Source organism: Pinus tabuliformis, chromosome 1_1, assembly GCF_031772625.1.
Source record: "Pinus tabuliformis cultivar Carrire ecotype Pingquan chromosome 1_1, CPIR1, whole genome shotgun sequence".
Lineage (NCBI taxonomy): Eukaryota > Viridiplantae > Streptophyta > Pinopsida > Pinales > Pinaceae > Pinus > Pinus tabuliformis.
The window spans coordinates 140230711-140302799 of NC_142297.1; positions in this window are offsets into that span (position 1 = coordinate 140230711).

The window sequence follows — 72089 nt, forward strand, 5'->3', positions numbered from 1 at the left end:
AGAGGCAAGTAAGATAACTTTGTCAATAGCAAGGGTGTGACCGTTGCAGTGAGTCAACGAAGGTGTATGAGACGTTCTAACACAGGTGGGTGAGATGAGGGTGAAGGTGAATTCCAGGTTGAAAGGGATCAGTCCCAACTCGCTAGGAATACACAACACACGGGACATACATAGCTTCCGGCAGAGAAATCCACTCGGATGCAGTAGTCACAACATATAAGGTAAGATAACACGTACAACACTCGCGGATCAATCTGAATGAGTGCAACGTTGTTACAACAAGGTTCATGTGAAAGGCCTGTCTGATGTCTGGCAGAGTAGTCGACACGAGCGAGACAGAATTAACAGCATATACAACACATTTCCATTAATAGATTATGCATTACAACAAATGAATCAATTCAGATATAGAGCACAGGTTAAAGCAACATGCATTACAAGCATTAAAGGTCATTCTTACAACAGATACAATACATGTGTGAAAACGTGTTGGATCTTATTATATAAAGAAGTGTAAGTTCCAATCATACAATACATCCATGTAAACCCACTAGCCCCAATAGTGGAATGTTACAGCCACATCCGCCTGCTCCTCAAAAGAGATGAACTAGCTGTTAGAAAATTATATATTACGGAGCAATGGAACACATAAAATATTGCAGAAATATAAACACAGAAAACGCACAAAACAAGAGAGACACAGATATACGTGGTTCACCCAGTTTGGGCTACGTCCACCCCGAACAGCTAGTCCTTCCTTTCTATTATCCAGCAAAATGAAGAGACACAACCTACAGCAAATCCGCTGTAATATCCTCTGTTTTCTCTCACAGTCTCACCTCTCTGTTTCTCGCTCATAGAATACACCTCTATCACACAGCCTCAAATACAATGCCCTCATACAAAGAGAGGGGTTGCCTTCTAGGGAAAAAAACCCTAAACTAAACATAAGTTCTACTGTCAGATCATCCGCCTAATGAACGGCCCAGATTGACTAGAAATTACTATACTTTTACAAGGCAATTTTACAACTGTTTTTAGCTTCGGGGGCGCTGCCCCCGAAACCCCCCGCCCCCCCTGGACCCCCCCTGCAGCGAATATTTTACGGGCGGTGTTGCCGCCCCCATTTCGAACCGGGGTCCAATGTGGCGATACCTTTGAATATAGAAGATAATCAGGATCCACACCCAACACTAGCTTCGTGCAGTGGAGAAGCCAAGGCGCATTACAATACTATACAAGCTCTTTCCAAGATAGTCTTATCAATAGCTTGGCTGACAAAAATCCTATACAATGAGTTATCAAGGACTATTTATGGAAAAGGGTGGGGTGACCCTTGACATTCCCCTTTGTGATAGTTCAATTACCCTTATGACTCTTCACCTACTCTATGACTGTTACATCCAACTATTGACAGTTGAATTACACTTGACATGACTCAACATTACAATGGACATGTACTCATGTGAGACAACATGGCTTGATCAAGCCTGGCAGGACATCACTAACACTTGGTCCGCTGAGATGAGACCAACTCTTTGACATGCCTGTGATGGTGAAGGTGGTGAGATGATGCCAAGCTTGGTCATCTATGATGGTGTGCATGCACCTCATGGTGAGATCTTGCTGAAGTGAACTATTGCCTCTGTTGCAACCGGTGCATTGGTTCGACCCCTTCATCCAACTCATCTGCTAACATGCACATGGTCTTCTTGGGTGCGGCTGAACCAGCAACACACTGATGCATAATGTCCGTGTTGATCTTCAAGTGTGTGTTGGTGGTCATGCGCATCAACTTGCCGAAGTACATTTTCAACTCTAGTTGGACTTGCTTCTTGTCTTCGCCTTGGTGAGTGTGTTGAATGGGTTGGATTGTATGTGTGCACACAATGCCCTACATGTTGTTGAATTCCTTACATGTGATCAACAACACTGCTCACCATGTCTACTCCATGTCAGCTGCTGGGATGGATCATTAACTTGTACGGGCATTTTTTCATCCATGAGTGCACATTGCAACCACTATTGTTCCGGTTCCTAATGCAACTCATTCGTTTGTCTGGTCACCTTCATGTTCTTCCTGAGTTGCTGCTTCAGCACATGCAACTCCTTATCTGTTCCATTCTCTATCTTCACGCGATCTTCATGTCACACCGTCACCTCATAGCCTGAGTCTCCAAAGTTGCTTTCATAATTAGTGGATCTACTTGATCTTACAACTTTGTTCACTGACACTTGATCTTACAACTTTGTTCACTGACACTTGGTCCGCTGTGGCGAGACCAACTCTTTGACAATCTTGTGATGGTGAAGTTTGTGAGTTGATGCCAAGCTTGGTCATCTGTGATGGTGTGCATGCACCTCATGGTGACATCTTGCTGAAGCAAACTCTTGCCTCCGTTGCAACCGGTGCATTGGTTCGACCCCTTCATCCAACTCATCCGCTAACATGCACATGGTCTTCTTGGGTACGGTTGAATCGACAACACACTGATGCATAATGTCTGTGTTGATCTTCAAGTGTGTGTTGGTGCTCATGCACATCAACTTTCCAAAGTGCATGTTCAGCCCCAGTTGGACTTGCTTCTTGTCTTCGCCTTGGTGAGTGTGGTGAATGGGATTGCATGCGTGCGCTCAACGACATGCATGCTACTGGATCCTTTGCATGCGATCAACAACATTGCTCACCATGTTTGCTCTGTGTCAGCTACTGGGGTGGATCCTTAACTTGTATTGGTGCAGTTTCATCCGTGAGTGCATGTTGCGCCCATTGTTTTTCATTTTCCTGCTGCAACTCATTGGACTGTCTGTGCAGCTTCATGTTCTTCCTGAGTTATTGCTTCAACACATGCAACTCCTTCTTTGCTCCATCTTTTGCCTTTGTGCAGTCTTCATGTCACGCTGTCACTTCATAGCCCGAGTCTCTAAAGTTGCTTTCATTATCAGTGGATATGCTTGATCTTGCAACTTTGCTCCACCTTTATGTTTTCAACAACCTTCCTCTTGCATTCGTTACGTTCGCTTCATTTGTTGCATTCACTGCATTCGGTATGCTGCCTTCAACTGCTTCTCATGATGCTGCTTGCTGTGATGATGTTGCTTAATGTCCTTGTCCACGAACAACTTGATGTCTTAGTGAGTAGGTAAGCCCATGGACACTTGATCAACTACATCCCCAAGCATGCTCTGAATAGTGTCTTCGTCTATGCTCTCTTGGAAACCATTGTACCTGTACAACTGAGAGGCATATGAACACCTGTGATGCCTGGAGACATGGAAACACTCATAGCAAGCAATCTGTCAGTCGAAAACCAAAATGAACATGAGAATTAACTTGCAACATACCTGGGTGAATGATCATGAAGGTTGTGCAATTTCAGTCGGGAGACCGACTACCAAGACTATGCAAGGCATAGTCTGGGCTGCTGGGAGACTGACTGACTGCTAGAACTGCAAAATGCGCAATCCAGTTGGGCAGTTGGTTGCTGGGATTGTGCAATGCGCGATTCCAGTTGGGAAAGACTGCTGGCCTAGGGACAAATTTGCGCAAATTTTTGGGCCAAGCAGCCACTGACCTCTAGAAATGCGCAATTCAGTCCAAGAGGCCAGTGCTGGGCCAGAATGCACAAATCTGGAGAGGAAGGTGAGCCTTCCTTCTCTAGATTACGTAATGCAGCCTTGGTGAAGGCAGAGACCGGGCCAAGGTTGGCTCGACTCACTGATGGGCAACTGAAAGCAAGTAAGTTGATGAAATGCATGATGACACTAAGTGATCACAGAAGTGATAAATAGTTCATGCAAAACATGAATGGAGGATTGAGCAAATAGATCAAGATGCATGTGGGTGAGGTCATTCGCTGGTTGGGAAAACATCCCTGCAAAACAGTTTCATGCATGTGACAACAGTGATATAGCAAGGAAAATTGAAATAGAGCTAGCATACATGTAAACAACAGCAAGAGTTTAAAGAAATCAAGCAAACAATACTGATACAAGCGAAAACCCAAAAAGCGATAGAAATGCAGCACAAGGCATGGGAAGAGAGCTTACCCCAAAACAACTGAGCTGAATGTGCCGACTTCTCCTATATGTGATGTGGGATGTTAAAGCTACAAGGATGATTTGATGAATGAGCTCTGCAAATTTTCGGTTTATCAGTTTTGATAACATCGAGGTTGTGACGCGCATGCCACAGATCTAGGGGAAGCGACACTTGGAGGGAGGTTTCTCAATTGTTCCTTGCATGTAACTTTCAACTGCTAAACATAGATCCCTAAAACAAGGGATGCCTTTTCATGCTGCCTTGGGAGAAACAACCCATGCATGTAAGTTTGTTTTGCTCAGTCTCGAGGCAATCGGTCAACTTAGCTGCACATGCAAGAGACTGCTTGACTGCTAGAGAAAAATGTGCATTTCTGGCTAGGAGCTAGGCTGGTTGCCAAGGAGATTTGTGCAATTTCTGGGCTGAGCAACTGAATGTTGTCTAGATTTGTGCAAATCCTGGCTGAACAACCTGTTGCTGGGAAAATTTGCGCAAATCCTGTCGAGAGGGTTGGCTGGCAGGATTGCGCAATCCTAGAGCCTAGTAGGCTGTTAAAGAGGATTGCACAATTTCTAGAGGGAAGGCTGGTTTCCCTTTAGAAATGCACAATTTTCAAGGGGAAGCTACTCAGAATGTAGCTGGACCAAGTCCGAGTGAGCAGCCTGTGAAGAGAAAATATCAAAGTCTGATTGACAGGCTACCCTTGAGCAAGAAAGACACCGAAGCTTGATGACTTGACGAAGAGAGGCAAGCTGTTGTGTAAGGTTGGTAGGGAGGCTCCAAAATAGGCTAAGGAATTTTTTTGGAGGGTGGTTGTAGCCGCTACAACACTTGGAGACACACTGGTAGAACTCCAGCTCTCTGAATGGACCTTGTTCCTGAAAAGAAAGTCTGACACCTCCGGAAGTATTGTTCAATTCTCAGCTCGTCTTGGCTTCACAATAGTTTGATTGTAAGATGTAGAATCTGCCAGAGTCTTGGTCCATTGACACACATTCCAAGCCAAGGAAACACAATTGTTTCGATTGGAGTTGAGGGGTATATAGGTGCATAAGTGGTATAGTTGTCAGAGTCTTAGTTTCATATCTGGAGTTGCTCCACTACCATCAGGCCTGGACAGTACCTTGGTGGAGTCACATAGGAACACAAGCATGGCTCCACCGCCAGCGAGCTTGGTCAGTACCCTGGTGGAGTTACTTTCATGACCTCCCTACGTAGTGATCCGAATTGGATCCATAGAAGACTGTCAAAGAACCATGATTGAATCAAGTCAAACAAATCTCTAAAGAAATCCAAAACAGCGATCAAAAACACCCTGAACCAGTGGCAATGGCATCCAACGTGGAACGACAAGGACCTCGGTCAAAGCGCGTTGAATGAGGCCCATGGAGACCGTGCAAGAGGCCAAAGTAGCCCCTGGGAGCCCCGGAATGGGAAAAGGAAGAGGTTTTTGATGCGTGATTAGCACTTAATCGCGCATCGCTAGGCGAACAGGGCCACAAAGGAAATGGGAAAGCACTCGGTCATGTGGGGAAACTGGAGGACCGTGGGCAGAAAAGGAAAAAGCGCTAAAACATAATGGTGGGACCCGCGCTCTAGAAAACCGATGGTTTTGATCGGGGTGCCCTTGAACGGTAAGAGATTTTGGACAGGAGCAGAGCGATTCCATACACCGATCGATGCGTGGCAGGCGAAGGTGAGAGAAAACTTCCGTTGATCGCACGCTATCGGTCGAGCAAGTCAACCGCGCAAAATGTGTGTATGGCGTCAGATCTGGAGGGCCTAGATCGGACAGCTGAGATTGCACTTGATGGAAAGAAGCGGAATCGACAGGGAATTAAGTTGTGTTTGAAGAGATTTGGAATCTGTTTGAATTCCACGATGGAGGAAGAACGCATCCACGACGTAATTGAAGAAACGAATTGACAAAGCATGCTGGCGCCATTTAGAGGAGGATAAGTGGCCACTCCCTAAGCATTCATGATGATGCAAAACAGAGGGAAATCCAAGCGTAGCTGCAAAAGATGAATTGGCACAGGCGGAAGGGGAACTGAATAGGCATAGGGATCGAATGGCTAAAGCCGTGAACAGAGAAAGAAGACAGTGAGAGTTGGGAGAGAAAAGTCCAAGCGACCAAGAGAGACAGTGAACAGTGAACCTGGAGAGGAGGACTGAACACAAAGAATAGTAAAGCTAAGTAGAAGAGACAGAGGGTCGAGCTGACCAAAGGCAACGTCGAGTACCAGAGAGCTTGAAAATTCAAGCCTTCCCATAGAGGAATATGTCCGAACTGAGCATCACATTTGGCTGTTTCCACTATAGACCAAAGGGTCACAGAGCTGGTAGGAAGAAGAAGAGTTTGTGTACTCCAAGTGGCTTAGGGAATCCAAGAACCACCCTGCCAAGCAAAATCTACTTCAGGAGAACTCACATTGAGTCCCTGAATTGTAAATTCTTTGCCCAAAGGCACAATAAAACAAGGCCACCACTGAAGCTAGACTGGAGACGTAGCCCTGGAGCATAGGGTGAACTCCTTATTAAAAATTGTTTGTGTCTTTGTGTTTGCTTACTGTATTTCTCTGTTGTCTTTCCATTTTATTGTCTGTGTATTGGCAATTTGATCAATCCATTTCTTCAATAACACAGAACACACACCAGCACATGAGTATGTAATACCTTAGTTTAATAAATCTTTAATTAATGTCATTCATAGGGTGAATATTAGATCACGCAGGAAGCCTTTCTCTTCTTTCACCTTATTCTTTTTTCATTTTGAATTTTTTGACTTTTCATTTTTTTCATTTTCATTTTCACTGTGCATAACACTTATTCATTTCAGAGGCAGAAGAGGGATCCTGAATAATTGAGAGCAGAGGAGGTTGTTCCAGCAGAGAAGTGTTTGATTATATATCTGATGTGCCTATTAAGGTTTTCGCCTTCACCTTACTCTACTTGACTGAGCTGACAAGGGTTAACCCAAAAACAATCAACTAGAGAAGGTGACACTAGTTAGCGTGCAAGCGTTGTGTGTTCTCCAAGGTTCACTTCGAACATTACATATTTTCCTTTAATGTATCATGGACTAAAAGTAACAAGTTCATCATACAGAGGCAAGATGACAGATAACCAAGTAGTCATAGCTATACAAGCCCTCTTGTACTTTACCCAGCTCGTTTCATGAGTCACACATGGTTTCATGCAAACTATCCTATGAAACAAGCGAATGAACTAACATTCAACAGAGGAAAGCAAGACCAGAAGCAAAAGTGAAAGCAAAGCAAGTAAACAAATAGGCAAGCAAACAAGTAAGCAAACATAGCATGTAAGAAAACAAGCATGCAAGCAAGCAATTGAAAGCAAACACTACTCCTACTCCTACACTAACTGTGCATGGGCCTCATCACGTGAAGTGATACTTCCAATGCAGCCACCGGCGAATTGGTAGACCCATGTTGGTGAAGGCTTGGTCCGCAAGTAACCCAGTTGTGCGGACCAGAAAACAAGAAATATATAACAACGAAGACAGCTACACTCCGTGTTTCAAAGTGTCCATGGGACATAAGTGAGTGCATGTGCATGACGGACAGTCCGTGGACTTATCATGGTGCTGTGTGACACTACGTGCAACTTTGAAGCAAAATCACACTCTTAACTATGACATGCAAGCAAACGAAAGAAACAAAGACAAATTGCATCGTGCATATGCACTTGCAATGTAAGATTCCTCCAATGCATGAGCAATGGGATCATGTAGTTCGAGTGGAGGAAGTGTGATCTGTGTGTGAGATGGATCTTCAATGCACAGGGATGAGCGATGAGGAGCCTTGGGTGATTGAACAATTTCATGATCAGAAGTGAGACTAACCCCAAGGGAGCGAGGGACTGACATAACCATCAGCTCGGGCTGAAGTGCCTCGACAGTCTTGGGTGTCTCAACTTCATCGTCAAGTAGATCATCATAAACTGGTGGCTTTGAAAGATCAATTGCGATAGATTCACGATCGTGATAAAAAATGGAAGGGAATGGATCACGACCGCCATGATCAGAAAAATGAATGAATTCTTCGGCATCCTCACAATGAGATGAATCAAACAGAGGGGTAGATGAAAAGCGAATGAACTCATCGTCTATGTTTTTGGAAAAGACAGATTAAGGATCAAGTGGATTTTCAATGACTAACTTATCCTCTCCGCTATCGAATGATGGACTAGCATCCGATGATCCCTGCGAGTGATCAACAATGGGTGCATCCATGGACGAAAACACACATGCAAAATCATGGATGGCAGGTTCACCAAAGAGGCTAGGAAAGAACAGAGGGGGCTCAGACGGAAGGGAGTCATCCTTCGCCGAGTGGTGATGTTCAAGCTCCCACTCATACTCTCCATGAATGACAACGCATGTTGGTTGTGCAACACCAACTCCATCAATGGGTTGTTCCTTGTTCACAACAAGTGAAGAGTCTGAAATGGATGAACACAAGACAACATCATCCATAGGAACACCTGAGTGCAAAGATGGAGGTTGAAGAAAAGAATGCATATGAGAACTTGAAGGACTCACAACCAAATCTATGCGAATATTGAGTGAAGTGATGTTGGGAGGGTGTGAATGATGAAAAAATGTGCGAACATGATCCTCATCATCATTGGGAGATGGTGGAACTGTAGAATGAGAAGGGGGAGGATAGTCCATTGAGACAGTGCCTGCTCCCACATGGGATTGTGCAGTTCCATCAATGAAGAAGGTCAAACGAGGCTTGACATCAAGCTTCCTCCTAGGATGGGCGGATTTCTTAAGACAATACTTGGACCAGTCCTAGAGATAAGTGAACTTCATCTGGCTCCTTGGAGCTTGAAATTGCAAGTCACGGAAGCGCTGCTAAAAATAAATAACGGATTCATGTGGAGCCCTCTATTGCTGTAACAGTTTCCGGTCAAGATGGTCTCGATCAAAATGATAGAACGTGTCTTCAATGAGATCACAAAAGTGCTCACATGAGTGCATGGTGTCAGCCGGTAGGCTGAGCACCCAATGGAATGGAGATTCGCGAAGTGTGTATGCGAGCAGCAACCCGACCTATTCATTAGTAAAATCATCTTCCTCATAAATCATGGAAAGAAAGTTATGTAAGTGCTCAGGTCAGGCCACTTCACCTTCACCATCATACGTGTGAGTGGACAAGAGATTGAAAAGCTTCCCCGAGATGGAGACATCTTCAGGATTCGAAAAATACCTCGAGGGAAGAAGAATGGAAGACTCCATGAAAGATATGCAAAGGTTCAAAACTGTATGAGAGGACACTGCTTGTCATCAGGCCCTCCTTCTATCACCAGAAATGTTGATGGTGCTGGACCCACCAACATGTCAAGGGGATCTCCCCAGTAAGAAGTCCTAGTTAGACCTCAAATCGTTTGGTGTAGGAGTTCAAGCGGTGGGTCGTAAGGTAATGCCTTGACCGCGATGTCGCACAGAGTCAAGTAAGATAACTCTGTCAGTAGCAAGGGTGTGACTGATGCAGTGAGTTAAGGAATGAGTATGAGAAGTTCCAACACTTCGAAGGGAGAGGAAGGTGAATGTGAGTTCCAAGTTGAAAGGGATCAATCCCAACTCGGCTAGGAACACACAACACAAAGGACATGCAAAACTTCTGGTAGAGTAGTCAACACGGATGTGGTAGTCACAACATACAAGGTAAGATAACACGAACAACACTCACGGATAGTCCGAGATGAGTGTGACAGTTGATATAACAAGGTTTAGAGAAAGGTTTGTCTGATATCCGACAGAGCAGTCGACACGGAGGGTGACAACATTAACAACACATGCAACAAATTAACAACAAGATTCATATAATTGCATACAAATCAGTTCATATACAAGTACGTAAGTTAAACAACATATATCATTAAGGCAACCAGAGAAATCCAACTATAATAACAACATATGCATGAAAATGTTTTGGATTTTATTATATAAAGAAGTGTAAGACACAATCATACAATACACCATGTAAACCTGCTAGCCCCATCAGTGGAACATTACAACTAGATCTGCCTGCTCCTCCAAAGAGATAGACTAGCTCTGTGCAGTGGAGAATCCAAGGCGCGTTACAATAATGTCCAAGCCTTCTTCAAGATAGTCTTAGTAGAAGCTTGGCTAACCAAAAGCCCATCCAATGATTTGTGAGGGACTATTATAGCAATGGGTGGGGTTGTTATCGAGAAATCTAGTGTCTATGCAGAGCTGCTAGTCCCACTAAGGCTGGTAGCTACCTTAGAAACAAACAAACTAAAACCACTTTTGTTTTCCTTTATGAGAAGTAGATAAGAGGGGAATAAAGGAGACCAACCTCTGTCTTTCCCTTGGTTCCTTGCTTGATTCCTCTCCCTTCTGATAGATCTTTGCCACTCACTTCCTTGTCTACCCAGCTTCAAAGAGCACCTGTTGAATCAAAGCAACATAACACTATCCAAGAACAGAGATCTACTATCATAAACAATATAGGACCAGATATATATTGACCACACAAATGCATAAATCATCAATCATACAAGAATGTGGAGGAAAACTTGAATATCTTTATTAATAATCAAGAATAGCAAAGAAGATTACAACCCATTGTTCTGACCCAGCATCATCCTCTCAGCAAGAAAGCCCTTCTTCACCTCATGAAAAGCTTAGATCACCCAACACTATGATGTTACACCAAGAAACAAGCAGCACTTCCTTACAAGATACAAAATTCCAGCCTCTGGATCTCTGGGATGAGGGATCCATCTATAGATGTTTGCAAGGGGGGTGAGTCAGCTTTTGAGATTTGATTAGTGTCCTCTCTCTAATAGTTCTTGATTCCACTTGGAGATTGATGATCTCTTACTCATCCCTTGGCGAATGTAGAGAAGCAAGTGTCACAGGAGAAGTTTCTGGAAGATTCCATGATCCTCCACCTTGCAGATTGACCCTGCCATTTGTCCACTCTCACCCATCGCACCCCATAGAAGGGATTTTCAACATGCATCGCACCTACTGTGTGTAGGTAGGTGGGATGCAACGCAATTTGACCATGGAGCAGGTGAAATGGTCCAGTTTTGACCAGTTCTGAGTAGTTTTTCATGGAGAACTTCTGGGAGATGCTGTAATCAGTTGACCTTGTTCTTTTAGGGGTTCGAACAAAACCTTTAGGGACTTAGGAGCCCTTGGTTTATGGACATTTATGATTGGGGTTGCAGTGCCCAAAAATGTCTATAACAGTTCCCCCCTAAAGCATGAGGTCGTTAATCTTTTGATGTCGGGTGAAATTCTTTATCATGAGGATCCGAAGTTTTTTCAAGCTGGAAGGCGACCTGTAATAAGATACAATACAATACATTATCTTCATAATATTTTCACGATCTAGCTGAGGCGGGCATTTCCCATGCTCAGCTTTATAAATTCATTTTCATGTACATAGGACAGACAATCGTCTGAGTGTAGACTGATGATTCCGGTAGAGCCATCATCCCTTAGATTGGATGATTATCTGTGCAGCAATGATGTACATTTGATGTCTTTATTTTCCTGAATATATATCGCAACCGGGATGGATGAAACTAGATCCGGGGTCTTCAATCTCGTTCGATCTTCACTCAAAGTACAAGTCGATCCATGTGAGAGATGTTCTGGAGTTGAACATGGAAAGACATCGCCTGATTACTGTTGGCATTATGGCTAAAGTGTTGTCCTTGATGGCAACCCATTCAGGTGATAGATCACAGTACTTCAAGTCAGCAGCAGAGATTGATAATCAGCTATCAAATATTGAAGAAAATAAGGGGTACGCAGGTACACCTTACATAAGGTGCGTACACGCAGGTCGGTGTTACATAAAGTGCGTACATACCCGCAGTTATCTCGTTCAGGAGGTGCGTACCCCCAGTGCACACATTTCAAGGCAAATAAAAGCACACGTGGGGTTTCTTATGTTTTACTCTTGGTATTTAGCCGACGGTTTTGTGTTATTATGGTGTCGGCCCGTGGTATTAATCCATGATTTAAGGAAGAGCTTTCCTATATAAAGCAAAGGAGATCATTTGGCTTGAGCATGTTTTTGGTTGAATATCTTATGAGGGCTAGATCTGGTCTAGATCTAAATAAGGCGAATCTACTGATGGACCGAGATCTCTTCGGCGCATGTTCAGATCTATAGATCTGACTGTCTGGGTTATTTCTGAAGTCTTGAAATCATCTATGCCCGAAGGTACGCAGGTACAGTGAGAAAAAAAGTGCGTACATACGCAGGAACGAAGCGTTTCAGGTGCACCGGTACGCAGGCACAGAAGGGTTTCAGTTGCGCCGGTACGCAGGCACAGAAGGGATGCAGGTGCGCCGGTACGCAGGCACAGAAGGGTTGCAGGTGCGGAGGTCCGCAGGCAGTTCAATGGACTCAGAGCGAGGTACGCAGGCGAGCAGTTGAGCAGGGTGCGTACGTAAGCAGGCGAGCAGTTGAGCAGGGTGCGTACTGTAAGCAGGCAAGCAGTTGAGCAGGGTGAGTACTGTAAGCAGGCAAGAAGTTGAGCAGGGTGCTTACGTAAGCAGGCGAGCAGTTGAGCAGGGTGCTTACTTCTCTTAAAATCTTTGTTTATCATTGCTGTGTTCTGGGTTTGGTCCTATTATTGTTGATCTGGTTACTACAGTTGACTGGGTGATTCTCTTATACTTGATGATCATGGATCCAGTTTGAAAATTTATGAAAAGTGGTCCTTGTAAGAAAAGTAGTAGGGGGTTGTAGCTCCCTTCCAGGAGAGACTGGAAAACGAGAGAGAGTTGTAGCTCTCTGCAGGTTGCAGCCTGCGTACTGGTAAAGGACTGCACCAGTACAAAACCATTGTAAAAGGAGTTTCTAATTTGAAAGAAGATAGAGACATATTGCAGCAGGTGGTTTTCACCCACATTGGGTTTCCACCTTACATCTTGTGTTCTTTGGTGTGACTATCTGTTTTCTTTGTTCATGCTCATTATTTTATGGTACTGACATGCAAAATTAATTCAAAGAACAAATAAGGAAGATTTATTAAAAGAATTAGATAATACTGATTCACCCCCCCTCTCAGTATTATTTCCAACAATTGGTATCAGAGAAGGTCCTTCAGAGAAGCTTGATCGCTTGAAGGTAGATCGTTCATCATGAGCAACTACGAGAGAGAAGCATCAATCAGGCCACCAGTTTTTGATGGGACAAACTTCAATTATTGGAAGGTAAGAGTTACTGCCTATCTTCAATCTCTTGGTACAGAAGTTTGGGACATCGTAGAGACAGGCTACGCTTTTCCTTCAGCTACTCCTACAGATGCAGCCGAGAAAAAGAAGTATGAAACAAATGCGAAAGCAGTCAGTACTCTATTAGGATGTATATCTCAATCAGAATTCATGAAGGTAATGCACTATAAATCCGCAAAAGAGATATGGGACAAAATTGTCACGAGCTATGAAGGAGATGAACAGGTAAAGCGTGCTAAACTTCAAACTCTCAGAATTCAGTATGAGACTCTCAAAATGTATAATGATGAAAGTGTGGCTAACTATTTTCTTCGGGTAGATGAGGTTGTTAATTGTATGAAAAATTTGGGTGAAGAAATAAAAGAGGCTATTGTGGTTGAAAAGGTTCTAAGATCATTGTCCCCCAAGTTTGAATCTAAAGTATCTGCAATAGAAGAAAAAGAAAATCTACGAATTCTTACTATGTCTCAGCTACATGTAATTCTAACTGCTTATGAAATGAGAAAGGGAGGTCCATCAGACAGAAGAGAAGCTGCTTTCAAGTTATCAGGCAAAGGAGATTATTATGAAGCAAACCATGTCCCAGAAGAAGAGGAAGAAGAATCAAATTTTGTCAGAAATATTCAAAGGGGTTCTGGAAGGTTCAGAGGTAAGTTACCTTTTAAATGCTTTGCTTGTGGAAGAGTAGGTCATTATGCTGCAAAATGTCCTTATAAGGATAAAGGAAAGGAACCTGCTAGATGGAACAAGAAACAGAACGCAAATAAGAAAAGCTACTACACTCATGAAGATAGTGATGGTCTATCCAACAGTGATGAAGATGAACAAGGTAATGAATATAAGTTGTTAATGGCATTTGAAGATGATGATTATATGGATGCTATAGATGTGGATAACCTTTATGATGAAATTACTAGACTCAAGAGATGTATAGAAGAAAAGAACATGATCATTGATACTCTACAATTTCAAATTGATGAAAAGGAAAAACATCTTGAAAAATTAGAAGGTGAAATTGTTGGTCTTAGAAAAGAGATTGAGAAAACAAAAGCTATTAATCTCAAGTTTGTCAAAGGATCTGAAACTTTGGATGAGATTATCAATGTGCAGCGGTCTCCACTAAACAAGACAGGTCTGGGCTATAATGGAGAAACTTCTCAAGCATCCACCTCAAAAAGTTATCTTGATGCAGCAAGAAGAAATGAGAAAAAGAACAATGAAGATCATCAGGTAAAGCAGGGACGAATTACAAACAGAAACTATCAGGGGCAATCCATCTTAAGGGTGAACAAAAGCTACAACCAGCCACAGGTAAAATCTTCTCAATTTGGTTCAAGAATAGATGACAATAGAAATTACAATCAATTGGCTGGTAGATTCGATAACCGCAGAAGTTTCTTCAATGGACAATTCTTTTCCTGCCATAACTTTGGTCACAAAGCAGCTCAATGTGTTGCATATAAAACAATCATGACTAGGGAAGCTCAAAAACAAAGAAGTATGACCGGGATTACAAAAAGGACCTATAACAACTTTTCGGTTCTTGAAAATGAAGTTGAATGTTCTATTTGCAATAACTTTGGTCATGAAGACTCTGAATGCAGGAGCAAGTTTCAGCAGAAAAAGGAACAAGCCTCAAGCACCAAAACATGGAGAATAAAGGAACCACAAACAGAAAGATGTGGGATAGCATTTTATGCAGAGGGACAGGAAAATCTATGGTACATTGACAGTGGATGTTCGAAGCATATGACAGGTGATAAAGAAAAACTTGAGTCATATTCTACTCTAGAAAAAGGAAAGAAAGTCTCTTTTGGAAATGATACTCCTGCAACTATAAAAGGAAAAGGCATTGCTCAGTTAAAAGAAAAGGTCAAGGCTGGAAATGTTTTGTATGTTGATGGATTGAAGCATAATCTTCTAAGTGTCAGCCAGATGTGTGATCAAAGAACCGAGGTTATATTCAGATCAAATGGATGTCTTGTTCGTGATCTTGATACAGGTAAAACAGTGATCAAAGGCAAAAGAACTCCAAATAATCTGTACATATTTGAAGAAGGACAACAACAATGCTATCTGAGCAAGGATGATGAGCACTGGTTATGGCATCGGAGGTTGGGACATCTAAGCTTTTCACAAATAAGGAAAGCATGCAAATATCAGACAGTTCGCGATCTTCCAGATATCAAAATTCCTGACAACACCATATGCAAATCATGTCAGTTTGGAAAACAAACCAGAACTAACTTTCCAGAGAAAGAAGGTTCAGCTAGCATGCCTCTTGAGCTAGTACATACAGATACATGCGGTCCTTTCAGGAAAAGAACACCTCGAGGAGAAGAATACTTGATATTATTCATTGACGATTTCTCAAGGTTTGTCTGGTTAGGACTTATGAAGCACAAAGATGAAGCATTCGAAAAATTCAAATCTTTCAAAGCCTTGGTTGAAAATGAATCAGGTCACAAAATTAAGTGCCTCAGATCCGACAGAGGTGGGGAATTTACTTCAAATGAATTTTTCGATTTCTGTGAAGAACATGGGATAAGAAGAGAATTCTCTACAGCAAGAACCCCTCAGCAAAATGGAGTTGTGGAAAGAATGAACAGAACAGTCCAACAAATGGCTCGTGTTATGCTTGATGAGTCAGGAACTCCCGCAACTTTCTGGGGTGAAGCTGCACATGCTGCGGTTGTTATTCTCAACAAAACAAATGTCCGGGTGAACAACACTCAAACTCCTCATGAGCTCTGGAGTGGTAGGACTCCTTCGGTAAAGCACTTCAAAATCTTTGGGAGCAAATGCTATATCAAGAATACTGATGAGCAGCTTGGCAAACTTGAACCTAGAGCAGATGAAGGCATTCTTCTTGGTTACTCTCCACATAGCAAAGCATACAAATGCTACAATAAAAGACTTGGCAGAATTGTTGACAGCATTGATGTAGTGGTTGATGAGAAAGGATACATTCCTAGGCAAGTACATCATGAAGACATCGAAGAAGATGAAGGCTACCCCCAACGACAGAATGATGAAGAAGAAGAACCTCAAGAAGAACCTCAAGAAGAACCAGAAGAGAAAACAAGAATAGAAGAAAAGACTCCATCCAGATATGTTCAGAAGAATCATCCAGAATCTCAGATTATGGGGCAGAAAGAAGCAGGTGTACAAACAAGAAGAACAGTTGCAGAAGCTTCAAGCTATTTGGCATTACTCTCCTCTACTGAACCACAAAATGTGAAAGAGGCATGCAAAGATGAATGTTGGGTGAAAGCAATGGATGAAGAACTTGAGCAGATCGAAAAGAACAACACTTGGGAGCTGGTTCCTAGACCAAAAGATAAGAATGTTATCGGAACAAAATGGGTCTTCAAAAATAAATTGAATGAAAATGGAGAAGTAATTAGAAACATAGCCAGACTTGTTTGTAAAGGGTATGCGCAGCAAGAAGGAATAGACTTTGAAGAAACCTTTGCTCCTGTTGCAAGACTTGAGGCCATCCGAATGTTCCTTGCTCTCTCAAGTTTTCAAAACTTCAAAGTATTTCAAATGGACGTGAAATCAGCCTTTCTGAATGGAGACTTGGAAGAAGAAGTGTACATTGAACAACCAGATGGGTTCATTCTTGGAAATGATCCAAATCTTGTATGCAGATTGAAAAAGGCTCTCTATGGTCTCAAACAAGCTCCAAGGGCTTGGTACTACCGTTTGGACAAATATCTTCATCAACAAGGCTTTTCAAAAGGATCAACAGATAGCAATCTTTATATAAAAGTTGAAAATGACAAATTGCTAATACTTGTTGTGTATGTAGATGACATTATTTTTGGGAGCAATGAAGAAGCTATGAGTCAAAGCTTTGCCTTGGTCATGTAGAAAGAATTTGAAATTTCCTTGCTAGGAGAACTGACATATTTCCTTGGTGTGCAAATCCAACAAAAAGAAGGAGGAATCTTTTTATCTCAAACCAAGTATCTCAAACAGATTTTGAAGAAATATGGTATGGAAGATGCAAAACCAGTATGTACACCCATGGCCACAGGATGTAGCCTCAGTGCAAATGATGAATCTGCAACAGTACATCAACCAACCTACAGATCTATGATTGGAAGTTTACTTTATTTGACAGGTACCCGACCGGACATCATGCATGCAGTTGGAATAGTTGGAAGATTTCAGTCAAATCCGAAGGAGACTCATCTTCAGGCAGTGAAGAGAATTTTCAAATATCTTCAAGGGACTCAAAATTATGGCTTATGGTATCCTAGAGATACAGATCTTACACTTCATGCTTATACAGATGCAGATTGGGCCGAAAGCGTGGATGACAGGAAAAGCACAAGTGGTGGTGCGTTCTTTATGGGTTCCAGACTGGTATCTTGGTTCAGCAAGAAACAAAGTTCGATTGCCTTGTCTACAGCTGAAGCGGAATATGTTGATGCTGCATCTTGTTGCACCCAAATCCTTTGGATGATGCAGACTTTGCAGGATTTTCAAATCACTTGTACACCACCAATCCCCATCTTATGTGATAACACAAGTGCAATCAGCATCTCAAAGAATCCTGTTATGCATTCAAAAACCAAGCACATACCAATCAAGTATCATTTTCTCCGGGAACAAGTGCTTGAACAGAAGGTCAAGTTGGAGTATGTTCCTTCTAAGGAACAAGTTGCTGATATTCTCACCAAACCATTGCCCAGGGACACTTTTGAATATCTCAGGCAAAAGCTGGGGGTTGTTGATGCATCATCTTATTGCTGAACCTCTTCTGATTGATGGTACAGGTTCAGGGGGAGCATATAATGCATTGTTGGCATTATGGAGGATGTGCAGAAGGAGATCTTGGAAGTAGCTGCAATATGTCTCTATCTCTTTCATGGTGGATTATGGTTCTTCGTTGCAGATCTGGTTCATATTCAGGGGGAGCATGTTCTTAGGGGGAGCATAACCCTTTGCCCTTGATGTCAAAGGGGGAGAATGAAGCTGAAGTTTTGAGGTTGCCATCAAGTCCAAAGGGGGAGATTGTTGGCATTATGGCTAAAGTGTTGTCCTTGATGGCAACCCATTCAGGTGATAGATCACAGTACTTCAAGTCAGCAGCAGAGATTGATAATCAGCTATCAAATATTGAAGAAAATAAGGGGTACGCAGGTACACCTTACATAAGGTGCGTACACGCAGGTCGGTGTTACATAAAGTGCGTACATACCCGCAGTTATCTCGTTCAGGAGGTGCGTACCCCCAGTGCACACATTTCAAGGCAAAGAAAAGCACACGTGGGGTTTCTTATGTTTTACTCTTGGTATTTAGCTGACGGTTTTGTGTTATTATGGTGTTGGCCCGTGGTATTAATCCATGATTTAAGGAAGAGCTTTCCTATATAAAGCAAAGGAGATCATTTGGCTTGAGCATGTTTTTGGTTGAATATCTTATGAGGGCTAGATCTGGTCTAGATCTAAATAAGGCGAATCTACTGATGGACCGAGATCTCTTCGGCGCATGTTCATATCTGTAGATCTGACTGTCTGGGTTATTTCTGAAGTCTTGAAATCATCTATGCCCGAAGGTACGTAGGTACAGTGAGAAAAAAAGTGCGTACATACGCAGGAACGAAGCGTTTCAGGTGCGCCGGTACGCAGGCACAGAAGGGTTTCAGTTGCGCCGGTACGCAGGCACAGAAGGGTTGCAGGTGTGCCGGTACGCAGGCACATAAGGGTTGCAGGTGCGGAGGTCCGCAGGCAGTTCAATGGACTCAGAGCGAGGTACGCAGGCGAGCAGTTGAGTAGGGTGCGTACGTAAGCAGGCGAGCAGTTGAGCAGGGTGCGTACTGTAAGCAGGCAAGCAGTTGAGCAGGGTGAGTACTGTAAGCAGGCAAGCAGTTGAGCAGGGTGCTTACGTAAGCAGGTGAGCAGTTGAGCAGGGTGCTTACTTCTCTTAAAATCTTTGTTTATCATTGCTGTGTTCTGGGTTTGGTCCTATTATTGTTGATCTGGTTACTACAGTTGACTGGGTGATTCTCTTATACTTGATGATCATGGATCCAGTTTGAAAATTTATGAAAAGTGGTCCTTGTAAGAAAAGTAGTAGGGGGTTGTAGCTCCCTTCCAGGAGAGACTGGAAAACGAGAGAGAGTTGTAGCTCTCTGCAGGTTGCAGCCTGCGTACTGGTAAAGGACTGCACCAGTACAAAACCATTGTAAAAGGAGTTTCTAATTTGAAAGAAGATAGAGACATATTGCAGCAGGTGGTTTTCACCCACATTGGGTTTCCACCTTACATCTTGTGTTCTTTGGTGTGACTATCTGTTTTCTTTGTTCATGCTCATTATTTTATGGTACTGACATGCAAAACTAATTCAAAGAACAAATAAGGAAGATTTATTAAAAGAATTAGATAATACTGATTCACCCCCCCTCTCAGTATTATTTCCAACAATTGGTATCAGAGAAGGTCCTTCAGAGAAGCTTGATCGCTTGAAGGTAGATCGTTCATCATGAGCAACTACGAGAGAGAAGCATCAATCAGGCCACCAGGTTTTTGATGGGACAAACTTCAATTATTGGAAGGTAAGAGTTACTGCCTATCTTCAATCTCTTGGTACAGAAGTTTGGGACATCGTAGAGACAGGCTACGCTTTTCCTTCAGCTACTCCTACAGATGCAGCCGAGAAAAAGAAGTATGAAACAAATGCAAAAGCAGTCAGTACTCTATTAGGATGTATATCTCAATCAGAATTCATGAAGGTAATGCACTATAAATCCGCAAAAGAGATATGGGACAAAATTGTCACGAGCTATGAAGGAGATGAACAGGTAAAGCGTGCTAAACTTCAAACTCTCAAAATTCAGTATGAGACTCTCAAAATGTATAATGATGAAAGTGTGGCTAACTATTTTCTTCGGGTAGATGAGGTTGTTAATTGTATGAAAAATTTGGGTGAAGAAATAAAAGAGGCTATTGTGGTTGAAAAGGTTCTAAGATCATTGTCCCCCAAGTTTGAATCTAAAGTATCTGCAATAGAAGAAAAAGAAAATCTACGAATTCTTACTATGTCTCAGCTACATGTAATTCTAACTGCTTATGAAATGAGAAAGGGAGGTCCATCAGACAGAAGAGAAGCTGCTTTCAAGTTATCAGGCAAAGGAGATTATTATGAAGCAAACCATGTCCCAGAAGAAGAGGAAGAAGAATCAAATTTTGTCAGAAATCTTCAAAGGGGTTCTGGAAGGTTCAGAGGTAAGTTACCTTTTAAATGCTTTGCTTGTGGAAGAGTAGGTCATTATGCTGCAAAATTCCTTATAAGGATAAAGGAAAGGAACCTGCTAGATGGAACAAGAAACAGAACGCAAATAAGAAAAGCTACTACACTCATGAAGATAGTGATGGTCTATCCAACAATGATGAAGATGAACAAGGTAATGAATATAAGTTGTTAATGGCATTTGAAGATGATGATTATATGGATGCTATAGATGTGGATAACCTTTATGATGAAATTACTAGACTCAAGAGATGTATAGAAGAAAAGAACATGATCATTGATACTCTACAATTTCAAATTGATGAAAAGGAAAAACATCTTGAAAAATTAGAAGGTGAAATTGTTGGTCTTAGAAAAGAGATTGAGAAAACAAAAGCTATTAATCTCAAGTTTGTCAAAGGATCTGAAACTTTGGATGAGATTATCAATGTGAAGCGGTCTCCACTAAACAAGACAGGTCTGGGCTATAATGGAGAAACTTCTCAAGCATCCACCTCAAAAAGTTATCTTGATGCAGCAAGAAGAAATGAGCAAAAGCACAATGAAGATCATCAGGTAAAGCAGGGACGAATTACAAACAGAAACTATCAGGGGCAATCCATCTTAAGGGTGAACAAAAGCTACAACCAGCCACAGGTAAAATCTTCTCAATTTGGTTCAAGAATAGATGACAATAGAAATTACAATCAATTGGCTGGTAGATTCGATAACCGCAGAAGTTTCTTCAATGGACAATGCTTTTCCTGCCATAACTTTGGTCACAAAGCAGCTCAATGTGTTGCATATAAAACAATCATGACTAGGGAAGCTCAAAAACAAAGAAGTATGACCGGGATTACAAAAAGGACCTATAACAACTTTTCGGTTCTTGAAAATGAAGTTGAATGTTCTATTTGCAATAACTTTGGTCATGAAGACTCTGAATGCAGGAGCAGGTTTCAGCAGAAAAAGGAACAAGCCTCAAGCACCAAAACATGGAGAATAAAGGAACCACAAACAGAAAGATGTGGGATAGCATTTTATGCAGAGGGACAGGAAAATCTATGGTACATTGACAGTGGATGTTCGAAGCATATGACAGGTGATAAAGAAAAACTTGAGTCATATTCTACTCTAGAAAAAGGAAAGAAAGTCTCTTTTGGAAATGATACTCCTGCAACTATAAAAGGAAAAGGCATTGCTCAGTTAAAAGAAAAGGTCAAGGCTGGAAATGTTTTGTATGTTGATGGATTGAAGCATAATCTTCTAAGTGTCAGCCAGATGTGTGATCAAAGAACCGAGGTTATATTCAGATCAAATGGATGTCTTGTTCGTGATCTTGATACAGGTAAAACAGTGATCAAAGGCAAAAGAACTCCAAATAATCTGTACATATTTGAAGAAGGACAACAACAATGCTATCTGAGCAAGGATGATGAGCACTGGTTATGGCATCGGAGGTTGGGACATCTAAGCTTTTCACAAATAAGGAAAGCATGCAAATATCAGGCAGTTCGCGATCTTCCAGATATCAAAATTCCTGACAACACCATATGCAAATCATGTCAGTTTGGAAAACAAACCAGAACTAACTTTCCAGAGAAAGAAGGTTCAGCTAGCATGCCTCTTGAGCTAGTACATACAGATACATGCGGTCCTTTCAGGAAAAGAACACCTCGAGGAGAAGAATACTTGATATTATTCATTGACGATTTCTCCAGGTTTGTCTGGTTAGGACTTATGAAGCACAAAGATGAAGCATTCGAAAAATTCAAATCTTTCAAAGCCTTGGTTGAAAATGAATCAGGTCACAAAATTAAGTGCCTCAGATCCGACAGAGGTGGGGAATTTACTTCAAATGAATTTTTCGATTTCTGTGAAGAACATGGGATAAGAAGAGAATTCTCTACAGCAGGAACCCCTCAGCAAAATGGAGTTGTGGAAAGAATGAACAGAACAGTCCAACAAATGGCTCGTGTTATGCTTGATGAGTCAGGAACTCCCGCAACTTTCTGGGGTGAAGCTGCACATGCTGCGGTTGTTATTCTCAACAAAACAAATGTCCGGGTGAACAACACTCAAACTCCTCATGAGCTCTGGAGTGGTAGGACTCCTTCGGTAAAGCACTTCAAAATCTTTGGGAGCAAATGCTATATCAAGAATACTGATGAGCAGCTTGGAAAACTTGAACCTAGAGCAGATGAAGGCATTCTTCTTGGTTACTCTCCACATAGCAAAGCATACAAATGCTACAATAAAAGACTTGGCAGAATTGTTGACAGCATTGATGTAGTGGTTGATGAGAAGGGATACATTCCTAGGCAAGTACATCATGAAGACATCGAAGAAGATGAAGGCTACCCCCAACGACAGAATGATGAAGAAGAAGAACCTCAAGAAGAACCTCAAGAAGAACCAGAAGAGAAAACAAGAATAGAAGAAAAGACCCCATCCAGATATGTTCAGAAGAATCATCCAGAATCTCAGATTATGGGGCAGAAAGAAGCAGGTGTACAAACAAGAAGAACAGTTGCAGAAGCTTCAAGCTATTTGGCATTACTCTCCTCTACTGAACCACAAAATGTGAAAGAGGCATGCAAAGATGAATGTTGGGTGAAAGCAATGGATGAAGAACTTGAGCAGATCGAAAAGAACAACACTTGGGAGCTGGTTCCTAGACCAAAAGATAAGAATGTTATCGGAACAAAATGGGTCTTCAAAAATAAATTGAATGAAAATGGAGAAGTAATTAGAAACAAAGCCAGACTTGTTTGTAAAGGGTATGCGCAGCAAGAAGGAATAGACTTTGAAGAAACCTTTTCTCCTGTTGCAAGACTTGAGGCCATCCGAATGTTCCTTGCTCTCTCAAGTTTTCAAAAATTCAAAGTATTTCAAATGGACGTGAAATCAGCCTTTCTGAATGTAGACTTGGAAGAGGAAGTGTACATTGAACAGCCAGATGGGTTCATTCTTGGAAATGATCCAAATCTTGTATGCAGATTGAAAAAGGCTCTCTATGGTCTCAAACAAGCTCCAAGGGCTTGGTACTACCGTTTGGACAAATATCTTCATCAACAAGGCTTTTCAAAAGGATCAGCAGATAGCAATCTTTATATAAAAGTTGAAAATGACAAATTGCTAATACTTGTTGTGTATGTAGATGACATTATTTTTGGGAGCAATGAAGAAGCTATGAGTCAAAGCTTTGCCTTGGTCATGCAGAAAGAATTTGAAATGTCCTTGCTAGGAGAACTGCATATTTCCTTGGTGTGCAAATCCAACAAAAAGAAGGAGGAATCTTTTTATCTCAAACCAAGTATCTCAAACAGATTTTGAAGAAATATGGTATGGAAGATGCAAAACCAGTATGTACACCCATGGTCACAGGATGTAGCCTCAGGGCAAATGATGAATCTGCAGTAGTACATCAACCAACCTACAGATCTATGATTGGAAGTTTACTTTATTTGACAGGTACCCGACCGGACATCATGCATGCAGTTGGAATAGTTGGAAGATTTCAGTCAAATCCGAAGGAGACTCATCTTCAGGCAGTGAAGAGAATCTTCAAATATCTTCAAGGGACTCAAAATTATGGCTTATGGTATCCTAGAGATACAGATCTTACACTTCATGCTTATACAGATGCAGATTGGGCCGGAAGCGTGGATGACAGGAAAAGCACAAGTGGTGGTGCGTTCTTTATGGGTTCCAGACTGGTATCTTGGTTCAGCAAGAAACAAAGTTCGATTGCCTTGTCTACAGCTGAAGCGGAATATGTTGATGCTGCATCTTGTTGCACCCAACTCCTTTGGATGATGCAGACTTTGCAGGATTTTCAAATCACTTGTACACCACCAATCCCAATCTTATGTGATAACACAAGTGCAATCAACATCTCAAAGAATCCTGTTATGCATTCAAAAACCAAGCACATACCAATCAAGTATCATTTTCTCCGGGAACAAGTGCTTGAACAGAAGGTCAAGTTGGAGTATGTTCCTTCTAAGGAACAAGTTGCTGATATTCTCACCAAACCATTGCCCAGGGACACTTTTGAATACCTCAGGCAAAAGCTGGGGGTTGTTGATGCATCATCTTATTGCTGAACCTCTTCTGATTGATGGTACAGGTTCAGGGGGAGCATATAATGCATTGTTGGCATTATGGAGGATGTGCAGAAGGAGATCTTGGAAGTAGCTGCAATATGTCTCTATCTCTTTCATGGTGGATTATGGTTCTTCGTTGCAGATCTGGTTCATATTCAGGGGGAGCATGTTCTTAGGGGGAGCATAACCCTTTGCCCTTGATGTCAAAGGGGGAGAATGAAGCTGAAGTTTTGAGGTTGCCATCAAGTCCAAAGGGGGAGATTGTTGGCATTATGGCTAAAGTGTTGTCCTTGATGGAAACCCATTCAGGTGATAGATCACAGTACTTCAAGTCAGCAGCAGAGATTGATAATCAGCTATCAAATATTGAAGAAAATAAGGGGTACGCAGGTACACCTTACATAAGGTGCGTACACGCAGGTCGGTGTTACATAAAGTGCGTACATACCCGCAGTTATCTCGTTCAGGAGGTGCGTACCCCCAGTGCACACATTTCAAGGCAAAGAAAAGCACACGTGGGGTTTCTTATGTTTTACTCTTCGTATTTAGCCCACGGTTTTGTGTTATTATGGTGTCGGCCCGTGGTATTAATCCATGATTTAAGGAAGAGCTTTCCTATATAAAGAAAAGGAGATCATTTGGCTTGAGAATGTTTTTGGTTGAATATCTTATGAGGGCTAGATCTGGTCTAGATCTAAATAAGGCGAATCTACTGATGGACCGAGATCTCTTCGGCGCATGTTCAGATCTGTAGATCTGACTGTCTGGGTTATTTCTGAAGTCTTGAAATCATCTATGCCCGAAGGTACGCAGGTACAGTGAGAAAAAAAGTGCGTACATATGCAGGAACGAAGCGTTTCAGGGGCGCCGGTACGCAGGCACAGAAGGGTTTCAGTTCCGCCGGTACGCAGGCACAGAAGGGTTGTAGGTGCGCCAGTACGCAGGCACAGAAGGGTTGCAGGTGCGGAGGTCCACAGGCAGTTCAATGGACTCAGAGCGAGGTACGCAGGCGAGCAATTGAGCAGGGTGCGTACGTAAGCAGGCGAGCAGTTGAGCAGGGTGCGTACTGTAAGCAGGCAAGCAGTTGAGCAGGGTGAGTACTGTAAGCAGGCAAGCAGTTGAGCAGGGTGCTTACGTAAGCAGGCGAGCAGTTGAGCAGGGTGCTTACTTCTCTTAAAATCTTTGTTTATCATTGTTGTGTTCTGGGTTTGGTCCTATTATTGTTGATCTGGTTACTACAGTTGACTGGGTGATTCTCTTATACTTGATGATCATGGATCCAGTTTGAAAATTTATGAAAAGTGGTCCATGTAAGAAAAGTAGTAGGGGGTTGTAGCTCCCTTCCAGGAGAGACTGGAAAACGAGAGAGAGTTGTAGCTCTCTGCAGGTTGCAGCCTGCGTGCTGGTAAAGGACTGCACCAGTACAAAACCATTGTAAAAGGAGTTTCTAATTTGAAAGAAGATAGAGACATATTGCAGCAGGTGGTTTTCACCCACATTGGGTTTCCACCTTACATCTTGTGTTCTTTGGTGTGACTATCTGTTTTCTTTGTTCATGCTCATTATTTTATGGTACTGACATGCAAAACTAATTCAAAGAACAAATAAGGAAGATTTATTAAAAGAATTAGATAATACTGATTCACCCCCCTCTCAGTATTATTTCCAACAATTACCAACCAATGATGTAAGCTGTTAACAGGCACGAGAGGAATCATCGATAATGATGATGACCCTCAAGGTACTACAGTACAATTCACGTGGTGTGAATAAGGGACTTGGCATCGAACACCACGCAAAATATTTCGGTCGAAGGCCATTGATGTAAACCTGTCGCCGGAAGTGAGAAACTTGCCATTGAGGCATGCAAGCTTCAAAGTACTAAAAGGGTTGTTCCTAGATCGGCTTCCTGGATAACGTGCTGATCCATCATAGGAGGGCCTTAGTGAATCCCACATCAATGACACGAAACAGAGAAAATGATTTTAATGGAGGTGAAAACAATCTGATGACATAAGGTTCAGGGTGGTGGTCATGAAATAATGGAGCATGAATGTATTGCAGCGGATGAGACACAGGTGAATTATCTGAGCGACTTCTCTTGAACATATCGGCGACACTGACATGATGGATTGGTAGCATTAAACCCAAATATGGATGGTGCGATGGACCAATGGTGATATGACAAGTGAACGGAACAACCCAATCCGACTCGGATGCAGAGCGAAAGTGTCATGTTCAAGAGCGACTTGCTACCAACAAAGTTTCTTCAAGTTTTCTTCCCAATTTTTCCCCAGTCATTGCTGACCAGTACCTCTTTATTTTTGTCAAGCTTGAGGATGATAACATATGCTTGTTCTATAATTTTCCCTTCGGGAAAACCCATCGCTATGTTTTAACGAGCCTAGAGATAGTGAAACTCGTTCTTGTCTGTATGGACAAGTTTGTCGCTATTCAATTTTAACGAGTTTAACGACAAAGATAACTCAGTCCTTTTCAATTTTAGAGAGTCTGAAAAGGGATGTAAAGAAGACTCCAACAATCCTTTTTCGTCATATAATCCCTTAAGTCCGAAAAAGTATAAAATAATACAAAAGGGATGAATTTTCGATAATCTTAACGAGCCGAACAAAGCAAGCGCTCGATCTTTTTGTGTAATAATCCTTCAGGTCCAAAAAGATTAAAATCTAAAGGAGGGATAACACTTCCGGTCGTTTTAACGAGCTGGAGAGGCCAATTGCTCGGCAATCTTTTCATATTTTACAAGTCAGTTGAAAAGAGCTTAAAGGAGACTCGTTTTTTGAGGAACGAGTGATAAATTTGGGTAGCAGCTAATTCCAGGTAAGGTTTGGAATTTTCCAATCACGGCAGTGTCACAAGGAAGGCTAACAGGATCACTCTTCGCAGCTGTTCCTCAAAAAGGGTAAACAATCAAAATGGAGGTGAATGTCGGCCAATACAGAGTGGAGGTGATGATGAGAACACGACCAAGGCTTCAAAGGCTAATAATAATACATTCACGATGGTTATTTACCAGAAATTGGTTCATTTTTTAATGAGCTTAAACCCTGGGGGAACATTTGCTCATTGCTTATGTTTATCTTTTAACGAGCTTGAATTCCGCGTTAAAACTGCTTGATATAATGGTCATTGATTTTACCATTAATAACTTTGTTCCTTCAAAGGTTGTACTGCCTGCTCAATTGCTTCATCAAAATAGTTAGAAATGAACAATATATGTTTGAAAAATGAGTCAAAACACTAATATTTTACTTGAATTACGTGAAAAGTAATTTAAAAGTGGTTTTTTACCTCTCATTTTACCATTTCATTTGAACTTTGGTTTGTTGGAGCTTTGGAGGTGCTTTCCCCCTTGATTTTCACTAGCTGATTCCGGGAGATTCTGTGGACGATTCTTGGCGCTGTCTAGACCAAGTAGGAGCTAAACTTGAGCTCTTCAGTTTCATTCTATCCTTTTTGAATTCTGAGCATGTTTTCTGGTTTTTTTGAGCCTCTAGGGTTTGAAAAACTCACCCTGGCTCCATCGCACCCTTTCTATATCGAAAGGTGCGTTGCATGTTGACCTGGCCATTGGCCAGTTAGCATGCATCCCACCCAGAACACTGCTGGGGGTGCGATGGGCGCAAGGAGGGAAATTTGTGCACAGTTTTTCATGGAAAATTTTGCCTATTTTTCACCAAATCAGGATCTGAATCTTCTCTTTTTTGTTTTCAGAGATTCATCGGAGCAAAATTCCTGTTACATGGTGAGAACGTGAGCATGAAGAAGAGGACATGATTGCTTTACATGATCTAGTTACGGTAAATGCACTGCGAAACTGTGGCCTGTTCAAGTTTTTCCACATCTCTAGCATGAGGCAACAAATCAACTTGTTGCAATATTTTCTCGATGCATGGGATCCTACCAGCCAGGTGTTCCAGATTAGGGGCAAATCTATCCCCTTGACTGTCACGGACATCTATTTTTTGACCGGCTTATCGACGCGGGGTGCCCCCATCTCATTATCAGGTTCGGCCCGTGGGGGTGAATCTGTGAGAGATTACATTTGCAGGTATTGCAGAGGGGGATCTCAGACGAGTAAGGATGGCAAGATCAATACTCGAGATGTCACTGACAGGCCCTTGAGGACCATTCTGTTCACTTTTGCTAGAATGGCTGGTAGTGCGTCTCTTCATGTGGCCAACCGGTCTTATATGTAGTATGCCTTAGAATGCTTTGAACCAAAGGTGTTCAACTGGTGTGATGCAGTGCTCTTTGTGATGAAAGAGCAATTGACCAAGGTGAAAAATGGAAGATTGAAGAACTTTGGATATGTTCTATTTTGACCGCTTTTACCTTGGAAAAAATCCCGCTGATGCAGCCGCAATATGTTTCACTTGGTTTACCTCCACCGACTGAGCCACTGATGCAGAGATGGGTTGACCATATGTCCAGACATGCTGGTCAGTCTCAGGTTTCCTTTTCTAATACCTTCTTCGGGTGGTTCAATCGTCAGGAGATGGTTTTTTCCGAGTATCCATATGCTGGTATGGATTTCCGGGGTGACCTGGATTTGGTACTGCCGGCTGGCGAGCAGTGGGGCGTCATTGGTAAATTTTTTGACCATATCTCTGTTTATCGTTTCTCTTTATAATGTCCTTGTGCTTTCTTCTATCAAGACTAATCAAAACTCATGTGCTCATGCAGATGTCGGACCAGTTCGGCCAGTAGTACGCCTGAGAGTGCCAGCTGCCGCTCCAGCAGGAGAGGCTGTGGGAAGGGCTATCCTTCACGACCTCGATGTGGCCGAGACTCTTTCAGCATTACAAGATCAGGTCGAGGGCCTCACTCTTGGTATTCCAGATGTGAGGACTGACGAGCTTCCTTTGAGGTTGCAGCGACATACTACCGGCGTGCTGAGTCGATGGACTAGGCTTTTACGCATGATTGCACAGGCGGTGACTTGTTATCACCAACATCATTAGACTAGGGTGCCCCCTAGCGTTTTGAGTTTTGGGTCATTTGACCAATTTTGTCTTGGTTACAAAACATTATGTGTAAACCATAAACAATTATATATATATTTTTGATTTTTGGAGTTTTATTTCGGTTAAGTTACATGATCCTGATGCAAATATTGATGAAATGCTCCTTTTTATAAATGTTGCAAATGTCTATCTAACACATAATTTTCCAATGAGTCTGTTAATGTGTTTAAGTTTATGGAAATATGCTGATATTGAATAAAATCAAATTGCCTTTCTAAAATCTTGACCCTTAGGAACATGCGATAGATAGCTGGATTTCGGACGGAGTAGATACCAGTGAGTTGTAGTATGATGAGCTGTGAGTCTAGCCTGACGAAAAATCAGCGTACGCCATGTGTGATGGCATCAGAGAAAAGTTCTATCAACGCGCTACATTCAGTGATTTTATTTGTTGATCGACCAATACATACCCCTCTGAAACTTACTAACTCGCTGCTTGGATCAAAAATGGCCCAGGCCGCAGAAGATAGGTTCCGCGAACTACGACGTGCTCTGTCGGAATATCCAACAAATGATTCCAATAGGTTCGACATCTACAACAAATGTAAAAAGTGGATTACTTGACTGAAACGATTACCCTTAGCGAAAACAAAAATGTAACAAAAGCATATGGGTTACTACATTGCATCATGCATAGTAACGCTTAAGGTACAACCCGTTACGGGGTTGCGCCAGTTGAATCCCGTCATAATCCATTAACTCGTAGGCTCCTTTTGCTAATACACATTTAACAATATAGGGGCCCATCCATAAAGACTTGAAATTACCTGCTCCCAATTTATCGGATTCTTGGTCGTAAAGTAAGACCAAGTCACCTTCTGAGAAGACACGGGGTTTGACATTTTTGTCGAACTGCACCTTGACTCGTTTCTTATGGGCCTCGTTAGCCAAAGTGGCATCACGATGGGTTTCATCCACTTGGATTAGTTCCAAGAAATGATCCTCCTCTTTTGAAGTTTCGGGGAGAAGGTCGACTGCGAGTTTGAGGGACGAGATTTCACACTGAACTGGTAAGATTGCTTCTAGGCCATACACCAGTTGGAAGGGTGTAAACCCGGTTGCATTCCTTACCGATGTTCGGTATGCCCACAAGGCCGAGTACAGGATCAGGTGCCAACTCCTTTTGTGGACTCCAATCATCCTTTGCAGCATCCGCTTCAGGACCTTGTTGATTGCTTCAACTTGTCCGTTGGCCTGCGGATAATATGGAGTAGAGCTGTCGTGGGACAACCCCAATTTGGCAGCCAATTCAACCATCATGTGATTGCGAAAATGCGATCCATGATCTGTGACTATGGCCCGTGGAACGCCAAATCTGGAGAATACATGATTGAAAAAGAAAAGGGCAGCTGTTTCATCGATGTTGTTTAATGTAGGCATCGCCTCGGCCCATTTGGTAAAATAGTCTACCGCGACTATGATATACCCATGCCCCCCGGTCGAGGTGGGGTTACATGTCATGAAATCTATGCCCCATTTGGTGAATGGCCCAATAGCAACTATTGGCTGTAGAGGTGCGGGTGGTCTTCTGGTTTTGCTATCGAAAATCTGACATGCATGGCAACTTCTGACTGCGGTTATGCAATCTTTGAACATTGTTGGCCAGAAGTATCCTGTTTGTAAAAATTTTTGCATCGTAGCGTAACCAGATTGATGCCCCCCACACGCGCCTGAATGGCAATCATTCAGGAATTTTTCGGCCTCCTCATGGGTGAGGCACCTCCTCAGAACGGTATCGACACCATGACGGTAAAGCGTATCACCGACGATCATGTAGTCTTTTGATTGGTATCGAATACGTTTTTGTTCAGAGCGGGAGGTATTAGGCCTATATTTTTGGGTTTGGAGATAGATGATTATATCTCCATACCACGGATTGCTTGAAGATATCAGAAACAAAGATTCATCCACGATTGTTTCTTCGGATGTTTCATCGTTGGACAATGATGGGAGATTGCATAGTAATTCCGCGAAAACCAGGGATTTCTTTGACTTGGATTTTACAAATTCTAGATCAAACTCTTGAAGAATTGCTATCCATTTTGAATATTTCCCCCCAGCAACTATCGCGACAATATGTAAGTCATGGGGTTGCAATATGACAGAATGGTAGTTTTTCGAAAGAGGACATAATGTCGAAATCTCTGTATCGCTTGAACAGCTGCGAGAGCCAGCTTTTCAACATAGGAATATTTTCTTTCTGTGTCATTTAAGTTTCTACTTAAATAATATATGGGATGTTCAATTCCATTGTCTTCTTGAACTAAAACCATTGCTATGGTTGTATCTGCTGCAGCCAGATACAGGTTAAAGTCTTTTTGATAATCAGGAGCGTACATTAATGATGCTTTCATTAGGGATTCCTACATTAATGATGCTTTCATTATGGATTCCTTTAAAGCATCAAAGGAAGCTTGCGCAACCTGATCCCAGTCAAAGGGTACTTCTTTTTTCAATAGACGTGTATAACCTTTAGCAAGTTCCGTGTAATTTGGAATGAACCTCCTCAGAAAGTTTGCTTTCCCTTTGAGTTTCTGAATCTGAAGCAAATTTGAAGGTGGAGGCAAATTAATGATAGCCTGAACCTTACATGGGTCGAGACGAATCCCGTCCTTTGAGACTACAAAGCCAAGAAAACGACCAGAACTGACACAGAACACACATTTGTGTGGATTGAGTCGTATTTTGTAGTGTCGGCAATGTAGAAATATCGCTCTTAAATGCTGCGGATGATCGGTCCGATTTTGTGAATGAGCCAGAAGATCGTCGAGATATGGTTGAACGATGTTTTTGATGTCATGGAAGGCATAATTCATTGCCCTCTGAAATGTTGCCCCTACGTTCTTTAAACCAAAGGGTAACTTGCGATACACAAATGTGCCCCACGGACAAATAAATGCAGTCTTTGACTGGTCCTGTGGGCGGATATTTATTTGATTATACCTGGAGAATCCATCCATGAATGAAAAGATTTCACATCCAGCGCATTCATCAATTATCTGGTCAATAAAGGGTGTAGGATAGTTGTCTTTTGGACAAGCTTGATTTACATCCCTATAATCAATGCACACTCTAATCGTTCCTTGTTTTTTCATTACAGGAACAATGTTCGATACCCAATCGGTTAGAGGAACTGGGTAAATGAAACCAGCATGGAGAAGTTTTTTCAACTTCTACGTTGATGGCAACGACCTTTTTGGGGTGCACCTGCCGTAGCCGTTGTCGTACTGGTTTGACATCTGGATACATCTTGATTCCATGTTCAACTATACTCGAGTCAATGCCTGGAATTTCATCATATGGCCAAGCAAAGATATCTCTAAATTTGTGAAAAAGAGCGTTATATATTTCCAGTTCTGAAGGAGAACAACATTTGCCAACATAAATATTTTATACAACATCTGTTTTGGTCGAGATATTTATGGCGATAGTCTCTTCAATATTGGACAAGTTTCGCTCAGAATCCACCGTGTTTATAGTATTTGATAGGAAATCAAAAACTGAAGGATGATGAAGGTCATCAGGAATATCTTCTTAACAATCCGGAAGATGGGAACGATGGTGGTAATCTTCCCATGGCGCCCCTTCAATTATCATTGACTGAACGATTCCTTCGTCGGTGTAATGCACTTGCGACCAAGGATCTGAAGGGGTGTCATATTCTTTAGACCTATCTATCCAAACGCTTGATGAGCGTTGATTTGGGTTTGCCTCCCATTCCAAAAACATTGATTGCTACAATATTTCTATTTGGATTGGAAGCAATACCTGCAGATGATCCATGCTAATATCATTTTTTGAGATCTTTTAAATAGAAGATATCATATTGCAGGTTCCTATTGTTGCCACTTCCGCCAGATTGATTGGAGGTGGGAGGGCGAAAGTCCCCATTAATATAGGGTCTTTTAGTAGGCCTACTCCGATATTTTGAAGCGAATGGGGGCTTCTATGGATCATCAGAATGCTTCCCGTAACTTGGGAACTATTGGGAAGAAATGTTTGTTGGTCGACGATTGTAATTCCTCCTTGAAAAGGAAATGCAATCTTTCTAAAGTAGGTCGACACAACCGCAACAATAGCATATATCCATGGTCTTCCCAGTAGGATGTTGTAATCGAGGTTTCCGTCGATTACTTCGACACCTATTTCTACTGTTTCCCCCCCTAGTTCAACTTGCAAGTTACTTAGAATACCATATGGGGTATATGTTCGTCCGTCAAATGCTTTTAATGTCGTCGAAGACCATGACAAGGTTGGAGATCCTAAAGTTTTCCAGCAACTCATCGACATAATACATGTAGATGCCCCCTCATCAATAATTGTTTGATGAACAGTTTTGTTGAGGGATTTCACCTAAATGAGGAAAGCTAGTTGGGCTAGTAACTGAGGATCATATCCTTTGTGATTAAAGGACACAATATTAGAATCCTTTGGGTCTATCCCACCTATAGCTGATAATAAAGCTTGCTTTTGGGATGGGCAATTTTGCAGTACCTCAAGTGTCGACATAGCAGATGGCGATTGGGCTAGATCTTCCACTATGTTATAATGCTGTGCTGCTCTGGCACGAGGATCAAATGTCGACTTGTGTACTACTACCTTTGGCGGTTTTATTGTTAGCTCTGGAATGATGGGCGGCGCAACTTCTGTCAAAGTCTTTGTCGAACTACTAGGTTGATCTTTATCCTTGTTGTTCGACAGCTGTGGATTCCCATAATATTTATTCCTTGTCATTATCAAAGCATCATTTTGTTGTTTCGAAACCGACAACATCAATACTTGGGACGGGGAAGCATTATCACTGGAAACCAGATTTGTTCCTGGATTTGGAAACGGATCAGTTAATACCGCCGAGGTATTTGAATTCTTGAAGAATTTTCTAAGCTCAGCTTTATATGGACATTCTCTTGTCCAATGATCCTCATCACATATAAGACATGGACGATTTGGTTTCTTATCTCCAGAAGGGTTTGTAGAAGATTTTTCAGGTGATGATTCCTCTTGTTTCTTCTTCTTCCCTTTGTTTTTCTTCTTGCCTCCTGGTTGCTTGGTTTCTTTGCTTTTGTCTGTTGAGACAACATTTACTTCCGAGGCGAGAAGTTCTTCTTTCGCATTTTGACTAGAAATATTATGGGCCTTTTTAGATGTGGCCTTTGTTGATTTCGTGTCTGTCGTACCAATCACACCATCGCCGGCATGAGAGTCATTGTTTGATTTAGGAGGAGGAGGGACAGAAAATTCTGGTCTGGGAGCGTTAGGGATTTTATCATAGAGCGTGCCAGACTGAGTATAAATCAAGTCTAAATATTGCGCACAAGCAATAACTTGCTCTTCAGTGATGACTCCTCCTTTTGCCACATCTTCTGTAATGGAAGGTAATAATGACTTAATAAACCATTCAGCTAAAAGCTGATCAGGAACATATGTTTTTACCATTCTACGACGACGTTGCCACTCATGAATATGATCGGATATGTGAGTGGCCGTCATTTGCTTGAAATTGGTAAGAAGTTCCGTTCCTATTTCGTACCTTATCGGTAACTGAAAATGGGTTAAAAATGTTATGGCTAGGGTACTGAAGTTGTCAGACGAAGCTCTGGGTAACTCGATATACCATTTTGCTGCTGGACCAGTTAATGTCCTCTGAAAATGGCGAAGCCTAATCGAATCATCGTTCAGGGTGTTTGATGAACACCACAGATGGAAGGTCATCACATGATTCGACGGATCTTCACCCGGATTTCCATTAAATTTAGGAATATCTGACGGAAGTTTATGCGGAATCGCTGGCCACCAAGGGGCGTAAGCAATTGGATCGTTTGTTAGCCGATTTAGATCCGTCAACTCTAAAGTCGCCACGAAGGGTAACTGTTGATTCAGGTTTGGCGAAGCATACCCAGGATAAGATGGAATCGCCTGAGCGGTTGGTCTTTGCATACCAGCATAATGCATTTGATGCTGGTAACTTTGGTAAGGTTGATGGGCATAACCATTGTAGAATGGTTGATTTTGACCGTTTTGAATATATGGCTGCCCACTATTTGCAAAGATTTGTAGCTCAGATCCTTGGTATACTTGTTGGAATTGCGGTTGTTGGTATTGCACCAGCCATGGTTGCGAGGCCATGTGTTGTTGTCCAATACTGACCATTTGACCAAGATGAGGGGTAATTGTACCCGTTTGGGCCTGTGTCATTCCACTAGTTGGCGATTGTGGTTGAGTTGTAGGGACAAGAGGCTGTTGCATTACAACCTAAGAAACCTGAGGTTGGCATACAACAGGCAACACTTGTACTTGCGACACCATCACAATAGCCAGTGTAGTTGGTATATTTGACATAGGTAAACATTGTTGCATCGAATATACAACTCTTGGTTGTTGAGGCAGTATTGGCACCCAACCACTAGATGTAATTCCAGAATAACCTGAATTTTGTTGTGAACTCTCGTATGGTTGTCCTCCCGGAGGAGAAAATGAAAGGGTATAATGCCCCCCATACATTAGTAATCCGGTACTTAAAGGAATTGTTGCCCTTGAGGAGTGGACTGCCCAAATTGACACCGTGAAGGATCAATTTGCTGAGACTCAACATAAGAGTTCCCGGATATTATTCCGGATGAACAAACGAGAACAGACCATACTGTTGAAATAGCCCCTGAGTGGGCCCCATCTAGCAATTGAGAGCTAGTTGGGACAGATGGTATGCTGACGAACATTGTCGGAGTGACAGCAGGAAGTTCTGCTGTCGCTGTGTTGGATGACACAGTCCTAGATGTCGACGGTTGTTCAGACATTTCTAGTCTATCCAAAAGATTTCCTAGCGATTCTACAAGAGCTTCTGATAACGGTAGACTAATTTCTGTTGAAGAAGGATATAGGGTGATCCCGACTCCAAATTGCGATGGAGTACTAGATGGAGGATCTTCCACAATCTCTTCTATAGCAATCAGACCAGGTGGAAGAGGTAGACCGTCAGGTCCGTAAAATATTTCCGGTGCCCAAGAAGGTACAAAATCTGCAACGATAGATGTTTGGGGAATAACACCTTCCGAATCAGCTGTAGATGGAGTTGGTTCAGTAATACAAGTGTTTACCTTCACACTAGGGTCAGTTCTACTATCCTTTGGTGGTTGCTGAACTTCTTCTGTAAAGGCAGGGATACCATAAATATTTGGAGTAACCGGAGTCTCCGATGGTGTTGGAACACTTGTTCTAACTTTACCAAGGGATTTGGAACCGGTTAAACGAGTTTGCTTTGTCCGTAACAGTTTCGACTCTGGAGACAAAGAGGGTTGACTCGTAAGCCTCTGCGAACGACGGGGTTTCAATTGAATTTCTTCCACGATTGCGGATTACTCGATCGACTAAAAATAAAGGGGAAATATGTTTCCAAATTAAAATGAATTTTAGATGCTTTGACACAACTTGTTTTTAAATTTTTAAGAGTCGAGAAAAAACAAAAGATGACTCTAGTCGCCTTCGATTTTTAATGAGCTTGAAGTGACAAGTGCTCAGATGGACCTTTTCCTTTAAGGATTCTGAAAAGGAATGGAAGAGACTACTCTGGAAATCTAGACAGAGGGATTACCAAACCAATCACAAAAATACAGAATACTTTTTACGGTACGACAGTCAATCTTCCCGAATGCTATGTTCAGTGCATTGCGATCGATAGGGCGGCAGACACGACTTCCTATGGATAAAGGATAAAGCCTATTGTGGTCTCCCAATATATACTCGACGGTACGTGGGAGCACCAGTCCGTACTGGCACTTGTCGTCTCAAAGTGGAGGAATCACCCAACCAATAGTGAAAACAACAGTTACCAGGCTTTACGACGCTGGAATACGTCTCTAGCCTAGACTTCTAGATGTTGTGCGTTAGGTTCCAAAGCATTTTTAGATTCATTAAATTTATTTTATAGTTGATCTTGCTTAAGAAATTTGCCTTTCAGGTTCACCGCGTGATGTAGATGTACAATTCTTAAAATGCAATCTAAGATGATAAACAATCATTTAATCTTCTTTTTGCAATGAAAACCCTAGCTACTAAGGAAAGAGAGACGATATTCTTTCAACATAGAGCAGAGAGCACACACTATATGCACTGTCCTAAATCAAACCAACAAACAGTCTAAATGCAAATGCACATGCATGTATTTGTTTTCAGCCTTCTTAATGTGTGAATGATAAAAAGAAAGCTAAGTGCAAATCTGAATTATTTTTCAAAGCGACAATTACTAACAAGATTCTTTTCAAAACAAAAATGAAGACAATGACGACACTTTGTTATTTGGAATTGAAAACTTGCTTTTGACACTTGAAAAACTACTAATTCAAATCAAATACAAGAGTAACAGTGTAATCGACTATCAAGAACAATCGGATTCTCTTCTATGACTGAAAACGACACTTGCGACACTTCCAAATCAAGAAACGATAGTTCAATTTTGCTACTTCTTTGTAAAAGAGAACTGAAAATGGCTTAAAATACATAAAAACATTTACAGTTCTTTGCACAATGGAGGCGGAATAATGGCAAGGAAGGGGGTTTCAACAGAGGTGTATTGACTATAGGCAGCAAAACTCCTGAATAGAGCTGAAAAGAGGGAAAAAACCAAAGTCTAGAGGCAAAATTAGCCCTTTCTGATCAGTGCACCTGTTACACAGGGAAAGTGAAATGCAACGCACCTACTACACTCGGGAAGTGCGATGCATTCAGGTTCGAAAGAAGAGACAGTGCGATGGACCAGGGATGAGACTTTAACTGGGTTCTGGGTCATAGTTTGCAGCTCAGTTCAGGGATTTAGGCCGGGCAAGTGGTAATCAGTAAATCAATCACAGGGGTAGATCTAAGGAGGTTACTAGAGCCACCACAAGGGAAATTAGAGAGGTTGTAAATCAATTGTTCAATTCATAAACAAAACCCAGAGATAGACTGAAGCAGCATTGATCTACTTTGCACTTGCATAGCAAATGCAGTTCGAAGGCTAGCTGGCTTGACTTCAGGCACCGTCTGTAAGTTTATAAAGTAAACAAATGTAGATAAATAAACAATCTATTCGCTCCCCAGTGGAGTCACCGTTTTGTTATCGGGAAATCTAGTGTCTATGCAGAGCTGCTAGTCCCACTAAGGCTGGTAGCTACCTTAGAAACAAACAAACTAAAACCACTTTTGTTTTCCTTTATGAGAAGTAGATAAGAGGGGAATAAAGGAGACCAACCTCTGTCTTGCGCTTGGTTCCTTGCTTGATTCCTCTCCCTTCTGATAGATCTTTGCCACTCGCTTCCTTGTCTACCCAACTTCAAAGAGCACCTGTAGAATCAAAGCAGCATAACACTATCCAAGAAGAGAGATCTACTATCATAAACAATATAGGACCAGATATATATTGACCACACAAATGCATAAATCATCAATCGTACAAGAATGTGGAGGAAAATTTGAATAACTTTATTAATAATCAAGAATAGCAAAGAGGATTACAACCCATTGTTCTGGCCCAACGTCATCCTCTCAGCAAGAAAGCCCTTCTTCACCTCATGAAAAGCTTAGATCACCAACACTATGATGTTACACCAAGAAACCAGCAACACTTCCTTACAAGATACAAAATTCCAGCCTCTGGATCTCTGGGATGAGGGATCCATATATAGATGTTTACAAGGGGGTGAGTCAGCTTTTGAGATTTGATTAGTGTCCTCTCTCTGATAGTTCTTGATTCCACTTGGAGATTGATGATCTCTTACTCATCCCTGGGTGAATGCAGAGAGGCAAGTGTCACGGGAGAAGTTTCTGGAAGATTCCATGATCCTGCACCTTGCAGATTGACCTTGCCATTTGTCCACTTTTACCCATCGCACCCCATAGAAGGGCTTTTCAACATGCATCACACCTACTGTGTGTAGGTAGGTGGGATGCAACACACTTTGACCATGGAGCAGGTGAAATGGTACAGTTTTGACCAGTTCTGAGTAGTTTTTCATGGAGAACTTCTGGGAGATGCTATAATCAGTTGACCTTGTTCTTTTAGGGGTTGGAAAAACACCTTTAGGGACTTAGGAGCCCTTGGTTTATGGAAATTTATGATTGGGGTTGCAGTGCCCAAAAATGTCTATAACAGGGGTGACCCTTAACATTCCCCTTTGTGATAATTCAACTACCCTCATGACTCTTCACCTACTCTATGAATGTTACATCCAACTGTTGACACTTGACTTACAGTTGCCATGACTCAACTTTACAATGCACATGTACTCATGTGAGACAACATGGCTTGAGCAAGCCTTGCTAGACATCACTGACACTCGGTCCGCTGTGGTGAGACCAACTCTTTGACATTCTTGTGATGGTGAAGTTGGTGAGCTGATGCCAAGCTTGGTCATCCGTGATGGTGTGCATGCACCTCATGGTGACATCTTGCTGAAGTGAACTCTTGCCTCCTTTGCAACCAGTGCATTGGTTCGGCCCCTTCATCCAACTCATTTGCTAACATGCACATGATCTTCTTGGGTACGGTTGAACCAACAACACACTGATGCATAATGTTCTTGTTGATCTTCAAGTGTGTGTTGGTTATCACACGCATCAACTTTCCGAAGTGCATGTTCAGCCCCAATTGGACTTGCTTCTTGTCTTCGCCTTGGTGAGTGTGTTGAATGGGTTGGATTGCATGCGTTTTCTCAACGACATGCATGCTGCTGGATCCTTTACATGCGATCAACAACACTGCTAACCATGTTTGCTCTGTGTCAGCTGCTAGGGTGGATCCTTAACTTGTACTGATGCAGTTTCATCCGTGAGTGCATGTTGCGCCCATTGATGTTCCTATTCCTGCTGCAACTCATTGGATTGTCTGTGCAGCTTCATGTTCTTCGTGAGTTGTTGCTTCAGCACATGTAACTCCTTCTTTGTTCCATATTTTGCGTTCGCGCGATCTTCATGTCGCATCGTCACTTCATAGCATGAGTCTCCAAAGTTGCTTTCATTATCAGTGGATCTGCTTGATCTTGCAACTTTGCTCTGCCTCTATGTTGTCAGCAACCTTCCTCTTGCATTCGTTGTGATCAATTCATTTTCTGCGTTCACTGCATTCGGTATGCTGCCTTCAACTGTTGTTCATGATGCTGCTCGCTGTGATGCTGTTGTTTGATGTCCTTGTCCACAAACAACTTGTTGTCTTCATGAGTAGGTAAGCCCATAGACACTTGATCGACTTCAACCCCAAGCGTGCTCTGAACAATGTCTTCACCTCTTCTCTATTGGAAACCATTGTACTTGTACTGCTGAGAGGAAAATGAACACCTCTGATGCTTGGAGACATGGCAACTCTCATAGCAAACAGTCTGTCAGTTGAAAACTAAAATGAACATGAGAACTGACTTGCAACATACCTAGGTGAATGATCATGAAGGTTGCACAATTTTGGCTAGGAGGTCTAGAGACCGACTGCTAAGACTGCACAAGGCACAGTCCGGGCTACTCGGAGACTGACTGACTGTTGGAACTACAAAATGCACAACCCAGTTGGGCAGTTGGCTGTTGGTATTGTGCAATGCGCAATTCCGGCTAGGAAAGATTGCTGGCCCAGGGACAAACTTGTGCAATTTTTTGGGCCAAGCATCCACTGGCCTCTAGAAATGCGCAATTCAGTCCAGGAGGCTAGTGCTGGGCCAGAATATGCAAATCTGGAGAGGAAAGTGGGCCTTCCTTCTCTAGATTGCGCAATGCAGCCTTGGTGAAGGCAGAGACCAGACCAAGGTTGGCCCGACTCACCGATGGGCAACTGAAAGAAAGTAAGTCAATGAAATGCATGGTGACACTAAGTGATAGTAGAAGTGATAAACAATGCATGCAAAACATGAATGGAGAATCGAACAAATAGATCAAGATGCATGTGGGTGAGGTCGTTTGCCAGTTGGCCGAGCGTCCGTGCAAAACATTTTCATGCATGCGATAGCAACAAAAATTGAAATGGAGCTAGGACAAGCTAGTATACATGTAAATGACAATAAGCATTCAAAGAAATCAAGCAAATAATACTCATACAAGTAAAAACCCAAAAAGCGACAGAAATTTAGCACAAGGCATGGGAAGCGAGATTACCCCAAAACAGCTGAGCTGAATGTGTCGACTGCTCCTAGATGTGATGTGGGATGTCATAGCTACAAGGTTGATGTGAGGAATGAGCTCTACAACATCCGGTTGATGAGTTTTAATAACATCGAGGTTGTGACGCGCACGCCACAAATCTAGGGGAAGCGACACTTGGAGGGAGGTTTCTGAATTGTTCCTTGCATGTAACTTCCAACTGCTAAACATAGATCCCTCAAAAAAGGGATGCCTTTGCATGCTGCCTTGGGAGAAACAACCCATGCATGTAAGTTTGTTTTGCTCAATCCCGAAGGGAACCAGTCAACTTAGCTGCCCATACAAGAGACTGCTTGACTGCTGGAGAAAAATGTGCATTGCTGGCTGGGAGTTGGGCTGGCTGCCCAGGAGGTTTGTGCAATTTCTAGGCTGAGAAGTTGACTGCTGCCTAGATTTGTGCAAATCCTGGGTTGAACAACCTGCTGCTGGGAAAATTTGCGCAAATCCTGTTGGGAGGGTTGGCTAGCAGGATTACACAATACTGGAGCCCAGCAGGATGTCGGAGAGGATTGTACAATTTCTGGAGGGAAGGCTGGTTGCCCTCCAGAAATGCATAATTTTCAAGGGGAAGTTGCTCAGATTGTAGCTGGACCAAGTATGGGTGAGAAGCCTATGAAGGAAAAGATCAAACTATGATCAACAGGCTGCCCTTGAGCAAGAAAGACACTGAAGCTTGAGGACTTGACGAGGCGAGGCAAGCTATTGTGTAAGGTTGGTAGGGAGGCTCCAAAACAGGTTAAGGAAAAATTTTGGAGGGTGGTTGTAGCGCTACAACACAATGGAAGGGAATCAATGGTGACAACGGATATGCGGGAATGGATAGGTGATAATGGGTGAGAGACGTGGCATGGATCGATTGGAGTATCGGGAAGTGTGATGGTGGATTTCAAAGTGGGGGTAGTGGTATGGAGCGAGGGGGTACGAAGTGATGAGGAGGCGACATGTATGGGAGGGGCCTGCGCGGGCAAAACCATTTTTCGCATCCCCCCCCCACCGTTATCTCGTTTTATGGTGAGGGGGTCCGAAGAAGCTTCCTCACCATTGATCTAGGCGGGGAGGCAGATGACTGTTGATTCTTGCCCGAACTTTATCACCTGCCGACAAAACAATTTTGTCGTATGTGACTTTGGCTTAAAAGCATAAAATATGCTTATTTTCAAAGAATTAATCACCCTTTAACAAGGAAATTAAGCACTAATTGAAAAATTAATCTATCTTGGGCACGTTTAGACTAGCTCCCCTTTTTAAACCATTTGACTAATCTAAACCTAATCTAATATAAGTTTAGGCCAATTTTTGAACATATTAGGCGTTTTTATTTGTCATAATCTATCCTAAATTCTAATGTTCAACCAAGATTAAATTGTTTGGTTGAACTTATTGTCTAATCTAGAACAAAAATTTAAATGATCTGATCAAGATTAAACAGTTTGATCCAAATTAGAAGAAAAGGTTGTGGCACAAAAATAAGCTGCACATAGACCTTTATTTATTACAAATGGAATTTATTCATGAAGTGACATTTAAACAAACACACTTATACAAATATTTTGATTTTCTTTTGATGGGGTTTTATTTCATCTCTTTTTTTATTTTCTATTTTTTCATATTTCCATTTTTTCTTTATTTTTTCATACCCTATTTTATAAAACAAAAACTAACTTATGAAAAATAAAGAATGTTACAACATCGTCTCCAACTGGGGATTGCTTCCTCTTGCAGGATGCAGAGAACTTGCAGATCCATGTGCCTTCTCCTCGGGCTAATGGGGTCTTCTGTTGAAACAAATACACACTACATGTAAAATAAAACTCTCCAGTATAATACAATGGTGAATGAATGGAAACCTCTCAATACTGAATATAGTGCTTCAAGTACTTCCCATTGACAGGCAATGAGGAATACTCTCCCTCCAAATTCTATAGAATGAAAGTGTTATTACCCTTGACCTCAACAATGCTAAAAGGTCCCAACCAAAGGTTGTCAAACTTTCCATGTTTCCTTTTGTCTTCTCTCCTAGCATCCCATCTTAGTACCAAATCGCCTTGCTTGAAATCTCTTTCCCTAACTTTCCTATCAAACAAGATTTTCATCTTACTATGATATTTCTTAAGCTTGTAATGTACTTCATCTCTATCCTCATTCAATTCTATTATCTGATTTATTATTCCAAAGAAGTCATCAGGCTCTTCAATTGATCCTACAAAAGCTTCATAACATGAAAAGCTAAATGTGTGGGAAATATATCTTCTTTTCCATAAACAAGCTGAAAAGGGGATTTACCTGTTGATCTTTTGGGTGAAATCCTGTTGGCCCAAAGTGCATAAATAAGATGGCTGTCCCAACTCCTTTTATGATCCTCCAATGTTTATTTTATCACTTTAACCAAACTTTTATTTGAGGACCCTGCCAGTCCATTTCCCTGTGGATAATATGGTGTAGAATGAGGCAACAAGATCTAATATTTCTAACAAAACTCAATCATCTTTGTATTGCTGAAAGCTTGTGCATTGTTTGTCACTATTCATTGGGGGCATCCAAATATAGACAATATATATTATTTGATAAACTTGATAACAATAGTATCAGTTGCATTTCTAACTGGAATGGCTTCTACCCATTTGGTAAAGTAGTCTGTAGCAGTCAATATCCATCTGTGTTGACTGCCTGATGGAGGATGAATTTCAACAATGAAATCCAATCCCCATTGAGTGAATGGTGCTTGGACTAAGATTGGGACCAATGGAAGAGCTGCTAATCTCTTCTTTCCAACAAACATTTGACACTGTGTACAACTCCTAACCTTTGCTCCCACCTGTGCAAACATAGTAGGCCAATAAAACCTTGCCCTTAAGATCTTATAAGCTGTGGCCCTCTAAGCATAGTTCCCTCCACAAATTCCTGCATGAAATTCATCAATGATCCCTTCTGTCTCATTCTCTGTTAGGCAAATTAAAATGATGTTATGAGGATCCTTCCAATACAAATTTGCATTCACAATACAATACTTTACAGCCTTCAACTTCAGTGTTTTACATTGATTTCTGCTAAATTCAGCTGGACATTCAAATTCTCTAAGAAAGTTCATAATGTCAAAGTACCAATCTGATAACAATTTTTTTCATCAATGTGAATTAAGATTGTCTGATATGATGCATAAGGTTCTTGTGAATTCCCTTTTATGGGGATTTCAGAAGGTTCTTGTGGATTCTTCTCAGTTCGACTCTCAAAAGGTTCTTGTGGATTCTCCTGTGTGGGGGTTGCAGAAGGTTCTTGTGTATTCTTCTCAGTTGGGCTCTCAGAAGGTTCTTGTGGATTCTTGTCATCTAGGATGTAAAAAACAAAATTTATTACTAGGATCTTGCAATTGGATCCAACAAGGAGCTTGGCCAGGCCTTGACCTTTTACCAATTTGGTAGTCTTGATGATGAGATCATACTCTAAAATTTTAGTTATCCATCTCTCTCTCCTTCCATCAGTGTCAGGTTGGGTTAGAACATTTTTGACAGCACTATTGGGTACATAGGCAATGATAGAAGAGTGGTGGAGGTATACTCTAAAGGCTCTCAGAGCTTGAACTAGAGAGTAGGCTTGTTTTTCAATGATGTCATACTTTAGCTCAACATCTCTCATAACCTTGCTAAAAAAGGAAATGGGTTGGTCATCTCCATCTTTGTTCTTTTGAAAAAGAATGACAGCTAAGGTAGTTTCAGAAGTAAAAGAAAAGACACTAAAAGGTTCAGAGTAATCTGGACTGGCTAAGATGGGGGCTTCTGAAATGGCCTAGGAATGCTTTTCATCAGAATCGGAAAAAACTGTTAAATCATCTAAATAAATAACAACACATTTATTGGTCTTACCTACAAATGCAAGGTCCATAGCACATTGAAATGTGGCTCTATATTTTTTTGAACCCAAAAGGCGTCCAGTTATACATGAATGTGCCCCATGGAGTTGTAAATGTGATTTTTTCTCTATCCTATGGACTAACCATAATCTAATTATATCCAGAAAAACCATCTAACATGGAAATTCTCTGGGCTACTGAAACTTTTTGAAGTAATTGATCCATCCTAGGTAATGGATAATTATCCTTCAGGGAAGATTTATTCAAATTCCTAAAATCCACACATAATCTAATTTCACCATTATTTTTTCTCACTAGAACTAGATTGGTTACCTAATCTGATTATCTTAATGGAAGTATTATTTTAGCATCCATTAGCTTCTTTAGTTCTTTTTCAATTACAGGAAGAAGAACATGATTAATTCTCCTCAATTTTTGTTTGAAAGGTTTTGCCTCTGGATTTAATGGAATTTTATGTTCAATAAGACATGTATCATATGTTTTTAATTCATTATAAGAGCAGGAAAAAACATCTTTGTGGGCTTTAAGGAGGGCTAAATATTTGTCTTTAGCTTCCATTGACAGGGATGCCAAAATTTTAATGTTTATGATCTCTTCAGAACTTCCAATTTTATAAATTTCAATATTTTCATCAGGTGAATCAGAAAGTGGATTTTTTGGGACATCATTATGTTCAAAGAGATTCTTAAGAGGGATTAACACTTTTGGAATAAAATTGTTAGAGAGTTGGATAATTTAATGATCAACAATTGTAGAATAAAATTGTGGTGTTTGATTTTCGTTGTCAATTTCATGGTTTTCAAGTGGTTCTTCCTCAACTTGCATGTTTGAGAATCCATCTATGACTTGCAAAAAGGATTTTAATGCTTGCCATCATAATTTTTTTCTAGTACTTAAGATTGCCAGGAATAAATGGTCTATACTTGACTTGAATTTGATACTGGACAAGCATTTTATCAGGGATTTTAAAGGAACTTGCAGAAACAACCAAGGAATCTGCATGCATGTTTTGATCTCTAGGAATAGCAGTAATATTGAATGCTGAAAATAAAATTTCAATTGAATCCCAAACTTCATTCCTATAAGATATTAGTCTGGGGGGCTTGGTTTGACACTGATTCCTAACTTGCTTAAAAATAAGTTCAGAATCACTCTATACACTTAATTTCTGCACCTTTAAAATTCTTCCTAACTCCAATCCTAGTAGAAAAGCTTCATACTCTGCTACATTATTAGTTACATCAAATTCAAGTTTGAATGGTTGGGTAATTTTTTCTTTATCTAGTGAAATTAATACAATTCCAGCTCCTGCTCCTTCCTTTGAGCAAGAACCATCAAAGTACATTTTCCAAATATCAGTTTCAATGGTTTTAGGTTGATCAACAATATCTTCAATAGTAAGTTGAGTATTTTGTGAATTATTTACAGATAGTCCAAAACACCCAAAGTCTTCGTCAATAACATAAATAGGATGATTCCTAGCTTGATCAGCCCTACAAACAATATTCATAAATATGAACTCTCTATATAGCCTGAGATGCTCACCCCCATAAACCGGAAGAGTGGCACATGACATATCCATTTTTTGGCTTCCTCCTAAATTAGCACAACAATATTTTGACAGCAGCATGCCAAATTTTAGAGGGATGTCACTGACTACTATGTCTAAAACCACACTTTTTATAGGGATCTGAGCTAAGGTAACCACCAAGTCATTAATGAGTCCAAGACAAGGAACTTTCTTGGAGTCAAAAGTGTAAAGATCATGGTAATTTCTAGTGACTTATAATTGCAACTGATCCATGATCACTTTAGGCATTAGATTATGGGAAGCCCCAAAATCTAACATACAATTATATAGCAAGAAATCATGAATTTCAGAGTCACAAAAAACGGTGGCACATTCTCATCTGTCATGTCAAAGCTAGGACCAAAAACTATTGAGGATTTTTCGTCTTGCAGGCTTATCACATCCCCTTCAGGATCCCTAAAGGTTTTCAAAGGTGTTTTTATTACTAACTTCTGAACCTCTGTTTCAACCTGCTCTTTACTTTCAAATAATGGATTTGAATATACCGAGAAGATTTATTCAGGTTGGGCAGAAGTTGATGGAAATGTATAATATTGTGGATGACCAACGATATGAATTATTAAAAACATGTGCTTAAGTCTTACAGTTGCTAAGCTAGATGAAAGGGTTGCTATTTGTCTAGCTATAGTTAATTTTTTTAAAGTGAATGAATAACAAAATATTGATGAAGTATAACTTGCCAAATATTCAGACAGAATATTTGATTGGTAGTAAGCAAAGAACACAGACAAACAATGTTTCCTGTAGAAAAAAATATATTTAAATGAATGCAGATTTGTGTGACGATTAATTGATATATGGGAATTTATAATAGCATATAGTCTTATAAGCTAGTCCCTAGTTATTGTTGATAACTTCACAAGGGATTTAAGACTGAATGATACTCAGTATGATCTTACCCAGATCTTTGCATAAAGACTTAAATATATGAAGCAATACATAATGAAATAAGCACATATGAAAAACTTACAAGAAGACAAAACTATAGAAGGAAAATTCAGAATCCTTTCATTAACTTGGCAAATCTCCAGCTTGGTTACAATTCTGTTCTCAAAGCTAATCCAAGGGTTCAACCCTTAATAACTTGAAGGAGGAGTTATTTATACAAAAAATCTTCTAGATATTTTCAAAACAAAAATACAAAAATAGTACAAAACTTTAGGAAATTCAAAAACTGCTAAGTGCTCGCACTATTATTGAGGAATTTGTTGACAATGTGGTCCCCAAAAAGTGCTACCCAACTGTCCTTCAGTGATTGATGAAAGTTACTCAATAAATTCACACAAGTGATCCCATTTGTCTTCACTTGGTATGGAAAGATTTACCAATTTCCTGTAAAATTTATCAACCTCGGTGTAGTTTTAAAAAGAGGGCTTGTTTACAAAAAGATGTTTAATTTCATGCTTAATAGTCAAATCAAAATCTAAAGATTCTAATGCTTGTTTCCCTATAATATTCCCCTTTATACCTGCAAAGTTTTCTTTATCAGTGGCTATGGTATAAAGCTTCTGGTAGTATTCTTCTAGACTGCTCAACCTGTCATTTGGGGCCACTAATCCTGGCAGTCCTCTCTAATTCAATAAATTAAATTTAAATTCTGGACAAAAGTCTTCAAGGTTTGGCACTTAGTCTCTAACTGAGTCATCAAGTGCTTTTTCTGCAACACCTTCTTGATTTCCAAGATGGTTTATGTTTTGTCCAAAATTTGAATCTGCTCCAAGTTGACCCTAGTTTTTGAGTTAAGAACTTTGATAATGTCTATAGCTTCACTTGGTTTGTCTTTAAGAAGCTACTTGACTTCATCTATGGCTACTTGACATCTATTTATGAGTTCATCCTGCTTGAAAATGATATGAATGGAGGGCCATACTACAGTTATGGCCTGACTGATATCTACCCAAATGCTTTCCTTGGCTTGGGCCAAGGTTTGAGCCATCAATGACTAACTCTGTAACTCTTCAATTCTTTTGTTCAACCTGTGTGTTTTTTGCATTTCCTCAAAAGACAGACTATCATTCTTTATTTTCTGAGCTTCCGGATTCTGGAATTTCTTATGAAGCCTTTCATTCTCTTGCTTCTGGTGAGTGAGCTCCTGTGAGAGTTTGTTCAAATCCTCTGCTGTCGATGTAGATTTTGTTGTGGCTGATGTAGATTCCCATGCTATTCTAGACACTGTAATAGGAATAGTTGTGATGGGAGCTATATCTAACTGAGTAAATTGCTCTTTCTCCTTAAGAAATTTCTCAATCTTCTCCTCCATAGTTTTTATCTGTACATTCTACCCAATTATCAGTTTGAGAATTTCTTCCTTGTGCTGTTCACTTTCTGCTATCTCCTCGGTCTGGGGGTCCTCTGTAGAAGGCAATTTCAATTTTTTCCTCAATGCTGCAATATATGTGTTTTTCCTCTTGATAATATCTTCAACAACTTTGACATCAATAGGGCCATATCCAATTTTAATTACTAAGTCCTTCAATGACTTAACCCTATTATCCTTAGCTAAAGATGATATTTTCTCAATCTTAAATTGTGACTGCACATTTGACAGGGCAATTTTAAGTTTTGACAATGCCATAGTAGTATTAGTCATGGTAGAGAACATCATCTCACCAGACTGTCTATGCATGTCCATTTGATAAATTGGATGTATCTGATTAGCATCAAATGTAAATATAGTTTGCTTGTAATCAGAAGAACCTTTAGGAAAAGGCACTTGAGCCTACAGAAAGGCCATTTGCATTCTTCCCTTCTCATTGTCAAACACTATCAACAGCCTGTGCTATGAAGTGGAAGTCTTCTTCCAAAACTGTGCATAAACATTAGCTTTTAAAGCTTCATTCTTCTGCTTGATTTCAAGGAAGTTAGTGAAGACATTTGACTCCTCTGTTTCACTTGCTCCTGCAGATTGAGTGATCTCTCACAAATTATTTGAAGTAGAAGAAGAAGTAGTAGTAGTAATAACAGGTTTCTCTGTCCCTATAGATTTTTGTGAATAATCCAAATTGACAATAATAGGCTCCTTCTTACCCTGAGTAGTAGTGCCCTTTGATTCAGTCCTTGATTTCTTCTGATAGTGGATGAATTCCTTTTCTCCAGTTGTTGATGATGATGATCCTTCCATAGGCCTCTTGTCATGCTTAGTTTGAGAAGTAAGAGTCTGAAGAGTAGAAGGAGGTAAAACCTGTTCTTCTGCTTCTTGAAGAGTATTCTCTTCCCACCGTTCCTGATTTCTGAACTTCTCAATCTCTGGCCCAGGTGTATGATTATAAGGAGTGGTTTTGAGTTCCACCGTTAAGTCTGAAATAATGCTGAACAGATCATAAGACCAGGTGAAGTTGGGTTGGAAACCCATCTGTTTTAGTATAACATCTGCCTCTAAACCTGCTAATCTAGTATTGCAAATAAATGTCCAACTTGTGCCTTTATCTTGAACTGTGATCTCCTCCTCCCTGAAATGAAATGAAACTCATCCATATTCATCATTTGTCTAGTATATTCCAGAGAGAAAATTCTCATTGGAACATATTTTAGCAACTTATATGGAGCTAATTTAGAGCCATATACTCTAATCTCTGTGTAATTCTGGTAAAGATACTAGTCCCCTGTTCTAACTTGATCACTAAGGTGCAGGATCCTTTTGATTTTTGTACTGGTCTGAGGTTCACTTTGACTGATGAGAAGCTGTGCAACTGGGTGAATGAAACAATCTATGAAATATGAAAATGTGAACTCAGTTGAGTTCTTTCTAATCAATGAGGTCCATTGAGTAATTGCTTGATTCTCTTGTTGATCATCATGCTTGTGCAAAACAATAGGCAACCTGTCTCCCTGTTGAAAAATAAACATATGAAATAGGACAAAGGAGTATTTAAACACTCCTTCAGTAGTGATGTTCATCACTTGCTCATGCATATCTTCAGCCAGAAATTGACTATAGTTATACATGAAGGCAGACTTGTTTTCTTTAGAAAATATTGACAGATAGCCTAGGATAGCTTCATCTACCCATTGGTCTGATTGGTAGCCTAACAAGCAAAAAATAAGGGAAATGATGTGCTTGGCTTTCTCAGGGAACATAGATGCTGGATAAGGAAAATTCTTTTTAGGGAGATCAACATCTTGAGGGAGAAAGATCTCAAAGATTTTAGCTCTCTGAGGGAAAGTCAAATTGTGATATAGGTCAATTAAGGCTGCATTGGAGAAAAAGGTAAGGGAGTAATTTTCTGGGATCAAAAGAATTTTGTTAATGTTTTATGCAGTGATAGTTATCAGACTGTCTCCATTCTAAGAAACCACTATTCTCTGTAAAAGATTATACTTGGATTGGCACCAAATAACTAAATCAGGAAAGGAATAAGTCTGGGGAAACATATAGAGAGGTAGATTGGATTCCCACAGGTTTATTTCATCCTCAGAATCAAAGTATGTCTGCTTCAGCCAGTTGTGCAATTCGAACATGTTGAATTCACATTCAGTATCTACAATTTTAAAGTATTGATTTACCAATGGGAAGTGGTCTAGGTCCAAGGCATCAGAGGCCTTTTGGGTTTCCTATGTTGTAGAGGAGATGGCAGAAGGCTTGTCCTTTTTCTTTGGAACCATGGTATAACAAAAATGTAATGGTGAAGGGCAGAAAAGTTGCAGAGATATGCTGAGAGGAAGCTTACAGTTGCAGACTCGGCTCAACAAAGAATTTGTAGAAAAGAAACAGTGAAGAGCTATTAAGGAAAAGCCGATGTAATGGGGTTTAAGAATATTTAATAGGGAGTAAGGCTACCATTACAGTAGAGGCCGTTGTTGATTGGCTAATTAGGAATTTAATGCATCGACAAGAGGGAATATCAACAACAGAAGGGAATTAATGGCGACAACGGACACACGGGAACAAATAGGTGATAACGGGTGAGGGATGTGATGTGGAGCGATTGGAGGCGGATGGCGCAGGAGGAGTGATTATTGGCACCATATCAGGAAGTGCGGGAAGTGTGATGGCGGATTTCGGAGGGGGAGGGTAGCGGTAAGTGGTATGGAATGAGGGGGGTGTGAAGCGCTGAGGAGGCGACACGTATGCGAGGGACCCATGCGGGCAAAACCATTTTTCGGTCCCCCCCCCCCACCATCATTATCTCATTTTGTTGTGAGGGGGTGCGAAGAAGCTTCCCCGCCATTGGTCTGAGTTGGGAGGCGGATGACCATCGATTCTTGCCCGAACTTTATCACTTGCCAACAAAATAATTTTGTCGTATATGACTTTGGCTTAAAAGCATAAAATATGTTTATTTTCAAAGAATTAATCACCTTTTAACAAGGAAATTAAGCACTAATTGAAAAATTAATCTATCTTGGGTGCGTTTAGACTAGCTTCCCTTTTTAAACTATTTGACTAATCTAAACCTAATCTAATATAACTTTAGGCCAATTTTTGAGCATATTAGGCCTTTTTACTTGTCCTAATATATCCTAAATTCTAATGTTCAACCTGTTAGCCCTACTACATATCTTTGATTTCTAAAGGTCGGAAGTGAGCTTGGTCCATGGTCACACCCAAGAGAGACTCATAACGGTCACTTTCTCCTTCCCTCGCACCGCTCATTTTCCTTTCATCGGTCCTATCACAAAACGCATCCATGCGTGTATCAAGGCCGTGCCCCTTGGCTTCCGCCGATGCGATATTGCGATGCGATCTGATCGCAAATTGCATCCGGGTATGTATAAAGGTTGAGCCCCTCAGCTTCCGCCGATGCGATATTGCGATGCGATCTGATCGCAATCGCACGTCGCCATAGGTAAAGGCCCAAGATCCAAAAACCTGATTTGACGACTCCCGTCGCGCCCGATAAAGCGACTCGCCCAATCATCCCTCCGCTGTCCGATCAGCTCCACCAAGATCTAATGGCAGACACTCATTCCGCTCCCGCTTCTTCCAATATCCCTCGCCAAGCCATCTCCATCGCCTATCCTCCTGATCCAATGACCGACCCTTCTCCTTCCTCCTGCTCGTCCACCTGTTGTGTAGTCAGCGTCTCTTAGCTGTTCTATGCTCCCGAAGGACGAAGGTGACCAGTTTTCAGTACCAAGTGCATTTCCTCCTCAACAACCGCATTCAACAGATAGTATGGCCGAGAAGGAAAAGGACAGAGCACGAATAGATAAATGCATTTAACAGTTATGGGATTTCATCCCATACGATACTCCAGCCACCTAAGAGGACAACAGAGCACCCGAGAAGATCAAATTCATCCACTACAGCAAGCAATCACACTTAGACTCCATCAGGTAGTTAAAGCGGTTGGTGGTCAATTATGACCCCTCCATACTTAGAATGGCCGAGTGCCTTTGTAATGAAACTCTATATATACCCACAAAGAAGATGTAATCAGGGTTGATGGTTGTTGTTTTGATGTAAGGTTCAACTTCTGGAGACTGTAACTATTTTGATACTTGCAGCGTCTCGTCTTCATTTTCAGCTAAGACAAGCTTCTTTTGCTATTAGTTTCTCACTTTCCATTTCTATTCTGTTCCAGGCTGTGCTTGATATGTAGTTGTCCTGAACTCTTGATGTTTAGCACTAGAGGAGCTATCATCCTACCTCTGTGGTTAAATCTTGCATGTATAAGTGAATATGTTAATCAAGTTTCTTTTCACTTAGTGACAGAGAGCTGTCATCCTGTCTGTACACTAGGGAATTAGATTTGCAGACCTCTTTACTGGTTGCAGCCGACCATCAAATTGTCTTTTGCATCTGCTGGTGTGGTCAGTATTCTCCATATTCACCCAACCTCTTAACTGTGAGTAATTGGTGGTCTAAAGCCTTGTAGTCTGGGGGTGTTCATGCATGTCTGGAGTTAAGCATAGTAGAAGTGGTTATCTGGCTTGAACAAGCATCATTCCTTCCATTCATCCATTGCCAACATTAAGTTGAGTTTGTAATGTTCCCGAGCATCTCCGAGCTACAACCTAGGAGAGTTTCTTGGGGTGATAACACAACCAAGATTAAACTGTTTGGTTGAACTTATTCTCTAACCTAGAACAAAAATTTAAATGATCTGATCAAGATTAAACAGTTTGATCCAGATCAGAAGAAAAGGCCATGGCATAAAAACAAGCTGCAAACATACCTTTATTTATTACAAATGGAATTTATTCATGAAGTGATATTTAAGCAAGCACACTTATACAAATCTTTTGATTTTCTTTTGATGGGGTTTTATTTCATCTTTTTTTACTTTTTTTAACTTTTTTTTTTTTTTTTTTCATATTTCCATTTTTTCTTTATTTTTTCATACCCTCTTTTATAAAACAAAAACTAACTTATCAAAAATAAAGCTTGTTACAACAATTTCCTTATCACTTTAGCTGCAGTTTCATCCATTCGACCATAAATACATTGTTCATTCATATACAAGTAAAAACATGATGGGAGCCATACATAACCGCTGTACTAATACATATTCATAACCAACATAATAACAACAAAAATACCAAGGATACCGCAACCATAGCCATAGAATCCACATATAAACCAGTATAATACCCATGAGATAAAAAGGAGAAATAACCTCATATTAATGATGAAAAATCCAACTCGGTATGGGAATACCACGTTCCACCCGATCGTAAAATGGCTAAGCCAAATATCTCTTCAACCATTCACCCCCATGCCATATTCCAAGCATGAATGTGGGATCTCATAAAACACATCAATCCAAAACTAGCCAGGGCTTCCAAAGGCCATCCACCTCACGGCTGGACATCACCAAACCATCATTAGATCGGTCTCTATCACAACCATCCAAGGCTCCAAATAAATTGTTCCAACTAAGGCTCTAGGACTAGTAACTCAATCCATCGCTGTCACCAAGATCCAGAGCGTTTGTCCAAACAAGGCTCCAGGACTAGTAACTCAACCCACTAAGCTAAGTAAACATGAGAACCAACCAAAAACAAAACAGTGAAATGAACCAACAATATCCATGGCTATCTAGGAAATGGAAAAGTTAGGCAATCTGCTATCAATCCAGGCAATCCTCCATGACAGTGATAGATCACGAACAATAATCCACATGCATATGTCATGCATGCCAAAACTAGTGAGGAAAACATACATGCAACTTAATATCTGCAAGAAAAACTGCTGATCCCGATGCCCTCTTTCACTTTCCTTCTCTTACTTTGCATTCTTGCTCCATGACTCCATGTATGCCACACTCTCCAAGAGTGCTCCAAGAAAACTCTAAGTGTCCTATGACAGAGAATAAAAGAGAGCTCCACCAAAACTGAACTGACCAAGCCTTGAGCAAAATATTACCAACTAATCCTCAGTAGCCTTTTTTTATCAATGAGGCCTCTATTTTCTTCATTTTCCTCCTCACATGCAACCTGTGACCTTTCACCTTCCTCTTCTCCTAATTTCAATTATTTTCATAAATAAAATGCCAATTAATGCCTCATGCCTTTCCAAAGCCTTTGCCTTTGCGTTTGCCAATTTCCTTAGCCATAATAAATCGAATGAACACCCATTAGGATGTTTTCCCCACAATTAATCTTGGAATACGTGTCCCATTACCGTGGCCTTATATATTTGTACATGGATTTTAAACCAGGGTTGTTACAATATCTATAGGGAATGTCAATAAATATTCATAAATAATGTTAATTTGCATGCCATCACTATGACAATAAGAATTAAAAGTTGATAACCAATCATATTTAAAATAATAAGAAGATATTTTATATTTATTATAATTCTAATGAAATTAACTTAAAAAATATTAATTTAAATTCAAAGACTAACTTGTCAATATAGCATTGTGACCTTTCGACAAATATGCACATCTCAAAAGATTTTAGGAGGAAAATACCATTATCATTGCAACTTGTCCAAATGTAAGTATTTATGTTGAATAGTTCACCTTTCAAAACTCACTCCATTGACATGATTAAATTATTAGTCCCCGCCTCTACCATGGAATATAGCAAGCGCCTCACAGTCAAAGTCCCTTGACCCTTTATTTATTTTGGTCATTTTCATGTGTATAACCAAAGTTTTTGGGATTTTTTTTTATGATTTTTCTTAAATTATTAAAACAATTTTATATTTTTTGAAAAATGTATTTCTCATTTTCTAATTGACCTAGAGCACTTTGACAGGACATAATAGCCTCGGTGGAGTGCATATTTATTTTCCTATTTGTCAGTGTCTGAAAAATCATTTTAAAATGAAAAAAATGTTAATTTGGTTAGTGGCCATTATGTCGGTGAGTGCTCTGACATTGACATTGACATTGTTATGCCTGACACTGCTACTTCTCTACCCAATGATGCTAGAACTAACGTGCCAGGTCCCTTACATAAGTGAAGGGGTGGGGGGGGGGGGGGGGGGGCTGAAAAATTATGTGGAGAAAACTTTCATTTTGCAAGTAATGCTAAAATTTGGTGGCAAAGTCTAACTCAATATTATTTCAAATAGACTTGACGTACTTGAATTTTTTTTGGATGCAAGGATATTATTTGTGATTGAAGCTTTCATTGTGTTATCAGGTTTCCTCATAGTGTGGAGGGATCTTTCATTTTGCTAAGTGAAGAGGTGCGAAGGTGCAAAGGAAGCAATAGCCGTATAACATCATAGTACCTACCTCTTTTGGTAGGGGTCTGCATTTATGTGAGGAGTGTGAGAGAAAGGGTGTGTGGAGAAAGCATGTGCAGGACTTCTTCTTGCGTATTTTTGGAAATTCTGAATGCATGTATTCTGTTACAGGTACCTTTGTCTACACAACACTAGGTTAACTAACATTTGATTTTTAGGAGAACTATTGGGGGAAAGGTACGGTGAGGAGAGTTGCGACTCCTAGATCCTTTTGTGAATTAAACATGTAGAGTGGGGGGGAGGGTGGGGGTTGTGAATTGGTTGGGCGTGATTCAAAAATTTAGTTTTTATTGCACCTTGATCAGAAATAAAGTCAATCCATATGGAATCCAGGATGTGGCATTCTGCTCTCTGCTTATTACTCAATTTGATATCTAATCTAACTGACCCCGCACATGAATCCAATTCTTGGTATTTCGGGTGGTGGGTCGATCAATTGATCAATGCATCAAGTATTTATTTGATGAACATACATTTCCTATCAATCAAGTAGCAAGCGAAATTCCTGTTGTCTCCATCCTTCATTCCTCGACTTTTAAGAGAAAAATGAGTTTACTAACTATCAGTTAGAGTCCAGAGCAACACACCACTCCCGTTGTTTACAACTGTGCTTCTGATGTGTGGAAAACAAATCACTCCAGAGGGAGTCTCCTAGTTTCTCCCTACCTAAAGAAGGAATTCCCAAAGGGTACAAGGGAGGGGTCACGGTTCCTGGATCAAATATTGGTTTGTAGTCATTGGGTTTAGCTTGCCAAAGTGATCCATTTAGTTGTTTCGCCACAAAATGATTCCAGGAAACCTATTACAAGATCCGATAACACTTCCTTCAAACCTTTGACCTCCCTCTTAGCTTTGATAAGGATTGGATACACACTACATAAGATGGAATCTGGCTTCTTTTCATTTCAAACCTCATTCTGCCATGAAAAATAGTACACCATTGTTAGCATTACACCTTTGTAAAAAGTGGATCGAATTTATACAAAGCAACATCCAACGTGGTATTGATTTGTATTTCCTTACCTCAAAGCGCAATGGATCTACAGAGCATCAAGGAGGTGCAGAGGAAGCTTTCACTGTGCGGAGTGCAGAGGTGTGGGAATGCAGATGATGCTTTCATTGTGCTTCCTCCACACCTACGCACTCAACACAATGAAAACTTACTTTTGCACCTTGGAGTGAAATTGATATATTAATTTTGCAGGACATAAATTTTTGAGTTTACACTTGCTTGATATATAATATTGTTTGGTTTTTTCCTCGCCTCCCTTAAATCCAATTGTTAATATGAATTTAAGAGAAGATCTGGAAAATTTCTCTATGTCTTCAGTGGTTCAGGGCAACTACTATAATTATCGGAAAATGTGCATATCTCAATATTTAACAGTCAAAGAGTACAAGGGTTATTCATATTTTAATGTTGATTATTCCATAGATTGTCAAGATTGTCATAATGGCTTAAAAAATGGAATAGGACTACGATTATTTGTTTAATGTTGTGTTGATCAGAGACTTAGGGGTTGGAAAGTTCGATTTATTGTAAAGATTTACTCTTAATGAGTTCACTCAAGCTCAAGTTTTTCAATTACATATTTATTCAATCTCGATGAAGCTATCATTAGAGAAATTTTTTTTCCCTAGACTCAACCTTGCTAGTTTAGTTCTTACTTACTCATAAGTCATGGTCATACAGTCATTCTTCCCTACTGACGTTCCATTTCATTGATAAACAGTAATTCAAAGTCTTCATGAACGATAAAATGCCACAGTGAATTAATGGCATGCTATTTTTTGTTATAACTTTTCTTGCTACATTGTGAACCTTCCTCTTGTGTTTTTAATTCCATGAACATGGTCATTGAACTCTTAGCTCATAGATTTCATCAAATTTGCCTATGTAAGGTTTTTCATCACACAAAAAAAGTTTAAGAAGAAAATCACCAAATGTTGCTTCTCCTATGGAGAACTATTCTACGATTTGAAAGGATCCATGTCGATTTTGTAGGCAATGACATTCATTCCTTATGGTTCAAGTATCCAAAATTATGGACATGGTATTTGAGATTCAAGAAGTATCGAGGCCATGAGACTTATGTACATGGATTTGAATAAATCAATAAATGTGGAAGTGCAGAGGTGTGGAAAGTGCGAACTTCCTGCACACTAAAAACCCCACTCTGAGAGTGGTGATAATTTTCGTTAATGCTTCAACATTGTGAAAAAATTTAGGAGTCTTTCAACATTTGTCATTTTCTGTAATGTTGGCTATATAAGTCTCAAAGAAAATAATACTGTACAAACATTCAATAATAGACTCACCTTTATTTCACAATACGAAAGCGTTAATTTAAAATGTTCACACGTCGTACATTTCAAAGATAGAATAGAAAACAAGCTATTTCAAGATCATTAACAAAGCCTAATGTACAATTCAGGTCGACAGCTTAGATATAATTGCCAAAGAAACTCTTAAGCTATTCAATGAGAAACCCTAATGTTGAGAGCGTAAGTACAAGATGCTTAAAGTATAGTAACCTTGCATAATGCACACAATGTTTCTAGTGCTTCATTACCCTTCATACACATCATAAGAAAAAAATATTAGAATAAGATTTTAATCACGCTTATTGGACATCGAATGTGATACTAAATGAAGAAATCTCAAAATAAGAGTTCATATTCCTCCTCGTAAATTAACACATGTTTTTCGATGTGTGATTTGGATGTTATCGTGAAAATACATGATAACTATCAATAGAACATGTTAGGTTTACAACTTGTTTGTTATATTGTATATTTTTACTTGTAGATTCAACAACTTATGTGATATGCTATAACATAAGACAATAATCTACTCTACTCATCAGTGGAAACAAAAATTGATCGATGAAAACACTAAGCAGAAAAGGAAGAATTTCAATCACACATAACACAATATTTTTCTAGGGAAAGCAACTGCTCAAAACCCTGACTCTCTATATTGCATTGACCAGAAGATCTGAGAAGAAAATAAAATGCTTGTTCTACCTGAAAAATTCCTGCACAAGTACAATCCATTTCTCTGCTTCACAAACCAACTCAAGCCAACACTTAGCCAAATCTGCTGCCTGCCAAGCCCCTACTTCCTTGTACAATTCCTAAGAGAATTAGCCCATATTTAAGTGGGGAAATTCCCCACTCATAACTACACAATCCATCCATAGACCCTCAACTGATTCCATGCACCATCTGTACAAATCGAAAAATTATACAATTGATAGTACACTGTCCCTAAACTCTAATCTCAAATGAGTCTTCCTATGAACTGACATGCATGAGTGATTTATGAGTGAATCTTCACTTTAGTTAATTGGTGGATCAGTGAAGTTGCATTGGTGCTTGTCCCCACTACTAGACCTCCTACTAGTTCCTCCAACTGTTTGAACTAGTTTAATTGACTATAACTCAGTTAGACTGAATTAATTGATTACAACTCCAAAGAACTCAACCTGGACCCCTAAAATTTAGGAATCACTCTACATGACTCTAGATAGACTCCCAACTCGAATTTACTGAGCCAACTAAGTCAACTTAACTTAGTTAACTGTTACAAGTTGCTATGAGAATAGAATTTCTATTTAATTCCTAATTTAATTCAAGGACAAAATAATTTAGGATTTCTTCTTGCTATTTTTAACACTCCATCTCATCAAGAAAGGGATTATCTGCTACCCTGATCTTGCCTCTGTGAAACTCGAATTTGCATCTTGACAAAGCCTTTGTCAAAATATCTGCATCTTGCTCCCTTGTGGGAATGCACTCCAACAACATAATTCTCCTTTGCACACAATCTCGAAGATGATGATACCAGATATCAATATGCTTGGACCGATCATGAAAAACTGGATTCTCAAAGAGTTTGTTACAACTCTGATTTTCATAGTAAATCATTATTGGATGCATCTGTTAACCAAACAAACCAACAAGAATCTTCTTCATCTAGATAGCCTCACAAGCTGCTTGACTAACAGCCATGTACTTTGCTTCTGTTGAACTGAGTGCAATTGATCTCTGTTTCCTGCTGTACTAAGAAACAATTTTTGACTCAATATTGAAGATCCCACCTGATGTGCTCTTCCTGTCAGATGGACTCCCTGCCCAATCTGCATCGGTGAAGCCTTGAAGCTTCACTCCCTCTGTCTATTTGTACCAAAGACCATACTGAGTAGTGTCTCTGAGGTATCATAACACATGTTTAGTTGCCTTCCAATACAAATTGGTCGGCTTAACCATCACTTGACTAAGCTGGTTAACTTCATAACACATGTCCAGTCATGTGCTCACAAAATACATGAGTGAACCCACAATATTACTATAAATAATAGCCTCCACTACTTTACTGGAAGTAGTATCCTCCTTCCTCCAGTTACCAGTAGGATTATCCATAGGTTTACTACTCTCCATGTGGAACTCCTTCAGTGTGGCATACTTTCCCTGAGAGAGAAACATTTCTTCATCACCTTGCCATACTTCCATACCCAGAAAGTAGTGCATGAGCCCCAAGTCCTTCATTTCAAACTCTCTTGTAAGATCCTCTTTGCAAGACTTGATCAATGTATCATCACCTGTCAGAATCAAATCGTCGACATATAAAATAATAATCAATAATTTACCTTCAACCACAGTATGGTAAATTTTTGCATCTACTTCAGTTTTGGTGAAACCTAACCCAGTGAAATAGCTATTGATCCTGGTGTACCAAGCATGGGGTGCTTGTTTCAGTCCATACAACTCTCGCTTGAGTCGGAACACATGAGACTCTCTATTGAAGGTCTCAAATCCTTCATGCTGCTCAATATACACCTCTTCCTCAATCATGTCATTGCGGAATGCTGTCTTTACATCCATTTGATGTATCTTCCATCCCATTTTCATTGACAATGCTAGAATGGATATGATTGATGATTACATTGCAACAGGAGAAAAATTATCATCGTAATCAATCCCCTCCACATGAGAAAACCCTCTGGCCATAAACCTGGCCTTGTGTTTCTCCAAACTACCATTTAGTGCTTGCTTTACCTTGTAAAGGCATGTGGAACTCACCACTGTGTTGTTTGTCAGTCTTGGGACCACATCCTAAACACTGTTCCTAACAATGGAGTCATACTCCTCAACCATGGCATCAACCCAAACTGGTTGCTGTACTGCTTCCTCAAAATAGGATGGCTCAATCTTTACACATCCACTCATCAGAGCCATATAGCTAGTGTACCTCTTTGGTGACCTCCTCTGCCTGCGCTATGATGTGGGTGCTCCCACATTCTCTCTAACATCATGCAATAACCTATCAGCCTCTCTGGTGCACTTTCTCCCATATCTGGAAGATTTTGCATTAGTGGATGTCTCCACTTCCTGCTCCTCTACATGTGGATGCTCCACATCATCCTGAGGTTCCTCCTTAGGAACTGAAAGCTCCTCAACCGCATGTAGCTAAAGCTCCCTCTCAAGGGAACATCTCATGACCTTCTCTTCATCAAACTTCACATCTTTGCGAACCACTGTCATCCTGTTGGTTGACAGGTACACCTGATAGTTGTGAGGTGTATCAGTGTACCCCACAAATATGCCCAGCTCAGTTGTTGGCTCAAGCTTTTTCCATGCATATTTGGTAACATGGCAGTAGACTGATGAACCAAAGGTCCTGAGGTGTGACACATCTGGTTTCTTCCCTAAAAAACCCTCTTTCGGTGTACACATCTCGGCAATTCGATGAGGGATTATATTAAGCAAATAAACAATTGTATTGCATGCTTCAACCCAAAAGTGTAATGGTAGGCCCTGATCATGCAACATCGCCCTTGCTGCTCCTACAATACTTTTTTTCTTCCTTTCAACCACCCCATTTCGCTGTGGGTTATGAGGTGTTATCAACTCTCGTTGAATGCCTTCTGATGCCCAAAAGTTTTTGAACTCATTTGACACATACTCTCCACCGTTATCGATCCTGAGAGTTTTAACTTTCCTGCCAGTATGTTTCTTGACAAGTTCTTTAAATTCACAACACCTAACAAAAGTCTGATCTTTCTTCCGCATGAATAAGATCCAACACTTATGAGAAAAATCATCAACAAAGATCACTTAATACCTGTGATTGGCCGTGGATGTTGTCAAGAAAGGTCCACACACATCTGAGTGAACTTGATCAAGGATCACCTATGCTTGAATGTATTTGTCATGAAAGGAAGGTTTGGTGTACTTCCCCAATGTACACCCTTTGCATGTGTCTATCTGCTCTAGTGTACCCTTAGGAAGACTGGTAGAAATGTGCTACATGATCTTCAAAGTGCCATGGTGCAAGTGACCCAACCTCATGTGCGACAAATCACCGATGTCTCAGATATGCACCTTCTCTGCTTTAGTTCTCAAGGAAGCACAATATTCTACCTCCAACTTGTAGAGGTTCTTCACTCAAACCCCTATCCTCTTCACCTGCCCTGTGGCTATGTGATGAAGGAACTCCTTTCCCTTACTAAAAATCACATCATATCCTCTATCCTCCAACATGGCAACAAAAACCAAGTTCTTCTTGAAACCAGGAACATACATAACATCTTGCAAAGTGAGGGGAGAACCAGACTCCCTCTGAAAGATAACTGTACTGATGCTGATTGCACTATACCTCCCATCATCACCCATCTCGATATGCATCTGGAGATCCTTCTCCTCCAAGTTACTAAAAATCTCTTTGTTATCGGTCATGTGGAAAGAAGCTCCACTGTCCAGGTATCACACACTACCCATCTTCGATGACACTGATGAGCGCCAGTATTGCAGCAAGAATGCTGCAACTCATGGGGCTACCAAATTTACTTCATCAACCCGGGGTTTGTACAAACTTGGAGGTGATAGTGCTGTATACAAAAATAGATGTAATGGTCTACTCTTGTCACTGTTCAACTGGGGCGATAGACCACTAGGGTTTCTCAAACCAGTCTTCTATTGACTACAAGAAGGCTGACTACCAATTGAAGAAGGGAAAATTATCCTAAATGAAAGAAAATAAACGCTGCCTATTTAAAGAATGAAAGACTGAATTGGAAGATGTTTGTAAAGTAACATGAAATACTCTCTCTACTCATTGACACATTTTGCTTGCAAAAGAAACCTAGTTTAACCCTATTTATCACATGTGATGATTTAAACTAACTGAGCATCGAATCTGATCTAGGGAGTATTAACTACTGCATGCATGTGCTAATTAGGAAATAAAAAAAATCTCTTTTTATTTATCTTTTCATTTTATGAATGCAAATGATAATCTTTCCTTGTTCTTTGGCAGGGGAGACAAGTATGAAGGAAGAGGGTTAGAATGGTCTTGATGGCATGGAGGTCAAGTAGAGGCCTAATCCTAGCTTCAGTGATGATTTTGCTCAATTCGGGCTCAAAACAGGCTGCTACAAGATTTCCTATAGGAAAACTACAGGATATCCCAGTTCCCCTACAGGATCCCTTGTTTTACTACAGGAACAAGCTAAAATATTAGGAAGTGGTATAGAAGGTGGAATGAAGCTTGGGAAAGGTATATAATGGGAGAATAAGGCATGAAGGGGGTGAACACTACCCAGAGCTCAAGCAAGTATTTCAAGATGGTTGGATTTGCTCAATGGAAATGGCAATTTTTGCTTATAAAACAAGAATTCAGATTGAGATTTTAGTGGATTTTGGTGACATGGGTGGATAAGGTTTGGATGAGGCAACCGAGATGAGGTATCCCTACAATGTAGAAACTCTTTCACAAACACACATTCTTGTCTGCATCTATATACAAATGAAACTATACATGGGAAAGATTTATTAAATGGAAGAAAACAGAACTATTACCATCTAATGGCTAAGTGCATGAATGGAAGTGCTTTGAAATCAATACAAGACCTAAGAGATCAGAAATGAAAATTGCAACTTATCCTAAGAAACTTAAAGATAATGACCTACTCATCAAGAAACCCTAGTTTATGCAGCAAAGCAAGAACTCTGTTTTTGGACTGTATGAAAGTGTCCCTCAAGTCATGATCCCAAAAGAGAGAGATGAGGTGAAAACCACTATCAAAAACTTTTATGAAATGCCTTATGTCATTATGATACCACTATTCTAACTATCCAAAAACAAAAGCAAACTAATTAATCATACCAATACTTGCAAATTAACAACACCAAAAACAATTCAACAACTAACTATGAATGTAATCTAAGCATACATATACAAGAAGAGGAACCTCTGCTGCTAGGGTTGGGCCCTAACCCAAGAGCTTCAACCCTCTGAGTCAACTCAGTGCTGGATCAAGGGAATGCTTCTCATTTTCATTAAAATATAAAAAATACACAAGAGTGATCAGTCACAAAGTTTCAACTCGAAAATGCTTCTTGGCTACAATGAACAAAAATACGAATCCTAATGAGGCTCTAGGCCTTCTTATTTATACAACTGAATTTACCAAAAACTTCCTTAAATTTAGGGAGGCTTGGCTCCCAATCTCGAGATCAACTGGTCTTCAACTGTCATTGGCTTGGTTGCCAATGATCTTAATGGCTCGACTGCCCGTAACTCCGAGCTGATGAGATTTGATGGAGGAATATTTGAGTGAGTGAGGAGTTAAGGAGGGAGATTCCATCTCCTAAAATACCTCTTGCTTGTCTCCTTCGAGTTCCTACACTTTAACTAGCTAAAATTTGCTCCAAAACTTGCAATCAATGCACATTAGACCACTAGACATGATATCTCATCTTTACCCTTCTCATTAAGCAGAATATAACAAAACATGTAAAAAATTATGAGAAAAGTTGATTTTAGTAAGTTGGAGAGTTGCATTAAGGTCCATTTAATTTACCCATTAATGAGCCTCATCAGACACCATACAAGTGATGAGGGTAAAATCTAGTTCAAACTGTGAAGTAAGAGCCTCACCTGCCGCTCCTCCCAAGGGCTTCTTACCAACGTTCTTATGCGGACACCTTGTGCCAAAATGTCCCAGCTCGCGACAGTGAAAACACTTGATTTTCGACATGTCCTTCTTCTTGCCACCCTGACCAGAATCTGATTTAGAATGGGATGGCTTCCCCTTCCCTTTCTTTGCCTTACCAGCTAAGGAATAATTCTCCTCATCATCATGCTTTGATGAGGATCCGACTTTGGTGTTCCACCGAATCTCTTCTTGTACCAAGTCAGACCACAATATCTCCTACTCTGGTAGCTTCTCCCTCCCATTAAATGAGTCATGGTAACTATGCCAGCTCTTAGGAAGTCTTAGAAGTGCTAGGCTCACTAGATCATCTTTAGCAACAATAATCCTGACACTTCCAAACTCATCCCGACCTTGGGTGATCTTGGTCAAGTACTTTAGAATTGATTCGCCCTTCTCCATCTTGATCTTTCTAAGTTTGTCCTTAAGTGCCAGCTTCCTATGGTCACTGCTATTTTGAAATAGGTCCGTCAATGCCTTCCACATTGAAAATGGAGTTTCCTTGATGTGGATATTCGAGACAATATGATCTCAAACTCCTTCTAGGATAATCCTTCTTGCCTATTCCACACAATTTCTCCATTCAACCAGATCTTTAGCATCTGATGCTGGACACTTTGGAATATCATGATCTATGAATTCCTTCACCTCGTTGTCTTCCAACCCTGCCTCCATCCTGTCCTTCCAAGCTATGTAATTCGAGCTGTCCTCCAGGGCATACTCAAGTCTCAAACCGTAGAATGACATTCTGCTGACTCTGAAGTATGAAATACAAATTCGATTTCACCTGCAAAACAAACTCGAATTATCCTTTTCTATAATGTCTTCAACTCCGATACCATGTAGACTTTTACTTGTAGATTCTATAACTTATGTGATATGTGAAAACATAAGACAAGAATATACTCTACTCATCAACGAAAACAAAAATTGATCGATGAAAACACTAAGCAGAAAAGGAAGAATTTCAATCGCACATAACACAATATTTTTCTGGGGAAAGTAACTGCTCAAAACCCCAACTATCTATATTGCATTAACCAGAAGAGCTGAGAAGAAAATACAATGCTTGTTCAACCCGAACAATTCCTGCACAAGTAAAATCTATCTCTCTGCTTCACAAACCAATTCAAGCTAACAATTAGCCAAATATGTTGCCTGTCAAGCCCCTACTTCCTTGTGCAATTCTTAATAGAATTAGCTCATATTTAATTTGGAAATTCTCCACTCATAACTGCGCAATCCATCCATAGGCCCTCAACTGTTTGCGTGCACCATCTGTACAACTCAGAAAATTATACAACTGATAATATACTATCCATAAACTCTAATCTCAGCTGGGTCTTCCTCTAAACTGACATGCATGAGTTATTTATGAGTGAATCTTCAGTTAATTGGTGGAGCAATGAAGTTTCACTGGTGCTTGTCCCCACTACTAGACTTCCTACTAGTTCCTCCAACTGTTTGAACTAGTTTAATTGACTATAGCTCAGTTAAACTGAATTAACTAATTACAACTGCAAAGAACTCAAGTTGGACCCTTAAAATTTAGGAATCACTCTACATGACTCTATATAGACTCCCAACTCGAATTTACTGAGCCAACTAAGTCACCCTAACTTAGTTAACTCTTACAAGTTGTTATGATAATAGAATTTCGATTTAATTCCTACTTTAATTCAAGGACAAATTAAATTAGGATTTCTTGTTGCTATTTGTAAAACATATTCTACTTTATTTTATGTAGTATCAAATAACAAGGAATCTCTACCAAATGTGGAAGTGCAGAGGTGCAGGAAGTCCGCACTTCACACAGCTCGCATTTCCACATTTTCTGACAAACAATTTCAATATTAATAAATAATTTAAACACAACATCGAATAAATCATAAATAAATCAATTTAATCATCCACTCACATGTAAATAAATCAATAGATGTGACACTTGATCCTTGGTTATTGAGTGCTTGAACATAGTCAATGAAATCTTGGTTCATACCTTGCAACAACTTTGCTTGTTTTCGACTCTTTCATTGGTAAGAAATAATTCAAAAATTTCGTGAATGATGAGATACCATAAGTGAATTAATGACATGTTGTTTTTTGTCGTAACTTTTCCCACTACATTGTGATGCTTCTTTCTGTGTTGTTGAGTCTATGAACATGGTCATTGAACTCTTAACTCATAGCTTTCATTAACTTTGCCTATGTAGGGTTTTTCATCACACAACAATAATGTAAGAAGCAGAGCGCCAAATGTTGCTTCTCATATGGAAAACTATTATACAGTCTGAAAGGATCCATGGTGATTTTGTAGGTAATGCCATCCATTCCTTACAATTCAAGTATCCAAAATTATCAACATGGTCTCCAATTTTCAAGAAATATTGAGGCCATCAGACTTATGTGCATAGATTTGAGCTCTGGGATCAAAGTACCGAGGCACACCATGCATTTGTGTATTGGAGGTAAAACATTAGAATCAAGACAATCATTCAAGTATGTAAGTTCCAAGTTTCAGAAGTTTTTTGGTTGGCTTTACATTTATTAATCTCCATTAGTTAGTTCAGGAATTGTGTTACAAGGTATAGATTCAAAACTAGCGCGAAGGTGTGGGAAGCGTGGACTTATCGTACCTCAACACTCACATTTTCTGACAAATAACTTCACCAATAATAAACCAATTTAATGATATCATCGAATAAATCATAAATAAATCAATTTAATCATAGACACTCACGTAAATAAATCAATAAATGTGGAAGTGCGAAGGTGTGGGAGTGCATGAAGTGTGGAAGAATTCGTCTGCAAGGCAAAGATGTATGGAAGAAATATGCAAAGGCGAGAACAACAACATATTGTTGAAACAAAGCATTCTCGAATAACAACAAAACATGGACCCCACACTACCTTAATTGCGTTAGCATATCGATAACTATAAAAAAGGTAGAGATTATGCTAATATACGTCTATCACTCTTGTTATGTCATCGTCTTTAGGCAGTTGACATATAGTAACTGTGTTGGAGCAATACTTCCACTGTACAAAATAATTTAAGAAAGTATTTTATGTTTTTACCAAGTTCACTTTAGCTTTCATCGTTTCGTACAGAAAAATTTGGCTGACGTATTCTTGCCGCCCCCACTAGGGCTACAAATATCAAGGGAAGACGTCAGCCTCTGTGGGAAGGCCCTTCAGTCTTACATCGCGCCACCACCAACTGCACACATACTCCCTCGCTCTCACTAACATTAGTAGAAGATGACATCAAACCTTCACCCTAAGAAAATGACACGACAATGCCCTCAATCTCGAGATCAACTGTTACCTATGTCAAGTCTGGCCATAATATGAAGAGCTCCATTTTAATAAAATATACTGTTATCACTGAAAATTCTAATGCCAAAATTTCAAAACCGCTCACATTAGTTTGATGCGCATAAAGCCTTTTTGTAGTTTCGCAGCGCAACATGTTTTAGGCTGCGCTACAAAATTGGGGATTTGTTCGAATCCATAGCAACTGTCATGCAAAATAGCTCTGGGGTGGATGCATTTTACACGAGGCATGCTCTCAAGCTCCTGCGTGTATGCTTGTCATCAGTTCTGAATCTGAAGGGAAATCTCCTAATACTTCTGAGCAGTTAAAAGATTCAGCGTTCAAGGTCAATATGGAGTATTAAACATCCAGCTCTTGCTCCTGCTGTAAAGATATACTCTCTTCTTCATGATATACTATCTCCCAAGGCACAGTTAACATTGTGCAGCTATTTCCAGACTGCTGCTAGGAAGAGATCAAAAAGACACATGGCAGAGACAGATGAGTTTGTGACAAATAGCAATGAAGGTGTTTTGATGGATGCATTAACTGTTTCAACAGCGTATTTGAAAATGAAGGCATTGTGCATGAATATTTGTAATGAACTACGCACTGATATTGAGATCCACAATCAACATATACTCCCAAGCTCTCTAGATCTTCCAAATATTTGTGCTTCCATATACAGTGTGGATCTTTGCAATCGACTACGGGCATTTCTTGTTGCATGCCCACCATCAGGCCCTTCTCCGCCTGTGGCAGATCTTGTTATTGCAACAGCGGACTTTCAGAGAGATCTAGCTAACTGGAATATCTGTCCGGTAAAGGGAGGGGTTGATGCAAAGGAGTTGTTTCACTTATACATAATCCTGTGGATTCAGGGCAAACGACTTTCATTGCTTGATTCCTGTAAGCTTGATAAGGTCCGTTGGACAGGTGTCACAACACAACATTCAACAACACCATTTGTCGAGAAGATGTATGAACGCATTAAAGAGACTTTAAATGAATATGCAATCATTGTTTGCCGCTGGCCCGAGTATACATTTTCTCTAGAGACTGCAATATCTAAAGGTAATAAGAAGTATCTGACAGCAATCAAGGAAAATTGCGAGGCGAGATTTGTGTAGCTGTGTTTCACTCTGTTAAAGACGAACGTCCGAGGCTTCAAACTCACGCGGTGCTAAAGCAAGTGCTTTCTTCAATGAAGGGAGCTAAAGCAAAAAACGAAGCGTCTAGCACGCTGAAGAAAATTGAAGACAAGCGATGGAGAAAAGCCTTCACCACGCCGTTCAGGGGAGATCTTCCAAAATGTAGGATCCAAGATGATTCAATCTATGCAGAAGCTTAAGAATGTCATCAGTGGAAAATCTTCTAATGGAAAGCCATCTAAATCAACAGATTGAAGCCTTTTGCTGCGGAGGCTGAAAGTTCCAACAGACTAGGGAAAAAAGAGAGCCGCTGGGCTTGAACATCTAGAAGGGACTTTGTTTCTATAAGGCATGGATAGGCATTATGTAATTCAATGTATATATTCTGGTTATCTTTGTTGTTTTTTCGTCATTTTTGCCTGTGACCTGAAAGCTTCATAGTGAGACAAATTTTTAGGCCTTGAGAGATATATCTCTTAACCTTGTCATGGTGGGGGTTCAGAGTTGTCGGAAAATGAATATTGTGCTGACTGTATTAAGGACGAGGCCAAAATGGCAGTTTCAGCTAATAGTTACCGAGATAAAAGGTTATCTATGAAAGATGCGGTGGAAGCTGTGCTTGCAGGACGTTATTTAGATGGGAATCAGTATTATGTTTCTAGAACATGGTTGATGCAATGGTTGCCGCGAAAAATTGTGGATGCACCTTGTGATGGTGATGCTGGTCCAACAGCTTCCCTTAAATGTCCTCATGGAGGCCTTCTGCCAGAACAGGCAACTGGTGCCAAGCGGCAGTTGTTGCCTGAGAATATCTGGAATTATTTTCATGAAAATGCATTGCAAATTGAACCTAATAATCCTGTAGGCTATACCCCCTTTCCATCGGATTCAGAGACTTGTGAAGTTTGTGAGATGGAATTAACACAGGCAGCCAATTTACAAGACCATCTGAGGACAACCAAGATGGAACAATGGCAAAGACATGAACTGTTATCTTCCGGTAAAAGCATTGCTGTGGTACCCTAAGTTAGATATTATTTGGTGCCTTCATTCTGGATTGCAAAATGGAAAGCTTACTTGACAGTAAGTGGCAGGAATGTCTGCATACTTGAGCTTCTCACAAAAACACAAAAGGAAACGTCAAGTGACTGAACTAAATAAAGGGTCATGTCCTACTGATTCATTTATAGAAAATGGGTCAGATAGTCAAGCTGATTTGACTGCAGGAACCAATTGTTCAATTGATGAAGACATATCCTTTTTTCCAGAGACAATGTTTCCATCTAATTGTGTGCCAGATAGTGCTATTCCTCTGCATGATAAAGAGGTCGAGAATCCAAAGGTCGAATTTTTTGGGATTTTTGATAATCTTCCACATGGAATGAGTCAAAGCCCATTGTCAATAGAAAGATTTGGTATGGGATCAGAGTATTTAAGTCTCGGAGTTAATACAGGAAAGAACAGAGCACCTGGAAGGAAAAAAGTTTCCAGTGAAGAAGAAGCAGTACAAATAACTAAGCAAGCTGTAGTTCGATTAATTTCAGGGGTTGGGTTTAAATAATATTATTAATAATGTAAATAATTCAGTCAATTCAACCTCCCATACAAGCTCTACAAGCACCATAGCAGGACTTCTTCACCAGAATTCTATGAACTCCAGGCAGAGTA